The sequence below is a fragment of the Pongo abelii genome, chromosome 22, assembly GCF_028885655.2.
Source record: "Pongo abelii isolate AG06213 chromosome 22, NHGRI_mPonAbe1-v2.0_pri, whole genome shotgun sequence".
Taxonomy (NCBI): Eukaryota; Metazoa; Chordata; class Mammalia; order Primates; family Hominidae; genus Pongo; species Pongo abelii.
Genome location: NC_072007.2, coordinates 37059572 through 37131660, shown reverse-complemented (window position 1 = coordinate 37131660; position 72089 = coordinate 37059572). Strand labels below are relative to the sequence as shown.

The 72089-nt window shown below is 38.0% G+C and overlaps 1 protein-coding gene across 3 annotated transcripts; it reads left to right on the top strand.

Moving 5' to 3' along the window:
- The first annotated feature begins 13633 nt into the window (after positions 1–13633).
- Positions 13634–64593, top strand: ADAMTS5 (ADAM metallopeptidase with thrombospondin type 1 motif 5). Of its 3 annotated transcripts, none has more exons than XM_002830585.5 (9): positions 13634–14089; positions 14400–16243; positions 27314–27446; positions 38831–38998; positions 47712–47995; positions 49415–49598; positions 50307–50482; positions 52445–52620; positions 57908–64593. In XM_002830585.5, exons 2-9 carry the CDS (start codon positions 15140–15142, stop codon positions 58473–58475), a joined length of 2793 nt encoding a protein of 930 aa, XP_002830631.1. In that variant the 5' UTR covers positions 13634–14089; positions 14400–15139; the 3' UTR covers positions 58476–64593. The 3 variants fall into 3 exon arrangements, with proteins under 3 accessions (XP_002830631.1, XP_009232129.1, XP_063576937.1); XM_009233854.4 differs by having other exon boundaries at positions 13635–14089; positions 14450–16243; XM_063720867.1 differs by lacking the exon at positions 13634–14089 and having other exon boundaries at positions 14312–16243.
- The last annotated feature ends 7496 nt before the right edge of the window (positions 64594–72089 follow it).

The window sequence follows — 72089 nt, the reverse complement described above, 5'->3', positions numbered from 1 at the left end:
CCTCATTTATTTTGCTCTTCAAATTGTTCCATCTTTGGCCATTAGAAGCTTTTTCAGGATAGCGTCTATATTAAAGCTCATAATTTCTCCCATCTTATTATCGTGAACAAAATAAGAAAAAGCACACAAGCTGGGCTGTTTTACCTCTAGGTCAAAATTCAATATATTTATCAACATATTTTATCAATTTTGCATTCATCATCTTCCCTCTGTGCCGACCTTCCTTCTTGCTAAATTTGATTTTTTAACAATTCCTTTATAAAGGCCTATTAATTGATGGTAAAATTTCTTAGTTCTGAAAAATGTTTAAAGAATATTTTGTCTTCATTTTTGAAAAATACTATAGCTGGGTATAAAAATTTAAGTTTAAATTTTCAGTCCTTTAAAGACATGAATATACTGTCTTCTGTTTTCTACTTTTGCTGACAAAAAAATTTGCCTAAAATGTATTAATCTGGATTTCTCTTCAATCTAGAAGCCATTAAGATAAATGAATTATCCCTCTTGTTAGTAAAATTAAACACAATGAGTCTAAATTAAAATTATTTTTATTCATTTTTCATTCAGAGTAAAGTTTTGATCTAACGAATTCTGGAAAATTATCAAATATTTTCTATTCATATGTGCTTTTCTATCATTCCTTTCATTCCCTTATTCTATTGTTACCCTCCTTATTAACCTATACACCTTTTACCTGGCCTTTTGCGTCTCTATTATGAAGAACTTTAGATGAAGGTACCTTCCTCCAAATCGCTAATTCCCTTCAACTGTATGCACCATTTATGGAATCCATTAAAATAGTTTTATATTTTTTAAATATATACTTTTTACTTTCAAGATTTTGAGTTTATTACTTCCTCTTTTTTTTTTTTTTTTTTTTTTTTTTGAGACGGAGTCTGGCTCTGTCACCCAGGCTGGAGTGCAGTGGCGCTATCTCAGCTCACTGCAAGCTCTGCCTCCGGGGTTCACGCCATTCTCCTGCCTCAGCCTCCCGAATAGCTGGGACTACAGGTGCTCGCCACCACGCCTGGCTAATTTTTTTTTTATTTTTAGTAGAGACAGGGTTTCACAGTGTTAGCCAGGATGGTCTCGATCTCCTGACCTCGTGATCCGCCTGCCTCAGACTCCCAACGTGCTGGGTTTACAGGCGTGAGCCACCGCGCCTGGCCCTCTTACTTTTTATTTTACCTTAATTTTACCTAATATTCTATTCTTTTTAATCAAACTTATTTCTTCATTTATCTCTTCAAACATCCTCAGAAACTTTACTTAAAATTTTTGTCAACCTCCACTGAAGTTATATTTATATTTTGAATTTTGATTTTGTTGGCTGTAATTTTAGCTTTTGATTTCTGTGTAATATCATTTGTGCACTTAGATGGGAATTTTTTTTTAATTTTCCTCTGTACTTACCCATCTCTGTTTAGCAGTCACTAGCTCTAACAGCCTAATACTTCATGATTTCAGTGCTCCTGCCAGAGGAGACACTAGTGATATCACAGATGTATTCACTAGTCCACCAGGTTTCTTGGTTCAGTTTATGGTTTCTGAGCTTGGTTCTGTTACTGACCCGGACCGTAGCTTGCTACAGAACATTGTTGCAGGTAACAGTTAGTTGCCATTTTCCTAAGTCTGCTACTATAATCTAGGGATCAGTAGTAAGATTTAAGTTTGAGCTTTAAGTAATGAGACAGACTTTGGGTCTCCATTTATTGTGATATAGTTGGGTTTTTTTTATTTTTTATTCTTTTTTTTTTTTTTTTGCCTCTATTAGCACACAGGGGCCAAACACTTAGATGCCATTGCCTGCTTATCACAGAGTCCAGAAAGCCTCTTACCTCATAACTTTGAGTTTCTGTTTCTGATCTGAAGAGATAGGCTTTAGAGAATGCGTTTTTCTATTTTTCTCTTTTCATATTTTATGTTACCCATATTCACTGCATGTTTGAGTAGAGGGATGTAAACATGCATAAATATAAATTTAAAATGTAAGTTTATATATTTTTAATTGTAACTTAGATGTAAAAGTATAAACTTTATATGCTTTGTGGATCCTAGCTGTTAATATCTAATCTTGTAAAAATATTTACAGTCTATTTTTTTTCAAAGTAAAAGAATAATTGGTCTGGGTACCATGGCTCGCACCTATAATCCCAGCACTTTGGGAGTCCAAGGCAGGAAGATCACTTGAGCCTAGGAGTTCCAAACCAGCCTGGGGCAACATAATGAGACCCCATCTCTACAACAAAATAAAATAAAAAAAAATAGGCAGATGTGGTGGCATGTGCTTGTAGTCACAGCTATTCTGGAGGCTAAGGTGGGAGGATCGCTTGAGCCCAGGAGGTCAAAGCTGCAGTGAGCTGTAATTGCACCACTACACTCCAGCCTGAGTAACAGAGTGAGACCTTGTCTCAGAAAAAAAGAAAAAGAATAATTGAACCAATATTAAGTTCTAGCCTATTTTTCTACATCCAATAGCAGCAGCAACATATAATGGGTACATACACTGACTGGGCTAAGCATTGCGCAGAAGACATTTGCTAGGTTTAGAGATATGTGGGAAGAGTAAATTATCACAGTCTTCTCCCTTTCTGAACCAACTTAGAAACAGGATACAGATCAAAATATAATTGGTAAAGCTTAATTGAAGGATGGCTTTAACTTGATTCTCTATCCTTCTGACTTCCTTCGTTAGCCTTGGGACCTGCTATGGGAAGAGTACGACATTTAGCAGGTTTGCTACATGAAACTTTAAGCACAGAGGATCCATCCCACCCTCCATCCACCTCGACACACAAAAAGCCCACATATGCCCAGTGATTTCTGCCAAATTAATTACATTCAACTGGGAAATGTAGGCCAACATTTGTCTACCTTTTCATTCCACCAATCATTTCACCAAAGTGGAAAAAGTTGATCCACTTTTTCCCTGGGGAGAAGTCAGTAAGCAATGAAAACAAAGTAACAGCATCCTTCTATTTACTAATTATACAATAATTATCTGGAAGTTGTGTGAAACTGCATATCCAGTAGGTCTGGGGTCTAGCCTGAGATTTTGCATTTCTAACCAGCTCTAAGTCATGCAGATGCTGGTTTTGACTGGCGAGTTTCTAGAGCAAGATTTGTGAAGCTTTTTCAGGAGAGCCCCAAGATTTAAAAAAAAAAAAAAAAGTTCTTATAATAATACAAAGATATCACAGTGGAGTTTCCTAGAGAGTACATGTGATGTTAAAATGATTAAATACAGGAGAAGATATTAGAATCCAGCTATCTTCTTTAAAGAAACTTGTCAATTTATAAAACAACACCATTTGTTTCACTAATTTTTTTTGTTTTGGAGAATATGATTACTTATCATAAAAATGTTACCTACGTTAGCATATAATAGTTATGGTATTGTTATTAACAAATATTTATTTTTTTAGTTGTAATTTCTATTGTGGTAAATATTAGTAGATATAACCTACATAAACAAAAGTTTTGGGGGTCCTTGAGAATTTTTAAAGGGATAAAACAGCCCCAAAATATTGGAGATTCACTGCTTTCTAGAGTATGGAAGCTTGTTTCTCCTTGGTCAATAGACATATAAAGAAAGAGAAAGTATGCTCTCCTACTCTTACAGATATGTCAAAAAAAATATTGAGAACCCACATGTTTTAAAATACCACCTTAGCTCTATGTACTTGTGGACATTTTTGAAGGAAAAAAAATTTTGGCTGTGTCTTATGCTCTTTTTAATGGAATGTCAATAAACATTCAGCGAGTTCCTATTCAAGTTCCTTAATATTGGGAAATGGCAGAACAGGAAAACAAGTGAGTCTTAATCCCAAAATATGCTGCATTGCCACAAAAGTAGATGAGTCAATTTATCCTTGGCTTCCTTAAATCATCGTGTTTTCTTACCCATCTCATGGATGAATATTTGGGAAAGTATTTTCTTCTAACATAGGCCAGTATTTTCTTTATTAAACATATTATTTCTCTTCTAAGAGTTTCTTCCCGTCAAGAGAACATGTGGGGCAGTAAGTCAAACAATGCATTTGTTGACCTCACATGTGGCAAAAACTATAAAATGTTTCTGGAAGTTTAAAAGCAACATTTACTACAGGTGTGCCTAGTTTAGCTGCCTACAACTTGCCTTCACCATCTGTAGCTTTGTTGAAATGTTTGCACTCTTGACTCCCTTTCTTCAACCTCATTTTAATGGAAACTAACAGATGTGTCTTTTTGTGTGTAATAACACATTTGGCCATTTTACAACTTCTCCCAAGCATTTATTGATGAGTGAATTCTGCAATGGATGAACTGCCTGGAGGGGCTATCTCATCTACCACCTTTTCTTCTACCTGAGGGCAGCATAATTGAGATTACTCCCTTGGTAGATTTGAGCCATTACTGAATTCCCTTTTTAAATCTATCTGTTCTACTTTCTGTCTTAAAACACAACTGTCTTGCACTTATTTATGTTCTCATCACTTCCACCACCAACAATAATAGCTAACCTTTTTAGGAGGAGCATCTCTCTAAAAGAAACAGAGTTGTGGCTTCAGCTTTTGCTTTAATCTCTTTACTTTAGCTGCTTGCTATGTAACAATGAGTATTCAAACCAAGACAAACAAACCAACAAAACCCAGAACAAGAAATGCCTTGCAACTGCATAGGCTGATCACATTTCAAATTATGAATTGCTATGTACTATCCATCTAAGTTCTTCAGGAAACCTCTCAGAGATTGAAAATGTGAATACCATATACACTAATCCTAAGGGTCAAATATTACATTATGTGATGGGAAAGATGAGAGTCATTGATTCTTCCCTCAAGTTAAAAGCAACCAATACCATTTGTAACTACCTGTCTTAGTCCGTTCTCACACTGCTATAAAGATATTACCTAAGACTGGGTATTTTGTGAAGGAAAGAGGTTTAATTGACTCACAGCTCCGCATGGCTGGGGAGGCCTCAGGAAATTTGCAATCACAAGTTTGCAATTACAAGAAGGTCAAGCTGAAGCAAGGCCCATCTTTCATGGCAGCAGGAGAGAGGAACAGCAAAGGAAGCCACACACTTTTAAACCATCAGATCTTCTGAGAACTCACTCACTATCAAGAGAACACCATGAAGGAAACTGCCCCATGATCCAATCACCTCCCACCAAGTCCCTCCCTCGACACATGGGGATTACAATTCGGATTACAATTCAAGATGAGATTTGGATGGGGACACAGCCAAACCATACAAATACCTGAGTTTTCTTCGAGGTATGGAGCTCTAGAACACAAAAGTTTCTATTAAATTGAGTTATAGATAGTCATGATTACTTTCTTAAGCTATAATTCTTTTTCTTTAACTTAAACCAATATTTTTAAAAAATTATATACATACATATATATATATATATATATATATATATATATATATATATATATAGTTTTCTCTCTCCTCACCTAAACTCTGTGGGACTATATGAGATTGATTTAATTGAAATCAATTAAGCCAACGTTTGTCAAAAAACTGTAAAGTCCGATGTTGTGCTAGGCATCGGTGGCATGTGTAGATGGAGCCCTCATGCTCTGTGTGATGGCAGCCTGGCATGTGACAGGAGCAACAGAAAAATAAGCACACAAATGGCTTTAACACTATCAGGGACTATAAACACAAAAGGACACGAATGGAAAGGATGCACTGTTTTTAAGAATTCTTCTGTATATGTAGTCCACGTAGAAGTTGTGCATCTTTATACACCTTTTTGGATTTTCTACTTATTTGCATCAGACTTTTCTCCAGCCTTAGTAACTGAAATGTCTTAAACTTCTTTATTCCTCGCAGCCTTAGTGATTCTCTTCCAAAAGATTCTATCAGAACAAAGTCAGAGGTAATCTCTGTGGCAAAATTTAAGTGAAAATGAAAGAGTTAAAACAAAACCCTTAACTGCTGTAGTGGGTAATTTAAAATAACAATAATACATTTATTATTTATTTGCCATGTACTAGGTATTTCACACATATTCAAATTCTTAACCTTGCTAACCTTCATAAAAACCCACTGAGGCATGTGTTATAATTGTCACTCTTTTGCAGATGAGGAAAAATTACACAAAGTATCTAAATAACTTCCCCAGGATCCCAGATAGTGCCTCGGCTAGGACATAAACTCAGGCCTTTTGGCTGCTTGTTTTGGCAGGGTGTGCTCAACCATACAGAAAGTTAGCACATAGTGAATGTTCTCCTTCCATGCCTTGTCGTTTGGTAGAAGAATTTTGTTATGATGTTCAGCTAGGCAGTTAGCTCTAACTGTTTAAGAGCCACGATGATTAGTATTTGTCTATAATGCAAGGTCACGCAGTGAGATGAGGAAGGCTAGCCAAACATTTCTTCAGAATAAACACTGGAGGAAGGTTAATGTCCTTACATTCCAGGATATTACAGATAATTACGGTATTTAGTAAGACTAAGCAAGCTTAGAATAATAGAATTACAATGGAAGTCTTGGTTTTGATTAATTATGAATGTAAACATTTTATATTTAGTATACTCACCCAGATAAAAGGCACTGACAATTTTTACATAGACCAGCAGGTAAGTGACATTCATAGGTAAGTGACAGAAGAGAAAAACAGGAACTACAATAATAGAATAAATGTTGCACACTTATTAGTTACCTGAGACTACAATTTTTAGGAATAATATAAGAGATAAGCTTGTTAGTTAACATCACACAAATAACTACACACAGTTTTAACTCAATGTCTTAATATTAAATATTCATTCTTATGCTCTTTGATAACAAAAATATTTAGATTATCTAATATATGCAAAGGACTGAGCTAGGGGCTAGACATAACATGGCCAGGACAAAGTAGTATGTTAACCAGGTTATTTCTGCTTTAGGTGACAGAATCCCTGATTACACTTACTTAAACAAAAGTAAGAATTTTATTAACATTATTGGAATCGAGGATTCTGATGATTTATCTTCCCTTTTTCTCTCCTCTCTTTTTTATTTTCTCCTGCCTTCTCCCTTTCTCATCTCTGTTCAACTTCATTCTTAGACTTTTCCCATTTGGTGGGATCTCTGAGATAAAATGGCAATCAACAGAGACTGGCTAGATGTTTCCCCCTCTTTCTTCTTCTTGGCTCACTACTGGTTTGTAGTTTTCAGCTTCCCACTACCATCTTTACATCTGGGTGGGGCCATAGGGCTATTGCTGCCATATGGACTATATTTCTGCCAATGGACCAGAAGTATGCTACTTCTAGGAAGAGGCAAGCAAGGGACAGTGTGCCTTCTCTACTATCTCCCTCTCTCTCTCTTTCTTCTCTTTCTGCATAGCCTTGGAGGCAGTTGAGGGGAAGGACTACAGGATGGAGCAAGCTAGAGCTCCTACTGCATGGATCACTACTGTGCTGGCCATCAACCCACAGGGGACAGTGACAGGAGCAAAGAATACACTTTATGTGAAACCACTGAGAATTTAAAGGTATTTGTTACAGTAGTTCAACTTTCCTTCTTAATACATGATCCTTAGATTGTCTGATCCCAGAGAAAAAGTGCTTTCAGCTAATGGTTTGAGCAAATGTCCAGTGGGCAGAGTTCTTCCCAGAACCATCAGCTCTGGCCAGATGTACGCGGCACTCTGACTTGTCAGGCTTGGTATCCAGTATCCAGATCTGAAGAAAAGCAGTCAGCTTTATTCAAACATGTGGATTGACTTTCCTTGGAAAGGTGTGTTTTTATTACCAGAGACAAGGATGGTAAAGAAGAGCAACAGGAAAATATCAGTAACCACCCACATACATAATTTTTAAAATACTTAACATATGTGTTTTGCATATTTTACATGTGTCCATGTATGCCTCCAATTTGCTAGTTACCGAACTAGAAACTGGAGATACCATGGTGAGGAAGACAAGCATGGTCCCTGGTTTCATAGAACATACATTCTATGGCGAAGGCAGAAAGAAAAAGAGGAAGAAAAGAAAAGAATGTGGAAAGAAGAAAGAGACGTTAGCCAAAAATAATTCTGAGACATTATTATCCTTAGCATGCAAAAAGTTTACTTATGTAGGAGGGACCCAACCATTAGACTCCTGCCAACAATCAAAAGCAAAAATGAAATTTATATTAGAAAAGAGGGGAAAAAAATCTCATAATCTCAAGACATTGTTTTGTATTTTTTGGAAGGTAAACTGGTTGGCTGGAAGCTAGCAGAGACTCTAATCAGGTTACTTTGCTCTTTAATGCTGCTCTGAAAACCAGCAATTTGTTAAAGTTATTTATGGATTCTCTGGAACTTCTCTGGAATTTAGCTATACAACATATGTAAGAGGCTTTCTGTGTGTCATACTGGCCAGTTTCCCTATGTTAATACCTCTACCTTTCTTAGATTCAATCTGCACCATTTTCCTCATTTGAATTTTCTAAAAGAAAGGAAGACACCTACTAAGCTAACAGATGAATGAAATAATTGCCTATTTGATTAAGGCTTATCAGAAATAAGTGTGAGTTTGAGGTGCAAAAAAACAAGCTAGAGATTATATAGTTAATTATAAATATAAATTTAGTAATTTATAGCCAGCTATCGATAATGAACTCTGTAATATCAAAAATCAGAATAACTTTCTCAGTTGCAATTCAAAAGTCACCTGAAACATTTGGAACCAAAATGACATGGGCCATGGAGGGTCTGATAAACTTTCTGGGCAGATCTGGTGGGGATTTATCTGAGAAGATGATTTTGAACAAGGGCTTGAGTCTCACAAATGAGGGCACCACAACTGAATCCTTTCCTCTTCACCCCCATTCTGAAAAGATTCTGATGCTCTGCCTCCTTGAAGGATGGGGGAGTCTTGTTTTATCACTAACATAAACTGGAAAGGGTATAGATGGATTGGAAGAGGGTCCTGAAATGAGAAAAAGGGAGGAGCAAAAGTGGTAGTCTGGCTCTTGGAAACAACCACACTAGAAGCTATGGGCAAGAGTTAGTTCCCTGAATTGTAAACCAGTCAAAGCCCACTTCCTCTTTTCCTGCTGCCTCAAGCTCACATGCTCATATTTTCAAAGGTCAGAGGTGGCAATCTTTTTGGGACCCTGGGGCGTAGTGGTGAAGGAGAAGTTTCCAACAGGTCCAGGTTGGGCCAGCTGGAAGGAGAAAATGGGGAGAGTTGATGGCGAGTTCCTGGAAGAGGGTTCCTTCCTGGGACTTAGAATCAAATCTTCATTCAGCCAGTAAGTGACAGTGCACTGTCACTTCCTGTTTCCAACTTGATTTAAAAGAGTAAAAAGCAGAGATGTAGGAAGAGCAACACCTCCTAAGTCAAATAAAGTTAGAAAAAACTGTAATCTATTTACACTTGAACCCAGGTCTAGGAGTGTAACACAGATAACTGCTCTTCCACTTGTTAGTCCCTGACTAGGAAAGGTGTGTATGAGAGGGGTATGTAATAGTGTATGGAGAGTCTGAAAAAAGACACTGTATATTTTCTTCCACTGACCACATAAGCAACTTGCAATGACCCCAGCATCGTGGGTAGGAGATAATTACATTGATCAAGAAGCTACAGTTCCCATTTCCCTACTTGCCGGGGGTGAGACTGTAACCAACTGATATTTATCAGCTTTGTGTGAACTTACTTCCAGTTCTTACCTTATTTACCAAAAGAATGTATTTAACGTGGAGAGACCAAATAGTTTTGAGGAAGACTATAATATTCTAGAGCTTGAGAAAGGTGATGTTAAGATACAACCTTAACTGTAAAAATATATATATATAATTATAGAACCGAGAAACAACTCCTACTACAATTACAGCTACTACTCATTAAGTAATTTGAAAACTTTGCTTGAAATTTGCCATTATGAAGGAAAGGAAAGAAAACCTCAAATGTTTCAAATTACTTTCTGCTGGAAATTCCTGATTTTCCATGTGTTTCTAGTAAGGTTTGATTTTTGATGATTTTTGGAAAATAAAGAAAAAATAGAACTCAAGTAACTCATAAAAGCAAGTAATATGTGCATAATTGTGTGAGAAAAGCTAAAACAACATTTCACAGCTGGTCAGCATAAAAAACGACTTGTCGGTTTTACTTTACAGATAACACCTGTATGTCTTAAATAATACATATGTACATTATTCATTTGAAGACTTCTATATAGTATAAAATTACTGTGTATAAAAAATGAAAATCTGGCTTTTCTAGAAATATATTTTCTATAATATTAAGTAAAACAGATTCTAAAGCATATGTTATCCATCACAATAGATAGATTGTTTTGTAATATGTCCTAATCAGATAGCAGAGAAGATGCTTTCGAGTTTTATCAGGCATTCAGTAAGGTTTCCTGAGGGGGGAAATAAAAGAATCTCTACAATACAGGTCTCTAGAAAGTTTTCTTCATGAAGGCAGAGGATGGTTGCTTTAATCCCCTCTTCTATTATCTGAGCTCTAATTAGGATTTCTATCAAGCCATCAGTGCAGCCTAGATGGAAACATGAGTTCAAGTGAGTATGTGTGTGGCACATGCATGCTGACATGTATTGTGTGTACTAATGCATATGAGATTGGGTACGCATGCATTAGTGCATCAGGGTCCATGTTCTGCCATTGTAAATATCAGAGGGGATGGACAGGGGGAAAAAGAGCTGGGGAAGGAGGGAAGAAGGACTATTTAAGTGTAGTTTCACCCTCTAAAAATGAAGAGTTCGTATCAAAGCTAGAATCACTCCCACAGTGTAATCTTTGGTTTTGAAGCAAAGCCCTCTAAAAATGAGAATTTGCAAAGCGAGTGTCACAAAAGGAAAAAGCTCACCCAGTGTCTTTAAGGCATTCGTTAATGGTCCCATGCAGTAGTGGAGCTTAGTAGTGGAGATCTTACCCACAGAATCCACACACCCTGCTACCACCAAGGGTGCCGATACTAAAAGGGTTTCCAATTCAGCAGGCCTAGGGTAGGGATCTTGATGTGGGAAAGAAAAACGCAGAGTTGAAAGACTGTAATTCTTCTACATGGGAGGTAGGGAGCAGGTGTTTGGCTGGAAGGGAATATTTTCCTGTCAGATATTTCCTCACTCTTACCATTAAAATCATAGTTTGGGGTGTGGGATAGGAAATGACACTTTAGCAAATGGAAATTTGAGAAAATACTACTTAAAAGAGTATACAAATTATGGAGTGGAGCTATATTGGAAATACAGGGCTCAGAGCACCTGCAGGAGTAATTCTCTTGCTTTCTCCCCCTCTATATTTGTATTTTCCAGTTTGTATTCTGTGCATCTACTATACAAATGGCTCCAAATCTAAACTGTCAGTTTCCTCCAAATATTACTCATGACTTGTTCATCTTCTCATGCCTCCAGAGAGCCTCATAAAGCACTTTGCAGTAGGACCTTGATAGATATTTGTTAAACTGGATACATTGTAAGAAGTGTTGTAGAATGAGCCCAAATTAGGAGCTGGGAGATTTAGGTTTCAGGACATTCGGCCACTAGTGGACTTTTTTATCCACAGGCAAGCCATTTTGGCCTCTAGGTCTCAGCTTTTCACTGTTAGATGGAGAAAGTTGCCCTACCTGATCTCCAAGATAAATTATAACATTCTGGAGTAATAAGTCCTTCTTCCTTTTGGGAAATGTAAAATCATCTATCAATGGTATTTGTGATCATATACTCTATAAATTCAGTGGAAATTTCTCATTAAATGTGCACAAATAAAACTGTTACTTTGAATAAGTAGCAGTTATTCTGCTTAAACATGATTGCTAATACATTTTTTCTTTCTACTATAAAAATAAAAAGTTCAGCTACTTTTATCCAGTGCAAATTACTTCCTTAGAGTGACAGATAGTAATTTTTTCCACAACATAGCAGCTCATCCTAATCCACTAGTGTAATGTTTTAAAAATACTACCAAATGAAGTTTCTAAAGTGTCCAAGTTACTTTCTAAAAAAAAAAAAAATATCCAAGTAGAAATTTTCTGAGATGTAAGAGTTTATTCATTGTATTCATAAGATTTAGTATTTATTTCCTTGTGAATATATAGCTCTAGTAAATATTCTGTGCTTGATATTCATGTTTGGAACTTTATCTGTGTCTATCCTGTTCTCCCCATGTATTTTTAAATATTTGAATAAACTAAGTACAAATATCACTATATAATTAAACTTAAAGGCATAATATTCAGATTCAGGATTCAGCGCAGGGTTTGGGAAAGAGGAGAAAAGCTTCATTGAGAAGAAAATTCAAGCTGTCACTGTATCTCATGCCTGCAATCACAGGTAATCAGGAGGCTGAGGTGGGAGAATCCCTGGGGGTTATGAGTTCAAGACCATCAAAGAAAAGAGAATCTGTTGGAATTTCCTGAAATCCTAAATAACAAATCTATCTGTGAACGAAAATAATTGTAATTAACAAATTTTAACCACTGTCACCTAAAATGCCTATTAAAATGATTCTTTGACATGAACAATGACAAAATTGTTAAATGTATTGAATCAAGGTTGTATTAGAAATGGTGTTTAGTGCCAAATATTGGACTCTTTTTCACTGTAACTGGTTAAAAAGATAAAGTTTGCTATTTGTAGGTGCAAAGCAAGGACCACAAGGCTCAAAGGCCTTGGTGGGGTAGAGAAAATGGCTGGAACCTCCTATTCTGACCCATCCAGCTGTTAGCATTGGCCTGGGGCCACTGGCCACTGAGAGGCTGAGGCATTGTGGAATTATAAAGCAATGGCTTTCAGCAATAGTAACTTCCTCCCTGGTCCTGATGTATTTCAGAATCCATCAGGGGCTGTTGGGTGTCCCTAAGGCCCCAGTGATTTCTTAATTTATAAGTTAAAACAAGATGTTACATCGGCCCCTCACAAGACTCCAGAGGGTGTTCCAGGCGCACAGCAATGGGTATTGTTGCCGGGCAATTCTGAAATTCCTTCCAGAGGATTACTGCCACTCTAAGAACTTCCATCAAGCCCTGGACCCTCATGGTTCCCTCCCAGAGAAAGTGATCAGCTTGGGGCCCCATTAAGGCACCCGCCCTGCTATCCCCAGCATAGCCAAAATTAAACGTAGAAAAAGATGGAAATGTACAAATTACACCACATTCATTTTTCACTGGTGCATTAGTTAATTAGCCTGAAGAATAATTTGGGGATGGAGGGAGCTCTTACTCCTACAGTAGAAGGTAGACCTTCTAACCATAAGTCGTCGGGTTTTCCTTCTCCCTTCTTAGAATGATAATTAGAGGAAACAAAGAGGTCAGAGGAAACAAAGAGGTCAGAGGAAACGAGTAGCAGTGATAATGTCACCCGCGTACTAATAAGCACCAATCTTCCTTCCGCCAAAAGTATTCTTTTTCTTCTGAAAGGAATTTCTGAGAATGAAGGTAGGTCAAGGCCTATGGCGATAAGTGGTTGCTTTAGAAGAGACAATAACAGATATAGGAATTTATTATTAAATTATCATTTAAGCAAAAAATAAAAGTGTGAGCGCAAAATTTTAAAATCTTTCGGGGAAAAAAAAATGAGCGGAATTCCCTTTAAGAGTTAACTCTTTCCCGCCCTGCCTTTTTAGAGCAAAGGAAGTTCCAGTGGGCTGGGATTAAGGGACAGATTGTGGACCCTGACGAAAGACGTGCTGGAGAAAGCCGGGAGCCCGCGGTTCGCACACAAAGCTGCGGAGTTCTCAAGCAGCGGGCGTTCTCGCCCCGGGGTACCGCAGCGCGCCAGGAAGCGCCCTGGGCTCTCTGGCTGCCCAGCCGCTCTGCTGGTGGCCGGGAGAAGTTAGTCACCCGGAGCCCGAATACGGCGAGCGTCAAAGCATGAAGACGCTGGACAATGGGGAGGGAGGAAACCGGGTGCCGGGCGGAGGGGAGGAAGCGAAGGGAACGCGGTGGTTAGGGGACGCACGGGAAGCTGAAAAGCTCTGGCTGGTGGATGGAGTTGCACGGTCTGCGAGGCCAGAGCGCACGGGTGTGCAAAGGGGAAAAACTTGCGGCAGGAACTTCCCACCGAGGGCGAGAAAAGCAGGCAAGAAGGAGGCAGGGAGAGACTTGAAACGTCTCAATAACTTTAACCAAAACACCCGTTCAGGAGATGAGGTAAGCCAAGGTTAGCCAACCTCAATTGGTTGTGAAATATCAGACAGACCCGGAGCCGCTGTGGCTTTAAAAGTGGCCAAGGAAATCTGTTTTTCTTGCCCCATTACTTTTTTTTTTCCCCCTCGTCCCTCCTTCCACCTCGCCGGGTCCCAGTCCCTTCCTCCTACTTCGTCTCCCTTTCCTCGATCACCCTCCTCTTTTGCCCTCCCCCATCTGATTAGGCGCAGACTGGGAAGGGTGGGAGTGGTGGGGGAAGCTCTCCCTTTAAGAGGCAGCGTGCAGTGACGAATTGTTGAAATTGCCATTGCAGGATGGCATGCCGCTATAAATTCATTGTTCCACCTCCTCGCATCTTCACAGCGCTCGCGCTGCTCTCGGCGCTCGCAGCGGCCGACTGGGGATGACGGCGGGCAGGAGGACACCGCAGCCGAAGGGACACAGACACGCCGCTTCACCAGCTCGCCTCAGGCTGCCCCCTGCATTTTTGTTTTAATTTTTATGGCTTTTTCCCCTCTCTTTCTTCCCTTCCTCCTGGTCCCAGCAGAGCCAAGGAAACCCACAAAATAAGAAAGGAAGTGGGCCCCGGAGCTTGGAACCTCCGCAGCGGCTTGTCCAGCGCAGCGCGGGGGCGGAAGGCTGCGCGCACCAGTTGCCAGCCGGGTGCGCGGTACCTTTCCTTACTTTTCTTCAAACAGAGATCGTGCCTGCATTTGGTGGTTTTTTGGTTTTTGTTTTTTTCCTTTTCCCGTATTTGCTGAATCTCCACTATCCGACTTTTTAAAAAAAATCTTTTCTTTCCCCCCCCGCCCCCCACCTCTTTCTGGAGCACGAATCCAAACATTTTCCCAAGCAACAAAGAAAAGTTCGCACGCTGGCACCGCGGCCCGGACAGGCTGGCGCTGCTGCCGGGGCCCCCCTCCCTCCGACACTTGACTCAATCCTGCAAGCAAGTGTGTGTGTGTCCCCATCGCCCGCCCCGTTAACTTCATAGCAAATAACAAATACCCATAAAGTCCCAGTCGCGCAGCCCCTCCCCGCGGGCAGCGCACTATGCTGCTCGGGTGGGCGTCCCTGCTGCTGTGCGCGTTCCGCCTGCCCCTGGCCGCGGTCGGCCCCGCCGCGGCACCTGCCCAGGATAAAGCCGGGCAGCCTCCGACTGCTGCAGCAGCCGCCCAGCCCCGCCGGCGGCAGGGGGAGGAGGTGCAGGAGCGAGCCGAGCCTCCCGGCCACCCGCACCCCCTGGCGCAGCGGCGCAGGAGCAAGGGGCTCGTGCAGAACATCGACCAACTCTACTCCGGCGGCGGCAAGGTGGGCTACCTCGTCTACGCGGGCGGCCGGAGGTTCCTCTTGGACCTGGAGCGAGATGGTTCGGTGGGCATTGCTGGCTTCGTGCCCGCAGGAGGCGGGACGAGTGCGCCCTGGCGCCACCGGAGCCACTGCTTCTATCGGGGCACGGTGGACGGTAGTCCTCGCTCTCTGGCTGTCTTTGACCTCTGTGGGGGTCTCGACGGCTTCTTCGCGGTCAAGCACGCGCGCTACACCCTAAAGCCGCTGCTGCGCGGACCCTGGGCGGAGGAGGAAACGGGGCGCGTGTACGGGGATGGGTCCACACGGATCCTGCACGTCTACACCCGCGAGGGCTTCAGCTTCGAGGCCCTGCCGCCGCGCGCCAGCTGCGAAACCCCCGCGTCCACACCGGAGCCCCACGAGCATCCTCCGGCGCACAGCAACCCGAGCGGACGCGCAGCACTGGCCTCGCAGCTCTTGGACCAGTCCGCTCTCTCGCCCGCTGGGGGCTCAGGACCGCAGACGTGGTGGCGGCGGCGGCGCCGCTCCATCTCCCGGGCCCGCCAGGTGGAGCTGCTTCTGGTGGCTGACGCGTCCATGGCGCGGTTGTATGGCCGGGGCCTGCAGCATTACCTGCTGACCCTGGCCTCCATCGCCAATAGGCTGTACAGCCATGCTAGCATCGAGAACCACATCCGCCTGGCCGTGGTGAAGGTGGTGGTGCTAGGCGACAAGGACAAGAGCCTGGAGGTGAGCAAGAATGCTGCCACCACACTCAAGAACTTTTGCAAGTGGCAGCACCAACACAACCAGCTGGGAGATGACCATGAGGAGCACTACGACGCAGCTATCCTGTTTACTCGGGAGGTAGGTCCACCCGGGATGCGGGGGTCCCAGCGCTGGGATCAGGAGGTAGGTGGAAGGGAATCTTGCTGGTGGCTTTGCTTCTCCCTCAAACCTCCTGCAGCTGTGGATGTGTTTAACTGCTTCTTGCAGGAAATCCAACCAGCCTTCAACTCTGCTCCTGTATTCACGTTAGCCCCGCAGAAATTTTTCCTTAAATGCCAAGACTTGCTTAGGTAATGATGAAGACTCAGAATAGAAGAATAGAAGAATGCATGTCATCTAGTCTAAGGTGTTGTGGCATAGGAACTTAAACATAAGAAGGCACTAGGATGCTTGGGGAAATGATACAGTTAAATGGGGAAAAGAAAGGAAAACAAAGTTGCCTTTGGGATCATGGGTCTTCTTCTTTCCAGTGAAAATAAAATACAACCTTGTCCAACCTAATGGAAAGGGCTGCATGGTTCATTCACGGTAGTCACTGTTATCCGATGACCTTCTTTTGTAAGTGTCCACACCTTTTTACTAGAACCCCTTCTGTTACACAGAGGATGAGAAAACTTTCTCAAGGACTCTTTTTCCAGGTTGGATTCCTAATGGAGTTCTTACATGTCCACCTTGGAATCTCAGTTCCTGGGAAGGAAGGAATGTGGGCGGGCCAGCAGGGTATAGAGACCCAATCAGATGAGAGGACAAACTTGTGAGGTTCCTTAACAACTCCTTTGCTTAGTCGACCAGTGCGTCGCAAGCAATGCCCAGGCCAACTCCGCCGCCTAGGGAGGGTCACATCCCGCTTCCGTGTTTGGGTTTTGGATGAATATGTTTCCGAAGCCCCAGTGCAGAAGATCTGGGCGAAGAGTCAAGACAGAAGGAAGAAATGTTTTCCCAGCATTTCCCCCTTTTAAGAAAGATGGTTATGGGGAAGGAAAGAAATGGATCTTTAAGGCTCAGAGGCTCTGGGAGGAACGCAGTATCTATTTACACAGTATTTGACCACCACGTTAGTGTGACATTTACACAAAAAGTCTGGGTTGGTTTGCGGCCTGGCTTGAGCATAGTTCTAAGCCTCAGTTGTCACAACTCGACTCGGATTGGCAGTTTTAAGTTGTGTCTCTTAAATGCCTGGTAAGAATTGACTTCTAAAGCTCATTCTTTAAGTATTTGAGACCCATCCAGAATAGATTAAGGATTACAAACTTTGAAGTATTATGTAAAATCATGGTATGAAATGAAGCAAACAGAACAAGGATAGGAAACTAAATGATGGATTGCAGGAGACTGTAGAATCACACAGCTTCGCTACCTAATTCTTCTATTTTTACTAAGGCACCCCTGGTATGAAGGAAAAATGTTGATAAATTTGGAGTAGAGAAACACTTGGGGTTCATAGGGTGGACATTAATGTAAACCACATGTAAACAAAGATGCTGGAGGGCGGCAGTTTAGGGAGAGCCAGGCAGCGAGCAGTGCTGTGCACAATGGAAAACATTTTTTTCCTCATTAAGTGATTTTCTGGAAGCCATCCTTTAATTCCTCTGCACAACATTAGTCTTTGAAGTGGTAGAACATTCATTTGTAGCCTTCTCTGCAAAATGAAGTTCTGTAAAACTACCCATTTCTTGTTAGGTTTCCAAGCTCCTTTTTTTTTTTTTTTTTTTTTTTTTTTTGGTAAGCAACTTTCCGTGTCTGGGGTTCCTTGCTCTGCTACATCACAAGAGGATGCCAAGAAGGAGGGAGGCTTTGGAGAGTTTATGGAAGGAGGTTCTCTAAAGGAAGAGGAAGAAATACTTTTGTAAGCATACTGCGCCAAGGAGCAGGTCATTTTAGTAGTTCTCTTTCATTTTTAAACACAAATCCACATTTCATAATTTTAAAATAAATAAAAATTAATAGAAGGTCTGTTACTTCCTACCTCCTGCCCCATAACATTCCTAATTGTTTCCCAGAAAACAGGAAACTACTCAGTGATTCTCGATGATTTGTCGATTACTTTTTCTGAATTTGTTTTTTGTTTGGATAGTTAACTGTCCCTATTTTTCCAAAGTCTGAAACTTAACAGCATATTTTAAATAGATAAAAAGCAAGGGACAAATAAATTAATGGTCCATCTTAATTTTTGTCAGTATTATAAGGACATGCATTTTTCAAACTAGTCTACACATGGAAAATATTTCACATGGGCCCTCTCTGGTCTCCTTGCCAAGCAGAAGCATACTTTTAGGAAAGCAAATTTCATTTGTGGTTGACCCTGTAGTATACACATCTAACTTCACAAGAAGCAAATATTTGAAATGCATGTGTATTTTCAATAGATGCGCCCAATTTAAAAGAGTGTTACTAATTAGGGCGTTGAAAAAAATATTTCAAGGCATTTATGCAGCATTCATTTGAGAGTATTTCACAATGCAAAGTTAATCTCTGCCTAATACTTCAGAGCATGAAAAAAAAGAAGGCCAGAGGAGAGATGATCTGAGGTCATCCATCTCATGAAAATCAGATTATCTTAAGGCCCGAAGAAAAACTTTCAGAGCTATTTCCTTTTCAATGGGAAATACCCAGAGTTGGCACCAAGATTCTACTTTTACAACTCTGTTTTGAATGTAAGAAGTGCGTTGCTTAGCAGCCAGACGCCAAGCCATGAAATCCATGTTTTGATGGGCTCTGAGTCCTGTTCAAATTTAAGTCCAGATGTCTTCTCTTAAATTGCTTGTTTTTTAGGCGTGAAGCGAATGTATGAGGATATGTTTTCTACCTCTGTTTACTAGCTGAGGCCACCTTGAAAGTTACATCTGGAAGTCAGCAGAATAGAGCTAGTAACTCATTTATCAAACGAACACACTTCACTGTCAGGACTGTACCCAGCACTCCAGTACTATTCTAATTACAGAGAGTTAGCACCAGTCAATTTCCTGGCATAGAAGCTGTTTTCATTCTGAAATGGCACTAATGCTGGAATTCACACCACTTCTGCCATCAAGCAGTAGAAATCCAATCTCCCCAGGATTTAACTTTGCTTTCCAGAATCCTTTCCTTGTTCTGGACGTCCTCTTTTATTTCAAGATAATTTCTTCAAAGACAAACTCTTACAGTCATTTTTTTTAAACCATTTGCTCTTTAGAAACAAAAGCCTACCTGCTTGATAACAAAATAGGAAATTGTTTAACATCCCTCCATCCCTTCATGAAAGCAGCAAAAACCTTACTCTTTCATAGATTGAAACATTGAATTAAAATCGAACCAAATAAGAGATTGCACAATATAAAAAGCTAATTCCCTTTCACTAACTATCAATATGCCAGTTGATAGATCACTGTCTCAGCTAAAATTCTCTACATTCTGCCTTACATTGCTGGGGCTGGGTCTCCCCACACGGCATTTCTTCTTTACCACGTGGCTCCTGGTTTGGTTCTGACAACAGGGGGCAGTAGAGGAAGACCAGAAGTTTGGAAGAGGGCGAGGGATGTGCTTTTTCTTATTGGCTTGCTGCCTGGACTAATTCAGTCACAAATTTGAGTTGAAATCTCATTTAAAGTCAAAAGTGAACCCTTGTCAAGGAATCAGAGCCTATAGGTCAATCCTAATCAATAAAAGGATAAATAACTCAGAAATGGGGAAACTGGTAGCAGACTAAGCAGCTCTAATTAACATTTTTACAATAAACTGTGAGGGATATTATGAAAAATCTAAAATCTGTGCAGTATCTGCCTACATGCACCTCCTATGTGTGAGACTCATGTAGGCAGTTTAAGGTAGCGAGATAGAAATACCTGCTCCCTGCCCATTAGGCGTATCCCCAGCAGAGTGGAAACAGATACATGTGGAAATCGCACTAATGTTAGGAAAACTCTGATAAATCCCATACTGAGATATAAACAAAGTCTGTGAAAGGAAAAGGAAGGTAGCAGTTAATTCTGCCTGTGGACCTTTCTATAGGTCTCATTGCAAATATAGAATTGAATTGGTCCTCAAAGGATGGATAGATTGGATTTAGATTCAGCCAGCTGTTATTGAGCATTTCTTATGTACTATCCATGGCCACAAACTATTTTACAAGTAATCATTTCAACAATCTGTAACCATTGTATAATTATCTTGACAGAATTCATGCGAAGAGAAACAAAGATAAACTTCTTAGAGTAACAGCTAACAAATGGCAGACAGAGAAGACAGTCCTGTCTAGTGCTCTCTAAACTAAAAGCATTATCACTAATTTATTCAAACCTTTAATATGCTCCTCATAGGCAGAGAGGGATTCAGAGATTTAAAAAGTAGCCCCTTTCTTAAGAATCTGTTCCTGGAAACAGATAGGGAAATGGTCATTGCTGCACAGCATGATGACTCTTACAGTAGATGTATTTGTAAGGTATTATGGAAGTGCATTAGAAGATTGCTCACTCCATCTGAGTTCAATTTTGAAGAAAGAGTGGGAGTTAGCCAGATACATAAGGAGGAGATAAGCATTGCAGACATCAACAAACCATCATGTTCAATGGGAAATGGTAATAGATTAGTTTGGAGAAGATAATAACAACCCAACTATGGAAAAACAAAACTATACACTATGTCTACTAGTCTCCTCAGGCCACCGTAACAGACTATTGTACAATGGGTGGCTTTAACCACCGAAGTATGTCTTCTCACAGTTCTGGAGGCCGGAAAGTCCAAGACCAAAGCTCCAGCCAGTTTGATTTCTAGTGAGGGCTCTCTTCCTGCCCTGTAAATGGCCACCTTCTCACTGTGTACTCACAAAGCCTTTCCACTGCCTGCAAGTAGAAACAGAGTGAACACTCTTGGGTATCACTTCTTCTAAGGACACTAACCCTATCTGATTAGAGTGCTGTCCTCATGTGCTATGAGGAGCATATTAAAGGTTTGAATAAATTAGTGATAATGCTTTTAGTTTAGAGAGCACTAGACAGGACTGTCTTCTCTGTCTGCCTCATTTAACCTCATTTACCTCCTTATAGGCCCTATCTCCAAATAGATGAGTTTGGAGAGGACACAATTCAGTCTACTCCACCATGCTGACAAGTTTTAATTGTAAATTAAGTGCAATGGCAATCATTGAAAAGAACATTAGTAGGAAGACAGCAGTGATCAGAGGTGTGTTCTGAAATGAACCTTCTGGTCTAAGTAGTGGACTGAATCCTGGGTGAGCAGGCTGTGTCAGAAATCTTCAAGAGGAGGCTCAAGGTGGTCTAAACTAAAGCAGTGGCATTAGGAATTGAGAGGCATAGATTGGATCAAGAAATGTTAGGAAGAGGTGGATGTGAGTAAAAATTCTTTGTAGCAGAAGGAATGTCTTGGGCTGAGCTTCAGAGGCCAAAATGTTCATGAGATATGTACAAAATAGTGGACAGAATGGAGCAGGAAGGTACAGTGGAGGCAGACAGAAAGACTGAGGCTGTATTGTGCCAGGTTTTGAATGCCAGGCTAAGGCTGATGTGAAGGACTGGAAGAATCTAATAAGATCTGTGCTCTAAGAAGGTGACTGACTGGAGCATATAGATAGGGAAGTTACAGGAGGAAAAGGGACCAGTTAGAAGTCTCAGGTTATAATTCAGGCAGGAAGTAATAATGGAAAAAAATGAGAAATAGAGGACAACTACAGTGACTTACAGTGGCTAATTAGATGTGACGGGTGAGAGAAGGAGGCGAGTTAATGATGTCACCAGGTTTCTTATCCAGTGCTTCCATTTTCTTGTTTTCTGGAATATCTTTCACAGTGTATTTTATATATTTAGTATACCTCTAAATTATCTAATTTTTCCAACACAGCATAGAGATAAAACCAGGATATTCTTTATTTGCTGCAAGAAAGAAATTTCCTTAACCAAGTGTAGATTATGAATACAAAAGATAAGATTAATGTCAAGAATAACGTATGTGATGACTTAACAAAACCATGGTGAAGTAAGTTCAGGATTCTGAGTGTTTAGATATAGGTTTGAATTTCAGCTTCAGTACAGACAAGCTTGGATTTGGAGCATTTAATGCCCTTGAGCTTTAATTTCTTTATAAATTGGAATGCTTTTAGTTAATATCAGGACATGTGTAGCTGGAACAAACCCTAGAGATGACCTGGACCAAACCCCTGATGTTAATGATGAAGGAACTCTGTCTCAAAGCATGTAAATGATTTACACGGTGCTTCTTACTAACAGCATTGAATTAAAAAGCAATCTACCTTCCATTCACTCTCTAACCAGCTTCCATTTCTGTTTACCAAAATGACTCCATCAAGCATCTACTCCCCCGCTCCCTGTCTCCAACTTGCTCCATCTCTTCTTCCCCTTCTTACCTCACATTTGTCAAAGAATGCTTCCTGACTTGGAACTCCGAGCCCAGACTCTCTTTCCAGCTTCCCTGCTAGCCCTCTGCTCAACAGATCCTGTGTTCCAGCCAAAACAAACTTCTTGTCATTCCCAAAAGACTCTGCCTTTTCCCATTCCATTATGTTTCCACTAGTCTTTCCTTGCCAGAGTATCCTTCCTCCCAGGCTATCAGACCCACTCAGTTCCGTGGAGACACCTTTATTGATTCCCTCAAGGAGAATTCATCAATGCCTCTTCTGTTCTCCCTCAACAATCTGTTCATAATGGAAGTCACAGTTTGCTTTGTTCTTGACATATCTGTTTTGCTCCTTAGAGCCTGATGTTCCTTAAAGCTCAGGATCAGATCTTATTTCATCTATTTACCACAGTGTCAGCACTTCCACAGTGTCTGGCAGATTGTAGGCACACAATAATTGTTTTAGGAATAAACACGTCTGGATCTCTGGGCCCCTAACCCATCTGGGCTCTGTGTGTTTGGTATCCCTTAGGTGTATCAAGAGACAAGGATAGAGATTGTATAAAACGGGTCATCGTAATGGTTGGCCTAACAGTTCCAATTAATGTAGTCTCTGCTGAAGTCTAAAATTAAAACCCCTATTATTGGGGATTGCTGGATAGGTAGCCAGAAAGGCAAAGGACTCCTCAAAAATCAGATCCACAGAACAAATATGCATGCGTTTGTGTGTGTGTGTGTATGTGTGGGTGGGTGTGTGCACGTGGGTGTGTGTAGGTAATACTTATGACTAAAACATGTACCACACCAGATTAATTCTTCTATCACTAATCTCTCTTCAATTAGAATTGTGTGGACAGATGGGTAGATATCTGAAACCCAGTTAAACTCTCTTTCATGCTCTTCCCTTGAGCTCCATGCTTGCCCTTACCAAGGGGTAAGATCTATAGAAACAGAAGTTGCTATTATTTAACTCCTATATAAGGTGTTCTTCCTTAATTTCAGCTGCTGTTGCTGCAGCTGTGATGGTATCTACCTGTATCAGCATTTGTGTTGCCTCTGGCTCCCTCCCTCAGCGTATTTGCACTGCATGTGAAAACAATCTCTCAGTCAAGACAAGAAATCCTATGATTCCTGTGATTTGTCCACCTTAGGACATTTGTGTCTGACTGGTTCATTTTTACCACCCAGTAATGCCCACTGGGATTTTCAAAGTTCACACTATCTTCTGAGCATGCTTCTCAAGGCAGCATCCTTTACTGGCTCCCTGTCCCCCATCCCATCCCCAAGAAGTGCCCAGTAGATCTTGGGTATTATTATAGCTTCAAAATTCTGTGATAAATCACAAGCTTGGCCATATTTATAGTCTCCTCAAAGGTCATACCTGGTGAATGGTCACAGTGTCAATGACCTTCCTATCAAATCTCTGCTGGGGGTGCAGACCACCGTGAATACACTTCTGAGTTAGATACAATGTCTCAGTCTTGTATACTGGCCAACACCATACCACAAAACCACTAGATAAATCTCTGCAACCTTTGCAACCTTCATATTTTACTAAATCTTCCATTGCATTACTCTCCACACAGTAGTGGTAAGATATTGATCCTGCATAAAACAAGCCTTATTTGATATGACAAAGATACCACTTACCTTCAGATCTACACTGAACAAGCAGATAAGCTTTTGTCAGAACTTTTAATTCGTTTACCTCTTACATGGTATTGTATGTGATTCACATCTCTCCAGTATCTCCTGCTTCCAGGTCTAGATTATATCTATTTGTAGACACACACACATATATGTGTATCACATATATGTGTGTGTATACATACACATATATAATAGCAAATGTGTATATATGTATACACGTATACACATATACTATTGCCCCAATAATATCTTTACTCCTGCTCAGAATTTAAGAATTTAAGAAAGTATTCTATAAACTTCAAATAAGGTTTACACCTATAAATGTTATTAGAAATCATCAACAGAAAGTAGACATGAATGTGAGATGCTGTATTCTTAACAATTTGACGCACATTAGTTTTAATTCATTGAAACGAACATTGTTCACAAAGAAATTCAGATGTTCATTATAAGCCTTAAGGCTGAAACTGTAACTGTTTGCCAAGATTTGAAATTGTGTGAGTGAAATGGAAAGGTTGCCAGTTTACATAATTATAGCTACAGAAATATATAGTGTGGCTGAGTAGTCAATGAGTTTAATCAGTGTGGTTAAAGAAATAACAAGTGCTTCTGTTCATAATTTTGTCACATTTCCGTGGCAAAAGGCCAAATGCATTTAATCCAATTCAAGGATGACAAGGAGGGTTGATGGCCTCTAATGAGCAACTGATTAGCAGTAAACAGAGAGATATTAAGAACCTAGTTTAATCTCTATCGAGAACAGGAGGGTCATTTCCCTTTGCCGTGGCTCTTCCTCTTAGCTTGTTTATAGAGTAAGAAGGGAAAATGTAATTCTTGGATTTTATTATTTAAAGATAAATACCCCAAATTGCGATATAAACATAAATCTTGTTTTAAAAAAACGTGTGCAGGTATAACCTAGAGTGTCTAGCAGCTCCCTTAAGGCATGACCTAGGTTTTTGGTCCTAGAGATAGTGAAATGATTGTGGGGGAGGGGCTTAAAAATGTATTGTGCTATATTATTATCTCAAAGACTGATTATTATGCAAAAGTGTGTTCCAATTTCAATTTGAAAAACTACTAATTTGTACTCAACAGCTGTAATTTGGCATCCCATGGGATGACATGTGAGGATACACAGGAAACTTTGGAAGGCTGTTGGTTTTGTGACATGATTAACCAAGGCTACTTGGCTGAGATTTCCAGTGTCTAAAGCTACAGTAACGTGGTGGCCACACTGTGACTTTTCTCAGCTGGGAACTCATAATAAACAGAACACAATAAGGACCTGAGAATGTAGTAAGAGAAGAGAATACAGCTGAGTTTTTAAATACTCTTCACCTTGGTAGGATTTTTATGCAGCAAAATAGCAAAGGGTTAGAAGAGTATGTTGCCAACAATGATAGACTGGATTAAGAAAATGTGGCACATATACACCATGGAATACTATGCAGCCATAAAAAATGATGAGTTCACGTCCTTTGTAGGGACATGGATGAAATTGGAAATCATCATTCTCAGTAAACTATCGCAAGAACAAAAAACCAAACACCGCATATTCTCACTCATAGGTGGGAATTGAACAATGAGAACACATGGACACAGGAAGGGGAACATCACACTCTGGGGACTGTTGTGGGGTGGGGGGAGGGGGGAGGGATAGCATTGGGAGATATACCTAATGCTAGATGACGAGTTGGTGGGTGCAGCGCACCAGTATGGCACATGTATACATATGTAACTTACCTGCACATTGCGCACATGTACCATAAAACCTAAAGTATAATAATAATAATAATAATAATAATAAAAGAAAAAAAAAAAAAAAAAAAAAAAAAAGAAGAGTATGTTGCCACTGAGTACGTAGCATTGGTTATGTAGTCACACTGCCTTGTACTGGTTGTCTGGAGCCTGCCGAGGTCCTGCTGGCATACAGCATATTAAAGATGTGGGAGCACTATAATGTATCTGACTGTAGGTCACAATTCAACTCAATGAAACAAATGTTTGCTGAGTTCCTACTATATAAGCTGGAGAATATGGAAGTTGGGCATACAAACATGATTGCTGTATAATAGAAACATTTATTATTTTAACTAATAAACAGTTGTCTTTACAATAATTAATATATTTTTAAAACTTTTCCTTTTGGAGTTACTAACTTATGGCTTACTAGAAACACGATCTTGCTCTTTGGGAATGTAAATGAACACATTGTTAGTAAATTTTCATGGAAAATTGTGGTCAGGCACAAGAAATGCTAATGTCCATTAATACTCAAATAGCATTTAAAGGGAAAGTTTATCATTATGAATCTGTCATGTCAAAAAGTTGTGGCTTATATTTTCTCTTTATGTTTCATATCTTAAGAGGCTTGTTGATGTCTCTTTCATCTAAATTGATCATTTTTCACCATTATTGGGGTGGAATCATGTTCCTATTTGAGAATCTCTTAAAAGATTATATGACATCTATGAAAAGCTATGACTTTTTACCAGAAAAATGCATATATTCATGTATACACAATTAATATATGACATATATTTTCTGCAGATTGGTCAGGTTGAGAAATGCTACATTAAATGTTATAAGTAAGAATGTACAGATTTCAGAAGACACAACCTATGAAATTACAGCTCATTTGGGGAGTAAAAGATGACCTTTCCTCAAATTATGAATTAAAATTTAGTTTTCTATCCAAATTTCTAATAAATTTATAGTCTGCTGCAGACGTCTGGCTGCAGTTTGCCCCTGTAATAGAAAACAAATTATAAGGCCAGATTTTGATAAATTTAGCATGAATTTCTATCAGAATTTTAGGACTTTCCTAAGCATGACCACATGGGAAAGTGATCGGAGATGTATAGGCATTACGGCTTTGTTAAAGCTGCGGGTGCTATTGTAATAGACAAGTTACAATCCTAAGACATCTTTTTAAATGTAATTGAGTTCCATTATCCTTCTGTATTTCTGGGTCCCAGAGCAGTTTAGAAGAGTCTCTGCCTTGAGTTTCCCTTTGGAACGTTTCCAGAGAGGAACAGGTGATACCATAAACATATCGCCGTTGCCATTTGGGGTAAGCAAGTGGCTATATGGGGCGGCTCCTTCTGGATGTAAATTGATTTTAATGATTTCTTTCTTTCTCCCGGGCAGGATTTATGTGGGCATCATTCATGTGACACCCTGGGAATGGCAGACGTTGGGACCATATGTTCTCCAGAGCGCAGCTGTGCTGTGATTGAAGACGATGGCCTCCACGCAGCTTTCACTGTTGCTCACGAAATCGGTATGCAGTGCCTTTTCTTTTCCCTCACCAAATCAAACACTCGTAACAGCTGCAACAGGAACCAAAATACTTCGCAATTAATTCCAGATTTCTCCTGGTTCAGATGTACCACTGGGGATTAAATTTGTTTATATTTGCACTTTTAAGGTTAACTAATATGAGCGACAGAGAAGGCAAAGTCAGCAACACGGTGGATGTTTTCTTCTGACAGTGTCATTTAAAAGTTCAAGAGAAATTTGCTACTGCTACTGCCTTCTTACTATCTTTTTAAGCATCCCTAAATGACCCCTGGATGAAAGTTGTCACAGGCAACTTCGGTAAGCAGAGATATCCTTCTTAGAAGTTACTGGAGACAGTATTGGCTCATCCAGGGCTAATCAGTTTGCACAGAAATTTAACATGTTTTATTTCATTGTCAGTGATAATTGTAGGCTCCTGTCAAAGGTCATCAATGGCTTATGGTAAATATTTCTGTCTGGTTCTTAATAACAAGGAAAGGAAGCCAAGCCTGACACTCAACAGGGTTTGCTTTAAAATGTCACTTATCTAATTTGTTTGTTATAAGAAACACATCTAAATCCGACGTCTATAAATACAGGACTGAGTTGATTACTTATAAATACTTCCAAAATAAAGAATGTGTGCTTCCTAATTATTGACCTAGGTTACTAGGTGTATGAAAAATTGGCTTAGTACATTTAGGACTAGATGTTGGAATTAGACACAATTTTTTGCGTCTAATTTTTTTCTGTCTAATTCCAACATCTAGTCCTAAATGAGCTCAATTTTTGCTAAATTACTTTCTACCTATGTCACACTGGTCTAATTATTTAAACTCTCTGAGCTCCAGTTTTCATATCTGAAACATAGTGATAATAGTGCCTATTTCAGGGAGTTGTTTTGGGGAACAAATTGGGTAGAGTTTAGATAGTAGATGTTATTTATATCCACATGTACTTATGTTTTTCTTTTTAGCTAAATAGTTCATTTGCTTTTGAAATGTATGTATCAACTCAGCATCACCTTTTTGGGAGCAAAGCATGGTTTGATAATTATTGTACCTTTTGCCATCTATAGCAAAAAAGATTTTGATTTAAACAGATTTTGATTTTGAAGGTTAAAATTATAACTTTTAAATGGGAATTAAAACTACCTTTTTACATTCCTAATAGGCAGAGAATATTTTCACAAAGCATCCATTTCTAACTGCTATGTTTTCTTTGGGGAGTTAAATAAGTTCTAATCCAAGGTACAGTGTAATTACATAATTCACAATATTGCCCCAGTAAAACAGAATTCAGTAGTTAAATGTCAATTCTTAAGTATGGCATTAATGTTCCTGACACGTTTCTTACCTCCTAAGCAGAAAAACACAAATATAAAACCTAAACGTAAATAATTATCCAGTAGCATCACTGAGAATAATTCAGTGTTTTATTGATTAGGTGTCTTTGGCTTCAGTAGTCAAAGATCTGAGTGGAGTTCCAGCTCTGTCTCTGGGTTCTCTGTTTTATCTCAGACAAGTGATTTAGATACTTTGAGTCTCCATTTCTTCCCTATAAAGTAGGCTAATGAGGAGGCATGGCTGTCTTCTCAGCTGCACTAGAAGAACTGGTCAGCCTGAAAGCGTCTTTATAACACATGCCATTTAGGCTCCAGGGTAGGGATTATGTCTCTCATTTATGCCTATTAATCCTTACTGATAAAAACACAGCCTAATACAGAACCTTAATCAATATTTATTACATATCTATGTATGTGCTTGACTGCGTAAGCGGGAGAAAGAAACATGAGACTTGCTCAAGGCAACATTCTGATCTGCAGCGGAAACTAAAAGGAATTAGTCCAAATACTCAGGAGGATGTAATTAAATAGAGGAGACTTTTAAACTACACTAGTAATTAATCACCATCATTCAGAGTGAGAGGAGTCCCATAAGAAAGGTTCTAAGTCCCTGGAAAGGCAGAAGCTGATTCGTCACAGGTCAAGTGGAGAAATTATGGGGAATAAGCAGCAGAGCTGAATGTTGGCATCATCCATCCACAGGATTATGGGCTCCAAATCCTGATCTTCAAAAGGAAGGATTCCACATTCCTTAAAGGAAGGGCAGTTTCTTTCCTTTCTAGTGATTGGTTTTCACACATTGACTGCATCTGGGAGATTTCCCTGTATGTGGCAATAAATGCAGCTTCTTCAGGGCTACTTTGACCTCAAGTTAACTAGGGTGGAATGAAGAGCCCTGCGGGGTCACCTTTCCCAGCTCTCCTGAATTCCTAAGGCAATCTTGGGTTACAGGGCTGATGCAGCAGTCTGAGAGGCAGGAAGCCAGATGCTGATAAGCACAAATATTATATTAAAATTAAATATATACGTGTGTGTACACACACAGTAAGAACTTTTCTCAATAGTACAAGAATATTAGACATAGTTATACAAGGAAACAATGTAGGAGAAAGATGGGCTTCTGTATGAAAACTCAAACCCAAATCTTTGATGTATGATTGTGCCCTTCCATGCACTTAAAATTTTGGTTGGATTATCTTTGTTTATTTCTTTAGAAGTCCCTGTAATTCATTGTCCAATCAGACACTCTCTATTTAACTTCCCTTTTGTATTACATATGAACTAATCTATTTAGTTCATATGTAATATGAATTAAACTATTTAAGGTCTGGAAGTGGGGGAATATGGATTCAATTCTGCTTTCATAAAAGAATCTGGCTCTCATTCAGTTTATTTTCTAATCTCTTTATTATTCTTTAATTTCACTTTTTGCCTAAATATTATGAACATGTGTTATAAAAAATAAGCCTTCAACGTTTAGGAAAGATAGCCTGACAAAAGATTTCCTGATCATCTGTGTGTTATTACAGAGTCTTGCCCCTCCAGCCAGTGTGATCTTGGATAATGCAGCTTGCTGGTTTGTTTCCCATGGTGTGTTTTTTGGATTGCTGTGTGAAGCTCTCAGTCTGAGCTAACCATGCTCTCGATTCTAATTCTCCTCAATTCCTGCAATCTTCTCTCTTCCTAATTTTTTTTTTTTTTTTTTTTTTTTTTTTTTTTTTGAGATGGAGGGTCACTCTTGTTGCCCAGGCAGGAGTGCAATGGCGCAGGCTCAGCTCACTGCAACCTCTGCCTCCCAGGTTCAAGAGATTCTCCTGCCTCAGCCCCCCAAGCAGCTGGGATTACAGGCACCCACAACCACACCCGGCTAATTTTTGTATTTTTAGTAGAGATGGGGTTTCACCATCCCCCTTCCTTTTTACTAGACATTTGTGACTTTCTAGATTTGGAAGTAGTGTATATGGTCAAAGTATGGCAATGAAAATGACGTTTTGAATGCTCAGTTTTCCAGTGTTTTAAATTTACTCTAGCCTCATTCCAAAATGTGTAATTTCCTTTATGCAAACAGTGTGAATGTGTTACTGTGCTCAAAACACAAGCTAGGAGAAGATTCCAAGGCTGTTCCCATAATTTTTCTACTTTATTTCTTCTATAAGCAGTAAAAGGATATATTTGAGCAAGAATAACACTTCCATTAACCTACTTAAGGTTCTCGTGGAAATGCACAACTGTTTCCTCTTTCTCTTCACAATGGTTTAAAATAGAAAGTCATATCTATTTTGTGCATGAATAAACTGAATCAAAATTTTCTTTTTAGTTCATGAACAGCCTGGGAAACATAGGGAGACCCTGTCTCTACAAAAAATTAAAAAAAAAAATAGCTGGGCATGGTGGTGCATGCCTGTAGTCCCAGCTACTCAGAAGGCTGAGGTGGGAGGATTGCTTGAGCCCAGGAGATAGAGGATAAAATGAGCTATGATTACACTACTGCACTCCAGCCTGGGTGACAGAGTGAGCCCCCCACCTAAAAAAAACTCTTGCCTTGATAATTAACTCATAAGGTAAATAGAGGCAGAGCTGAAGTCTCTATCTGACACCATTTCTATCCATGGCATTAGATTACTTGAAGTCAAAATGACACAGATTAAAAACGAACAATTACGAAAACTTACTCTATTCATATACCATTTGATAACTAGAACACTTCTTTTTTTCTGCTAATTCTTTCAAAACAGCTGCTAGATTTTGAAGGTAACTAATCAACTGATGCCAATACAGACTTCTGGAAGATGGATATTGATTGACATTGACTCTGGATAGGCAGTCATAAAGTGCTTTCCTTCTTGTGTTATATGCAAGTAAATGTTGGCTAAATTGTTAAGGCATTTCAGAAAGTCACTTCAAAGTATCAAAAACACAGTCCCCATCCATGTTCCTTGAGTGGAGGCAGGAATGTGTTTATAGCCACTTTATAATCCAAATGTGAATTGCAGAAAGTTTTCAAGTTAGTGTAAGTTTACATTTTGAGTTTATATTTTAACTTGTCAAACTTTTATTATTGACTTGTAATAATAAAGATTTCACCTGCTACACACATGGTTCTTAAAAACAGTAATTTTATTGATGTTGGGCCAGCTTCTAATACACTAGGAGGAACAATCTGATTTTATTTAGACAAATGAAATCCATAATTTGCAAACATACCAAAGCTTTGCTTTATAGTAGTTAATTATAAAATGCACTAAGTGAATCTCTCCACTGTGAAAGCCTCCACTATGCTTCCTAAGCTAAACTCAGGCAACTTAAAAAGTCAAGACCAAATACTCAGCTGAGACTTAGGAAGTGGTTGAGACACAACAGCAAAGCCGCCTGTGTTTTGGTGTGGTTAAAAGGTGTTCCCTGGTTGTGCTGATCTGTGTGTGACTCTGCTTCTGTAGATGATTAGATTAAACACGGCCATATTTTGAAAAGCTGCAGAGGTTCTTGAAACGTCACAGACCAAATCCAAATACACAGAATCAGATGTCCAGGCTTGTTGTAAGATGTAAGGTTAGAAGGAAACTAGCATTAAACTTGATATTTGCCCGCAAACCCATTGCTTTAATCAACAAGCAGTTTGGAGGAAAGCCACACTATGTCTTTCTTGGCCTCCAAATAAAATGCGGGAGTAAGTTTTTGCTATATGTTGAGGAATATTGAGAGATTTTGTGTCTATTGTCAGTTTTTTAAAAACTTAATCCCAATTCATGTTTCTCTAGGGAGAAACCTATAGATTATCTGCCACACGTGTGGAAACCAGCAAACTGAAGGTGGCATAAAAAGTAACTCTATCACACACTTGCTGAGTGATGTTTTTTTCTTTTATGTTTAGGAAATTTCCTTTTCCCTCCCACATAAGAAGTGTCTAGTAATATTAAAGCTTGTTGGCTGGTGTGGTGGCTCATGCTTGTAATCCCAACAGTTTGAGACAAGCCCTGGCATCATAGTGAGACCCTGTCTCTACAAAAAGTAAAAAAATAACAATAATAATAATAAATAATAAATAAATAAATTAGCCAAGGGTGGTGAAATGCACCTGTAGTCCCAGCTAGTCAGAAGGTATGAGGATCATTTGAACCCAGGAGATGGAGGCTGCAGTGGGCTTTGATAGCATGACTGCACACCAGCCTGGGTGATACCGCAAGACTCTCTCTCTCTCTCCATATACATATATATATACACATATCTCTATATATACACATATATGTGTATATATATCTCTATATATACACATATATATATCTATATATACATATATGTGTATATATATCTATATATATACATATATATGTGTATATATATCTATATATACATATATATGTGTATATATATATCTATATATATCAGTTATATATATATATCTATATATATCAGTTATATATATATATCACTGATTACTAGACTACTCATAAGTAAAAGTATATAACAATCCCAGAATATCAATGAGGACAATAAAGTTAGCTAACAATCACTGGTCCTTTGATATATGTCAAGCACATATTCTAATCACTTTGCATGTTTTATATCATTTAATTCTTACAAAATGCCATGAGGTAAGTACCATTAGTGGGTCACCCAAGACAGAGAATGAAGCTAACACACAGGGTACTTTCTAAACCCGTCTAAAGTCAACAACTAATATACTGCTAAAGTGAGATTCAAACCCAATCCATCTGGCTCCAGAGCTCAACATGTTTATACGCTTCTAGAATGTTTTTTTTTTAAGACAGTTTTTACTTTAAAGGCTATAATTCTGAAATGGATTCAAAAGGATATTGACACAGCTAGTTATAAGGTGAAAAAGTTAGAGTTTCTTCCTTCCAAATTACATAATTGATACCACATTTACCATTCATGTTTAATGTTTTGAAATGGGAGTTTTAAGAGTTTTATCACATCTATGTAAAGATTCATGTTTGAATAAGCATGCATGATCCAATGACTGGAGCTCATGGTTCCCTTCTTCAAGGATTCTAGATTCTGATTCTATGTGAGCAGTTGACTCACTTTTCAACCCCTGGCAAGACCTTGCACCTCCATAATCCCAGCTGGAAAATTAGGTAAAATAAAAACATGACCTCATTAAGAAACAGATGCTTCATCTGAGCAGTGCTTTCCCAAGTAAACACATTACAGAGCTTCTTGTGACATTTTTTTAGGATGTGGTACTGTGTCCCCTTGACCATTGGTCAGTTTGGGATCAGGAGACAAGAGCTTGAAATTCTGTTTAATTTGCAGACCAAAGTTTAGAAAAACAACCAATTTCCTTCCTGAGGTTAATGTTATAAGTCAGCCCTGGTTGTACAGTAATGCCTGGGTTGAATAAGAAGCTGAACCAACAGTTTCCTTTAAAGTGGTGTGTCTTCATCTGGCTACACATTATCACAGATTTTCTAACACCAGATTCTCTTGTGAATTTAATGAAGCAAGGTGTTCTTAAAATCTGTATTGGGAATATCAAAGATAACATTTATTTTATAAAATGTCACCCCTTTGCCAATTCAAAAAGGGGATTTTCGTACCAGAAAAGTTACCAGGTGATGATTTGTTTGCTATTTCTGAGCTAACAATGTAACTCAAACTCTCAGCCGTATAGACTTTACTCTGACATAATTTATCATTACATTTATTTTCTTAGATTAATTCAAATAAACTCCTTTCTGATATTACTTGCTGACAGACACTCAGCATGACTGTTGTATTTAAGACATGATTTAACATCAATTAAGAATAGGTCAACATCATCTAACACAATTTATGCCTTAGCTTTTACTAATTATTTCAAACAGTGAAATACAGTTCTGGCCGGGCGTGGTGGCTCACACCTGTAATCCCAGCACTTTGGGAGGCCAAGACAGGTGGATCAACTGAGGTCAGGAGTTCGAGACCAGCCTGGCCAACATGGTGAAACCCTGTCTCTACTGAAAATACAAAAAATTAGCCAGGATGGTGGTGTGCGCCTGTAATGCCAGTTACTCAGAAGGCTGAGGCAGGAGAATCGCTTGAACCAGGGAGGTGGAGATTGCAGTGAGCTGAGATCTTGCCATTGCACTCCAGCCTGGACAAGAGAGAAACTCCATCTCAAAAAAAAAAAAAAAAAAAAAGAAAGAAAGAAAGAAAAAAAGAAAATAAATATAGTTCTGAGGTATGCACCGCTTGGAAAATACTCGTGGATTAGACAGTTGCATTATTCTCTGAATTTCACTCTGGCTTCTATCTCCCTTCCCGAGTTAAAACCTTATTTAGCATATAAATACAGAGGCCATTAACAAGTGCATCTATTACACAAGTGTGTTTGGTCCTTAATTGCCTCAGAGTTTTAGGTGAAAAGCTTCCAATTACATCATCAAGAATTAAAGATAGCTGAGAAAGATAGTATTGTAAACAAAATTGCTCAAGCAAACTGCTTTTCGATCTTTTGCATGTCTGCTGATTATAAATGGTCCTAAACACAAATACTAATTCTTCCCTAAAGCAAGACTTCACTACCTCTGCTTTAAATCCTGACAGCAGATAGTTACCTTGAAACCCACCTCTGCCTTTTCTCTCACTAGGAGTTTCGCGTCCTATTTTAGTGAGGGAGCTTTCTCAAATCTTTGTCAAAATGCCTTTCAGTCCTCCCCACCCTTGTCTTGCAACACTCTGACTCTCCAAAAAGAACTCTTTCTCTTTTCGAAGGGTAAGGATTGCCATTCTATGTGGATTTCTCGATTCCATCCCCCTGCCTCCTCTAAAACCTCACCCTCAACTAACTCTGTTGCTCTGTATTGCTCTAAAAACTCATCATGTAATACAATTTGATGTAAACAACAAATTACTTTTGGCATTGTACACATTTTCTCCATACGCTTTTATATTCTTCATGTGCTGTTTTACTCTCTGAGACAGGGATATCTAATCCTATCTGCTGCTAATGCTCCTGGGGTCTGCTTGTCCAAGAAATGCTTAATCTCCAAACCACACCATTCATTTTAAACATCTCTGTGAATGATTTATGAACAAACTCTCCCTGAAAAGGCAGATGTCTTCAAAGCTATTAGCTTTTCCAATTCCCCTTCACAATCCCTACTTGAAATACACAGTTGTCAGCTGTGACATTGTATTTTAAATTCCCCAGATTCTGGATTTTCTCTGGTAGTTAGTTTTTAGTATCATAGCGTGCTGTCTTTACTGTGAGGACTCCTTTAAAATTGCTTATACTTTTGTGTACTTTTGCTATTTCAAGGCTGATTTCAACCAACAGTAAATGTCTTAGCATAATTGACTGGTGGCTCGAATTAGAAAATACCATTCCTTTTGCTGTTTGCAGCCTTTAGAATGTGTGTCACGTCTTTCCTGAAGAGCATCCAAACATCCCTCACATTGATCTTCCCTTTCATATCCTGTCCAGCTCCTGAAGGGAAGTCACGTGGTTCTCTTGCCATGCCCTGGTTCCAGCTACTCTGGAACTGGCTGCCTGTTACTTTGGGTGCTTAAGTGTTCTTCACATTGCCCAGGACTCTCACTGCCCTTCAGAGAGCATGCCTCTCCCAGACAGCTGACAGGCTTTCTTCATGAAGGACAGAATGTTCATTCGCCCTCAAAAGAGTCGATCTCTTTCAGTTGACTCTAAGCAGTCTGTTTCTGCCTGACTTTTGGAGATCTTACAAAAGTCACATTCCCTTGCTGAGGTGAAGTGACGATTTGTTCATGCTTGAATGGCAGTCTTTCGCAGTGCAATTTCTTCTATGCATCTTCAGTGGCAATTAAGTTTCAGTGGAAAATGAGTAAATTTGGGAAGCATAGAAGTCACAATATTATATTAACTAACATTCCAAAAGATTCATAAATGATGCCAAAATATTTCAAAATTAAATTGACTTGCTTACATAATTGAAATCTTTAAAATTACATGCTTCACCTCTCTGTTTGAAAGAAAGAATGAAGGTACTTTCTCAGGTCCCTCAAAGTGAATTTCGTGTCTGCCATGTGTCCTATATTTTAAATCAGAATTCTAAAATCTACCCTCCAAATGAAGTGAAAATCTCTTGATACAATAATAAAAAGGCATATGGAAAGTGCTATGTATTTATATAGATTTGGAGGAAAAGGCCATTACTTCATTAAATAAATATAAATATCCTATGAAGTAGAATGTATACGTCACGTTTTTTAAGTAAAAACCTGGATTCAAATAAATATTATGTTGCAGAGGTCACTTGGGGACACTTTTCTTCTATGCCAGAGGAAAAAACTCAAGAGTGAAATTTCCACCATATCCCTCAGTGTTAACTGATAAATCCTCTATCTTGGAAAATTTCAGGAATTGTAGAGTGCATTATCAACAAGTATTTCATGTACTAAGTAACTTTAAGTCGTTTCTAATAGTACATGAATGAAAGATTCTGTTATTTTCTTTTTTTCTGTGAGCTGTGAGTTTCTTGAAAAACTCAACAAACCACTCAAAAATTAGATGAGCCCCTGCTAATTTCCTTTGCAAGTTATTTGGGACATACTTTATATATAGACTATAATGCACTCATGCTACTGACCAAACAAAATGTTAAGTGGTGGTGGGAGAACTTCCCAGAGAAAACTTGTAAGCCTAGTAAATGCTGTCGAAGTAAATATCTGAATAAATAACATAAAAATGTGGAGACTTGGAAGGTCACCGAGCCCTAGCCACTTATTTTTCAGCCATAACAGCAGTCAGCTGCTCAGTGGACAATTTTGTTATGAGGTGTTGGTGATTTAACAAGTTGGCCCAAAGTAGTCGGAATATAAAGTGAAAGATTTCATCTCTGTTGGGTTTTATTGGTGCACACTGGACTCTTTTGCTAGAATGGCCAAAGTTTTCTGCGTTTGGCATTCAAGATCCCAAGGAGAATGTAGTCATCAGTTTGCTACAGTGTTTCCTCAATTTGTTTTAGTGGTTTGTGTATGATTCTAGAAAGCTTTGTTAAAAACACTACTAGGATGATTTGCTGTCCACTTTTTAGAGTTTGTAATTGCTCAAACTACTGTCCTAGATGTTTTAAATAGCATTGTAAATTTGTTGTGGAATATCATTTTATCCTTAGACTGCATGAAAATTGATCTTATGTAATAAAAAGCAATTTACTTGGATTATAAGAATGCAATTATGGGCTCTGTGAAATAATATCTAGCTTGACTGGAACTGCAGAGAACATTTTTGGTTGAGAGGCTTAAGCACAAATATCACCTGGCTGAGTGGTTTTGAACACTCACAACAATCACTTGGGAAACCAAGCTGTCCTTTCTTCAAGCTCTCAAACTTCATGTTATTGGTATTTTGACATTTTAAAATGTAAATGGGTATGTTTTCAAAGTGAGCTATATGTTTGTGACAATAGTAAACATTCATAACTCACTAAATCACCAAAAGAAATGAACGGATGAAGCAAGCCTCGTTTTGCATGAAACCGGAAAGTTCCTCGTTTCACTTCTCTTTCGTCTCCCCTAGTCCTCCCTTTTATTAGCCACCTATTTACTTGACTAAGAAAATAAGTCATTGACATTCAAAAACCATCTATTAAGTGTTTGCAACTTGCACAGCACTAAGTTCAGTACAGAGGTTTCAACAGTATATGGGAGCAAATGCACTTTGATCTCATGGGGCTTGATCAGAGAAGGCAGAAAATTAGACAATCAAAATGATATGTGGTGAGGGCTATGACATAATCCCACAATTGTCTCGCAAACTCTAGATTCTAAATAAGGCTTTGTTTCCACATGTCATTAAGCATATGTGATCCAGATGAATTATGGGAACATCTACTCTTTAGTTTTTCAGTTTCCATCGAAATGTTCACCAAAAGCAACTGCTACACTAACTCCATGCAACTTTTATTTCCCTGGAGGTCCAGTCTCTGGGTGAGAAAGCAGTTAAAGTGAACTCATCTACAATTAGGGGAAAAAAATCAAGCCCTAGCATAACTGTCATGGAAAAATAGAAATACACAATCACGAATTATTTGTACTTCCTCTGTTGTCTCCCTTAGGACATTTACTTGGCCTCTCCCATGACGATTCCAAATTCTGTGAAGAGACCTTTGGTTCCACAGAAGATAAGCGCTTAATGTCTTCCATCCTCACCAGCATTGATGCGTCTAAGCCCTGGTCCAAATGCACTTCAGCCACCATCACGGAATTCCTGGATGACGGCCATGGTATGTATCATTTAGGAGAACACAGGCTGAGGAACAAAATTTGGGATTCTTAGAAGTTTGACTTCATTATATCCTCATGATATTCATCTTGCCCTCTAAGACAATAGTTGTGTGGACAGTGTCAGAAGAAAGACCAAGGAAATTGATCATATGTGGGTATGTACTGCCAACGTCCTTGGTGGCATTTTAGCTATGGTATTTTGGCTTTTGAATTGAAAAAGTTCAAAGGAGAAGCAGTGTGGAAGACCACACAGAATGCCTAGCTAGTGCTCTGAAAGTCTGGCTTTTATTCCTTCTTTTACCACTAGCTTCCTGTGAGAACTTTGGCAGACATCTTGGTTTCCCTGCTATTAATATGACTCTCAGAATTATTTGTTACATGCCTATTATAGGGGTGCAGTTAAGGTGTAGGTGACAATTCTACCGGATTCTCTTTATGGCAACATAAGCCCAGAAGAGGAAGCTTTCTAGATTTGCACTGACTAGAAGAATTTGGTTTTATCCTGATTGCAGATTCTCCTGAAAGTAGAGTAAAAACTGCATAACAGAAATAGAAAAGCAATCTGAATGATGGGAAAACACTTTAAGAACTTCAAAAGAAAATCTTTGGCTTTATCCTTTAAATATAGTTCAAGAGCACAACATACTTTACTAAATTCTGTAAGACTAGGATTAGTGCTGTAAATTATATTAAAATACCAAGGAAGTTACAATTTTTAGAAATAATAAATTCTGACCCCTAAGTAATCTTTGAAACAAGCTGTTGCAAATTTCCTAGCATTCTTCAGTACTTTAAAGTAATAAAAACACAGGAGGATAGATGCATTAGCACTGTAAAGAATCATCAGACATTATGTAGCTGAAATTTCCTATCTTACAGAAATGGACATATCCCCATTTATTTTATGTACTCTCAAAATTTGTGTTTCTAAAACTAGTAGTTAAATTGAATGTGACAGAAATTATTGATCATAATAATTTTCTATAAAATTATCTCATGATATACGGTTCAAAGTTGAATAATCAATGAAAACTGTCTTTTTCCCAGTTCCACAAAGTTTATGACTTAATGTCCCATAATTTTTTAGTATGTTGACTGTTTTGAACTGTGGCTACATAATACCAGAACAATGGACAAATTCAAATTATTTCAGACATAAAGAAATTCAGCTGCACAGGTCTCTGACACCATGGAGTCAAAATATGTTCATTAACTCATTCTTGCTCCATTCGTGGTGAACAGGTAAGGCTTTAGCTGCCTGTTACTATATATTTGTACTTCTCATTTTGAAAAGCAATCTGGGTCCAGCTTGGTTTAAAATATATCTCAATACAAAAAAAAGTTCCTTTTTAGTTGAAAAAATATCTCAATAATTTAAAGACTTGGAAACAACAATAAGAATTAATGTATGAAGCTTTTTCTTTAGACCAATAATACTATGGTAATTCTATGTTTAGCTCAGTTTACATTGTGGATTAAATGCAGATAAAGTCCTAAAATGAATGTTACCTTACTATCATCCTATCTACATTGATCAGGTCAGTATCTCATAAAGTCCTTCTTGGGTGGAATCTTAAGTCTCCACGCATAATATTGCTTTTCTGTTTTACTTCTTTTCAGGTTTTCTGAAAATAAAATAACATTAATATTTTATTTCAAAATCACACGTTACACATTCCAAGAAGTTGAGCTAAACCTTGAATCACTAAATGAATGGATTTAGTTGCTAAGGCAGCAAATACTTATGGCTAAAATGAGACCAAATTTTTTTCCCTGTGCAAGTATTAGGTCAGCTAATTACAATGCTGTGGAGAATTTTGTTCCTAATTTTGAAATGATTCATTTATTTCACGTTTATGGAATTTGTGATCTTAATTTCTATGCAGTAAATATGCTTTCAGCATTGTCTTCATTTTTAACATTAATTCTATATTTAAAGGAGTCCATGCTCTGATTTTTTAAAGATTTTATAACAAATTTACATATTTTTATATCTCTGTTTCTGTTCCAAAGGGCTCATGATAGAGAACAACTAAGAACATAATTTTAATAGAAATAGATCTTATTCATTTGCACTAATAAAAAAGTATCTAAATTTCTCATATATATATTAAATAAATTCAATTACCAAAATTCCTTGAACAGAAAATGCTTATAGTTTACTTATTTATTTTTTTTCATCCAATCTAGACTTTCTCACTTTTGAATATGTTGGTTTAGTTAGGTAGCCTTTTGTTTCAATAAAATAATCCTATTTTATCAGTAGCTTATAACATGAATAAAGTGATTTCAGAATAACAAAAACCAAAGAAAAGCAGTGTGGCACAATGACAAAGCTCAGTTATGTCTTACTTTGTTTCAAAAGAGCATACTCAGATTCCGAATTGAAACAGTGGTACTCCCTGTAGTGCTATTAAAGATGAATTGAAATAACTTAATAACTTTGAAATTGTAACCAAAAAGCTGACTTAAGTCAATGTAAGTGAAAGTGTGGCCATAGAAACTACTAAACCCACTTTAGAGATGATTGAGGTGCTAACATTTCAACTACAGAGCATGGGAGGGAACTAAGAAGATAGTCACAGCCCAAGATGATAGAAAAACAAACAGATGCATCTTTGTTAGAAGACTAAACGATGTCACAAAACTATATTATAAAACCTTTTAACTTTACTCATAGAAAGCTACACAGGCTTCCACTCAGAGCCCATTTATTCGTATTTTACAGTTCTACCATTTTTCTGTTCTAATTTTCTAGGCCACTCAGTTTTTTAAGCAATAAAATAGTCATGATGGATGAGGGTGGGGAGACTTTAGACAGGTAATCTGAGAGCAAGAAATGATACTATTTAACAATAAGAGAAAAGCTGTAAATAGCAGCCCAAAAACATGAAAGGCACAGTGGTCTGGCACCATTTTCTAAAGGTCAAAAACCTTATCTCACCAACACGGTCCCTCAAGTTAGTGCTATATTTCAGCATGATACAATAACTGACACACAGAAAAAAATGATTTTCAGTTATCTAGGAAAGTTAAACTGTGACCACTATAAAGGCAGAAAAGCAATTGCTATTTTTAAGCAGGTAATCTCACAACACATATACAATTTTTCAATGGTACCTAAAGGATACATTATAAATGGGAATTCCATTTATGTCTAATATCTTACCCCACCCCCTCTGACCTTCAGCAATACTGGAGAAATGAGGTCAGAGAGTAAAGTTAAATTCAAAGCATTTGATTTATTTTTAAAATTATTAGCCATAAGTAGCTGGACATTTGTAGCACTCGTCCACTGCCAAATGTAAATTCATTACTACTGAGTGTTTCCTGATTTAGTTCCAACAAGAAATATGCAGCAATTAGGTTATGGTTGAAAAACCAGTGTGCTCACTCTAAAGTCACTGTGTCTGCAGATTTGTGATTCAGAAAAGGAGAAGCCATGTCTCATGGGACCCCCCCTACGCCCAACCTTGGCCAAGATACTTGTAGACATTCTGCAGTGTTTATACAAGCTAGCTCTAGGCAAGCTGGCTAGGAGTATGATCCTCAAAAATAAAGGTAAGCACTGGCAAAGAAATTGTGCAGTGAAAGCAGGTTATTGAATTTCCTTTCTCAAATGCTTACTAACCTTGAGTCCAGAAAAGACAGCTGTGTCTGCTGTATCCCTGAGGCCACGGTGCCAGATGATGAGAAAGGCCACGACTTATGTAGCTACAGCTCAAGAATACTCACAACACAGGTTGCTAAGGAAAATCTATAGATGGTTTTGAAAATTCGTCATGTAGTGTAAAGAGCTAAGTTTACAGCCACTTACTGAACACAGAACTCTGCACATAAAATGATATTGGAAAACCAGTTCTCTGAATCTTTAGTTAAGTATAGACTGTAAACCTAGCCAGGAGAGCTTAACATCAGTTTTTAAGGTGGCGTTAATAAAATTCAAAGCCAACACTATGGTTGTATCTTGATTTTCAAACTAAATATGCTCTTTAATAGAGTGTGCAAATAAGACATATAATTTAAGGCCACGGTGACTTATATTTTTAAAAACATTCCTTTATCGTCTATCACAGGGAGTCTTTAATTTAATTTCCTTGCCATTACATCTGCTAAACAGTATACCTAATGCATCTAACAGCTTCACACCCAGACTCCTTGAATTGCTTTTTGACAACAATTGTCTGGTTTTTTGAAGTGCTCTTGTTCATTCTTATATCACTGGGCCCAAAATGAGTGATCAAAGAGCAGGCAAATGCACCCATTTTTCTTTTAACATTAGACATTCAAGTAAAGACCTAAAAGCTGAGGGGCAAGGGCAGTGAGATGAAGAGCGGAAGCAAAGGGAGATTGTAAGCAGTGGTGTTAGGCTTCTTTGGATGAGTTTCATTAGGAACATTAATTGATTTCTCCTACATCATGAATATTTGGGTCATACTTAATTTCGTACCTGCATATTGAAAAGGAAGAAAGATGGAAATAATTTTAGTGCTAGAAATAGGGAAGAAAAAATTGAAAACAATAAAGAACAACAACTTTGAGACCGGGCATGGTGGCTCACGCCCTGTAATCCCAGCATTTTGGGAGGCCAAGGTGGGCGGATCACCTGAGGTCAGGAGTTTGAAACCAGCCTGGCCAACACGGCGAAACACCGTCTCTACTAAAAATACAAAAATCAGCTGGGCATGTTGGCACATGCCTGTAATCCCAGCTACTCAGGAGGCTGAGGCAGGAAAATCACTTGAATCTGGGAGATGGAGGTTGCAGTGAGCCGAGATTGCACCACTGCACTCCAGCCTGGACAACAGAGCTAGACTCCAACTAAAAACAAAACAAAACAAAGAAAACAACTTTGATAACTTTGGTTAATCATTAATATGAGAGACAAATAGTACTATAAGTCAGACATATAAAACTAGAGATTTTTCTGTTCCATTTCCTGGAGGCATGGCATTCCTTCCAACACCTTTAGTGGAATTCTGCCAACACATTTTCTTACTGGTTCGCCTCAAATCACAACACTTTACTTTTTATTTTTTTGCCTTATTTTAAGGATTTAGTTTAACATGAATGGTAAAAATATGTATGCAATATGCACACATTCCTATTGACTTTCTTTCTTTTCTTTTTTTTTTTTTTTTTTTTTTTTTTGAGGCGGAGTTTCGCTCTTTGTTGCTCAGGCTGGAGTGCAATGGTGCGATCTTGGCTCACTGCAACCTCCGCCTCCCGGGTTCAAGCGTTTCTCCTGCCTCAGCCTCCCTCCCAAGTAGCTGGGACTACAGGCGCCCGCCACCACGCCCAGCTAATTTTTGTATTTTTAGTACAGACAGGGTTTCACCATGTTGGCCAGGCTGATCGCGAACTCTTGACCTCAGGTGATCCACCCGCCTCAGCCTCCCAAAGTGCTGGGATTACAGGCATGAGCCACTGCGCCCAGCCTGACTTTATTTTATTGTCTATCCATTTATATATATACAATGTTAAAACAAAAGGAAGAAGGAAGGAAAGGGGAAAGGGAGGAAAAGAGGGAAGAAGAAACTTGTCAATTTGTAGAACAGACCAAACACAAAATGTTCCCAGCAAGGTCCAGATCAAATTTCAGACTACGATGAATTAGAAAATATGTGAAGTAGGTGTGAAGAAGTGGTTGAGAATAAAATTAAAACAGATTAAGAAAAAAATCAGCAGTAGGTTGGATGCCTCTAGAGGTCACTAGAAATGATACTGAAAGGTTGATCAGTTTCCCCTTTTACTCCTTCCCCAAACTGTATACATTTCTTAAACATATAAAATGTATATCCAATCTGTTATTACTTAGATTTTAAACATTTTATGCTGTGAGATTCAGACTTAGGCTCTGTATTGATTTTTGTTATTGTTTCTTGGCACCATTCTGCCATTTGGTAGAGATGCTTATACCTATTTTGTTGCAAAAGGACATAATTCAATGTAAAAATGAAATTATATATACTTTGGCATAAACAGAAATTGATGCAGCTACAAATCCTAGTACTGAGAACATTGGCATAACACATTAATTGCAATTCTGAAATAAATTATTTTAAGCAAGAAAAGATCATCTCCACATGTATGACCTCTAAGGGAAAATTATAGAGCTGATATATCTTATTTTTAATAGAAAGCGAATGTGTTATTTATTTTTAAAACTTACAGTTCTAAGTTAAGCTTTTTAAAGAGATGCCACATCTTGAAATCTCCTTGTTGGAAGCCGATTTCAAATTGTTTGCATTACACGTTTCTTTTTCACTTGTCATCTACTAGTGAGGTAGAACAGGTGTCAGTGACTCTGTATGCATAGTCAGGTGGTGAGTTATTTTGACTCCAGAAAAATGAGGTAGATCCATGCCATGTGCATGCACACATGGTAAAGACTTCCTAGCTAATATTTAGTTACCCAGTCTTGTGGTCTGTGCTTTTTAGTAAAATTTTTTAAAAAAACTTTCTTAAAACAGCACTTTCGAAGAATTGGAAAACATTATTGCAGACTCAGAGATTTGTTGACAGTCTTCTAACATCAGCAATCTGCCAAGCATCCCCTAGTTTATACAGTACTTCTTTTTTGATTCTGCAATGAAGATAATGTTTTTCGTGGAGTTCTGAAGCCCTAATCGCACTCTGTCTTATAAACAAAGCTTAGTGAGCTTTTACTATCATTCTTTCCTATCGACTTGATTTTCATGTTTTTCTTTTAACTTGGTGTTTTTCTCCCAAAGTTCTCTTTGGCTGGATTCTTATTTTTAATGCTTTTTCTGGCTTGCCTTAAGAAGCTTTACATTTTCAAACGTTCCGGCTCAGAAGTTAAACAGGAACTTTGCTCTTTATTCATTTTCATATAATGCCCCCAACACAGATTGACAAATTCTAAGGTATTCACTTTGAAGAAATTTGAATGTAGTCCTTAAAAATTTGTAGTATACTTAAAATATGCTGAATATTCTATTTCTCAGTGGCACATAAGGATTTGAATATGACTTTTTTGTTGAATAAAAAGAATAACTGTAATACATCTAAAAGGCTGTTAAATATGCTGGGATAGAACTACCATTGCTTTGTATTTTTCTGGTCACCCTTAATATCTTTGTTAGCTAATTTCACATTTACAGTATCACAGTGAGAAAAGAAGCATTATGCAGATCTTGAAAATAAATTAGGGAGAGGTTAGCTAACTTAGCCAGGAGCACTCAACCATTTAGTATTTCACCAGAGTAAGACTTCAGACTGGGTGTTTCTTCCATTAAGCTCAATATCCACCACTTAAAGGATCCTTACACATGGCTGCCCTTTAGCAATACAATCAGGCAGCTACTCACATGCTAACAGAAGCCATATGGCGTCAGAAGAGAAAGGCAGGCTCTGAGCGTGAAACCATAACAGCTGTGTGACCCTGGGTAACTGGTCTGCCTCCTATGGGCCTCAGTTTCCTTATCTGTAGGATAAATAAAAAATGCACTAGAATCTGCCTGATGGGGTTGTGGTGAGGATTAAATGAGCTCATATATGTAAAGAACGGAGAATAGTGTGTGTAACAAATATTTGTTATTTTATTGCTATTATAATAATTGTGTAAATCCTAAAATCAAGTAAACAAAAAAATACAGAAACAGATGGGCAATATGCATGCACATGTGGGTGACAAAAGAAAATTAATGATGTTAACTCACTGGACAGGGAATCTTAGGGAAGCTTTTGCGGGGAGGGGAAGGAGAGGACGAGGAAGCAAATTTAAGGTTTTGGATTCTCATCGTCCATGTTCCAGCTTCTGTGGATTCCCCATCTCACCCCTCTGCCTGTACACCCTCATATATGATGCAATGAGATGCCTACCTTGTTTCGGCAGATAGATCCAAATACTCAACAAACACCGATTCCATTAAATAGACATAAAGCAAAGAGTATAAAGACTAACTTAATCCTAAATTATCAAAGACCATTTTTTCTTTTTTCACTGCTCCTTTGTTCTGTGAATCTTGAAAACTTTTTATTAAAAATTTTATCAGTCTGAGAGAAATACTTTATCTCCTTGACTTTATTGGAAGGCCTTCAAAGGTAGATCTGGGTCATTTTTCTGTATTTCAGATACCTAATATGTTTTCTAGAACACTGCAGGTGCTGAGCAAATACTTGTCGAGTGACTGTAAGAATGAATGAGGAGCCAGCTTGGCTATTATTTATGGAATTAGTGGAAAGGAGACATGTGATAGGCACATGGGGAAGGGGTGAGTTAGAAATGGGTAATGGGTTATACAGATAGAGTGCCAAGGACAAACTCTGTTTCTCAAAATGGTAGAGTAAATGCTTCATTATCGTTATTATTATTATTATTATTATTATTAAAATTCACCATCTGATTTTCTCTAGGTCCACCCCAATTTTGTTTAGTGCCTTAGCACAAGGGCTATTTTCACAACTAATCATTACAAAATAATTTTATTCCATCACACCCCTGCCAACCTCATCTCTATTGTTACAGACACTCCGGAGCGTATCACCCCCGAGAACCCTGGAGGGTATCGTGCGTCCAAGGGGGCGCCCAGCCTTGTCCCCACAGAGCCCCTCTCCAGAGCATTACACTGCAGATTCATGGGTGCCTCGTGCTCCAACACCAGCCGGGGCATTTCATTTTTAGATCCATGATTTTAGCGGTTTGAAACCTACACACAGAGCCGTGGTCAATCTCAGTTATTCTTGTAGGTAACTGTTTGCTGGACCTACCACGAAAGCAGATCCTGGGCCCCGAAGAACTCCCAGGACAGACCTACGATGCCACCCAGCAGTGCAACCTGACATTTGGGCCCGAGTACTCCGTGTGTCCCGGCATGGATGTCTGCGCTCGCCTGTGGTGTGCCGTGGTACGCCAGGGCCAGATGGTCTGTCTGACCAAGAAGCTGCCTGCCGTGGAAGGGACGCCTTGTGGAAAGGGGAGAATCTGCCTGCAGGGCAAATGTGTGGACAAAACCAAGAAAAAATATTATTCAGTAAGTGATTTTCTCATCAGTCAATGCCTGGAGGCCCAAGAAGTGAAGTGCATTCTTGTGATGGATATGGGCACTGTCCTCAGAAGGCTTTATTTTCTAATTTAAAAACTTTTCATTTTGAGGTTTATTTACAGCTTCTTCTTTTACCCACAGTAGCCATTCTCAGTGATCCAAGATTTACTGGGGAAAATGCAGATACTAGGAATTTATTTGCAGTTTACATCTTTTAACAAATACTTAAATTAGACAGAATCTGTAACTCAGATTCTGTCTAATTGAGACCCCAGGTAGGACCCTATTAATTGCTTTTGGGAAGTTTACTTTCAAGCTTCTCTTGCTAAAGTTATCAGAATATAAGTATTTAAATTCAGTAAGGAGGTAATAGCAGAGCTGATACATGTGGTCCTTGCGCATATTTGGTGAGCTCCAAATGGTCACTTTTTTCCCCTTGACAATAAGTTAATCTAAATTTAGGAGCTAAAGTAACTTATGACTGCTCCGGGGAAACACGTCTGCCACTATATACACAGCCCAGCTTCAGGTCAGCTATTAATTTCAAGGCCTGAGTAAAATATGTACTCACTCTCAAACTACAAGATTTGCAAAGTCCCTAGAAGAGAATTACCATGTGCCCATTGCCTGTATCTTTCTAGGGTATCACCCAACCATTCATCATCAGATAACCTGACACAGTCAGCCAGAGGCAATTCACAGATTCCCTCAGCAAAGCAGCTGATCATATTCTTCCTTTCAGAATCTCTAAGCTCCCTCCCGGAATGTTTCCAGAGAAATAGACTTAAGTTGCCATAAAAGGGCTCTTCCTTCCCTAAGGGGTATGTCTGCATGTATGGCATGAGTGCATTTCAGTATCTGTCACATCTAATTAGGAATTAAGCCAAGTTGGGTCTGGTACATTTATGAATGTCATGGAGTCGGTCACAGACAGGATGTGGGATGTCAACAAAGGGACTGCAGAGTTTTACTGCTAAAGAGATGCAAACACAATTAAATAATGCCCAGTGCCATGCAGATCCTTCAGCATTATACGTTCAAATAAAGATCCAAGATCAGAGTGGACAAAAAGTTACCATGGTTCAGTGATATTAACAGAGATGGACCATATTAGAAGACATAATTTACAATGGTCCGTAGAAACCAGGAGGTAATAATCTTTGTGATGTGCTCAGTACTTAGGATGATGCTTTCAGATCTTCTAGTGCTGGAGTTGGGAGGGTGGAAAAGATGAATTGCTTAGCCCTGGAAATGTGTTGCATTTCCAAAGTATGATCATGTTAAATTCAGTGAAAATATAACTGTATCTGTGACAAAGTTTCTACTTTGTCATTAAATGCAAGTGATTTCCAAATGGACACTTTCAATGTTTTTCTCTCATCGGAGTTAAAATATATTCTATTTCAGACGTCAAGCCATGGCAACTGGGGATCTTGGGGATCCTGGGGCCAGTGTTCTCGCTCATGTGGAGGAGGAGTGCAGTTTGCCTATCGTCACTGTAATAACCCTGCTCCCAGAAACAACGGACGCTACTGCACAGGGAAGAGGGCCATCTACCGCTCCTGCAGTCTCATGCCCTGCTCACCCAATGGTACGCTGCTCCCAAGTGTCAGCAACCATCATATGCTACATGTCATTTGTATTCTAGCAATAATGAATAAGGGAAGCTGGGGAAATAAGATTAATCTTATACTGCACAGTTCCACCAATATGCAGATCAATAACAAACACATATGTGTTTTTTTTTTTTTTTGAGGCGGAGTCTCACACTGTTGTCCAGGCTGGAGTGCAATGGCATGATCTTGGCTCACTGCAACCTCCACCTCCTGGGTTCACGTGATTCTCCTGCCTCAGCCTCCTGAGTAGCTGGGATTACAGGTGCACACCACCACACTTGGCTACTTTTTTTTTTTTTTTTTTTTGTATTTTTAGTAGAGACGGGGTTTCACCATGTTGGCCAGACTGGTCTTGAACTCCTGAGCTCGTGATCTGCCCACCTCAGGCTCCTAAAGTGCTGGGATTACAGGCATGAGCCACCACGCCCAGCCACATATGTGATTTTTAAGTTATTATTATAAGCAATATTCAGAGAATTGGAATAAATAATCACCATTTTGAACTCTATGTATAGATAAAATCCATCAGCACTGGTGAGTAAAGAGACTGTGCAAAAACAACAACAACAACAACAACAAAACAACCTTTGCATCTTCCCCTTAAAATTAACTATTTACACCCACAAGAATATATCTAAGTTTCCGAACTGATAAGGTAATACTGTAACATGTTTGTTTTCTAGGTAAATCATTTCGTCATGAACAGTGTGAGGCCAAAAATGGCTATCAGTCTGATGCAAAAGGAGTCAAAACTTTTGTGGAATGGGTTCCCAAATATGCAGGTGTCCTGCCAGCGGATGTGTGCAAGCTGACCTGCAGAGCCAAGGGCACTGGCTACTATGTGGTATTTTCTCCAAAGGTAACTACACACCAACTGTTCAGAAGCAGTAGGCATACTGGTGGAAATTATTTGGTAGAATGAAGCCTGTGGACACCAGATGTAAACAGTTATTAGTTTGGGGTCAGTTAGATTTTGGAAGGTTTTTATTTTCATCTCTATAACTTCTATATTTTCAAACTTTACACAATGAATAAAAATTATTTTATAAACAGAACAAGTAAATGTTTTAAAAGCTATATTTAAAAGGTGTAACTCACTGTAAAAGGTGTAACTCACTGTCAAGGAAGGCAAAGTGTGACCTTAACTTTAAAGTAACCATGAAAACAACTAGTATTTCCTAAGCACCATTGTAAAGGAGACTGTAAAGCAAGAAAACTTTTTCTATTTTTCTATTTTACTTAAGAATTCCTTTGATGAGCCATGGAGATGGGTTTCAAGATCATATACCTCTGACTCAGGCTTTTGAATAAGTCAAGAACCCTTAATATGAATCAATGTCCCTCTAGTTATATATGTTATAATATTTGTGTATGTGTATAATATTTGTGTATGGAACATGCCTTATTTTTCACAAGTGAGCATTTTCTAAATCTATAGCAGAGTTTTATTCTAATGGTCAGTGTTATACAGCAATTTACAAATTTGTAAACAGTTGCTACATTTAAAATCACCTATGGCTGGGCGCAGTGACTCACACCTATAATCCCAGCACTTTGGGAAGCTGAGATGGCAGATCACAAGGTCAGGAGATCGAGACCATCCTGACCAACATGGTGAAACCCTGTCTCTACTAAAAATACAAAAATTAGCTGGGTGTGGTGGCGCACGCCTGTAATCCCAGCTACTTGGGAGGCTGAGGCAGGAGAATCACTTGAATCCAGGAGGCAGAAATTGCAGTGAGCCGAGATCGTGCCACTGCACTCCAGCCTAGTGACAGAGTGAGACTCTGTCTCAAAAAAAAAATTACCTCTGAAACTTGGCCTTCAGATATTTATAACATGTTATTGAAAAACAAGTTAATGTCCAATTTATGTAATTTTTTAAAGATCACGTTTTTGTTAGAAAATAATGCATTTTCCCTTAAAAATATTACACAGAAGTAAAAACATAAAAATCACCTGAAAATACCACCATCTGCAGAGCCATTAACCTGATGAAGTATATTCTACTTCAATTCACACACACACACATTCACAACATATTCATACACATGCATAAAAAGTTTTCTATATACATAAATATAAAACTTACAGGCTTATTTATATATATGAATGTATATATATTATATATACTCACATGCACAAGCCACAATCTATATACACACTGTTTTATAACTAGCTTTTAAACTATACACTAATCCGTTTATTCGAAATATATTCAGTCTCTTCCAGTAAGTCCGTTCATCTAACTTCCCCAGACTCCTTTTTCCGTACTAATTTGGTTGTGTCTCTTTCAGTGTCTGACAGTTCAACACACAATAGGGAATGCTGTCCAACCATGACACAGTTTTGAATATCAAGCTTAGATTTTCAAATTTGTCATTATAATAACAACTATGCAACAAAGAAGGATCTTTGCATTCTCAGGCCTGCTCATATTCAGTTCTGCACACAAATGATAGTCCAAAACACTAAGTGAAAAGATTACTTCTATTGTAAAAAGCCAAGGTTGTACCGTGAGAATGTATTATGCATACAAAAACGAAGATGAGTACCTTGTGTCTCTTAACACATTCAGAGGTAAGCTTAAGAGAGAAAATGTGTAACCTAGGCATATCCAAAATCTGCTTTCCGGCAATATGCCAAGGATTTTTCAGTTAGATACTTCTGGAAACTATGTTTTTTGGCTTTTTTTTTTTTTTCAATGGACTGTCTATACCAATCAAACTCAAAAAATCACAAATGAGAACTTACTAGTTGACCAAAGGAGCAAATACTGATGCACACATTTCCCACTGCTAATGCATTTGCCATGATTCAGGTGACCGATGGCACTGAATGTAGGCCGTACAGTAATTCTGTCTGTGTCCGGGGGAAGTGTGTGAGAACTGGCTGTGACGGCATCATCGGCTCAAAGCTGCAGTATGACAAGTGCGGAGTATGTGGAGGAGACAACTCCAGCTGTACAAAGATTGTTGGAACCTTTAATAAGAAAAGGTAATATGATAGAACCTTTGTCTTTATATGAATTGAACAAAGCTTTAGACTCTTGCAAAATTGATAAAGGGGGATTCGTATTACATCATAAGCTATCTGTACGAGGAGGTCTAACGTGGCTCTAGAAACACATTTTAAATATGAGAAGGAAGAGACAGGAGATGAATAAAACTCTGATTGCTCAGGGAAAACTCATGGCGCCTCTGGAAGCAGATAAACTGCAGTAGCCATGGAAATCAATAGCTTGTAGAGTCAGAAAACTGAAAAGAAAAAGTGGGGGACATTCCACTTTAGTGATATCTTGCAGATCTATTGTTATTCCTAAAACATAATTTAGGGAAGGTTGGTTGGTTTCGATCTTAACTATATTTTTAAAAACAAATTCTCCTTACACTGTGTTTTCCTTAAGAAAATATTTCTCCTTGCAAAATGTAAGTTCATTGCAGTGGTGTGGGCAACAATCCTAGTGAAGTATCTCTACTCTCTAAAGAAATATATACAGCAGTGTCTGTCTCCTGCTTCCTCTTGTGGTCCTAGATTTTTGCTTTAAATATTCAAGTTTATAAAGTACCAATTTCTGGCATAAAATATGCTATCAAGTAGCATGACTGAGTTGACTAGAGTCTGGTAAAATACAGGCTTGCCTTTCTTCCCAAACCACTCTTAGGCTGAGTGTTATTAGTCAAATATGTATTTGTATTCTTGATGTACGTGCTATGTTGTCTGTAACTTGAGAGTAATATGCAAACCAAATTAACGATAGGATTTATTAAAATAATTAAACATGTTAATGTAAAAAACTATAAATTTTCTCTGATGTGATTTGAAAATATATGGCTGAAAAATTTATTCTGAGTTAAAATATGCATGACTAATTCTATTTGCTAATGAAATAATTATTCACCTAATTGTGTTAGACTATCTATATGTCAAAAACCCTGCATGCCCAATTACATCCTGCATTTTTATATGTTTCAAAGATGTAAAACACCCTGGAGATGATCAGTCCAACCTTCTGTTTTAAAAATGAGTTGGACTCTGAAAATATAGGAGTTAGCCAATTCTCCATGGCTGATGAATGCCAGAGAAGAGCAGACACCATAACTGAAATCTTAGAATACACAGATCACTTTGAAAAAAAAAAGAAGAAAGAGAAAGAAAGAAAGAGAGAGAGAAAGAAAGAAAGAAAGAAAGAAAGAAAGAAAGAAAGAAAGAAAGAAAGAAAGAAAGAAAGAGAAAGAAAGAAAGAAAAAGAAGGAAAGAGAAACAAGGAAAGAGAAACAAAGAGGAAGGAAGGAAGAAAGGAAAGAAGGGAGAGAGGGAATTCAGGAATCAAATTAGAAACAAAATTACTTTTAAAAGGTAATACCTTATACACTTTATGGTACATATTCTCTTCTATATAAAGTTATAAACCACTTTTAAAATTGCTAAATTTAGCATTTTAAGTATTTTTATGTTGACAACTAATGTCTGCACATTTTTTCACATGAAAAAGAAGAAATTCATTATAGCAACAAGTGGTATGCAATGTAACCACCTGAAAATTGGTTTGACCAAGATTCTACTATGGTACAAATGACATGTTTGAGTAGTTCAAATTAATTACCTAGGGAGGCCATAGTAATTTATATGATTTATGAAAAAGAACATTGATCTCATACTGGAATATTTGTAATCAAGCTTTGGCTCAATGATTCCTTAGACATGTGATCTTTGAATTGTCACCTAATTTCTTTACCATGAGATTTCTCAAAAGTAAAGTGGAAATACTAGTAATTATTATCATATGGTTAATAAAACTGTTGTGAAGGTGAAATGAGGTAATACATATTAAAATTTTTCATCACGTTTAAGCCCATTCACAATATGTCCCTAATCTTAACTCGCTCCTCCCTCAGTTTTCCTCATCTTAGTAAATGGCATCTCAGTCTTTCTACTATTGAGGCCAAAACTTTGGAGTCACGGTTCACGTCTCATTTTCTCTCACACCCCACATCCATCCATCAGCAGATCCTGTCGGTTCTATTTCCACCACATCTTCAGAATCCCCTCACCACCGTGCCCACTCCCACCGCAATCCAAGTGTTCATCAGGTCTTGCCTGGACTAACACTGCAGTCTCCTCACTGACCTCTGGATCCTTTGCTCCTCAATCTCATCTTACCAAGCAAGGGAAGCCATGGCTATTACCTAAATCAGATCATTGCATTCCTTTGATCAATAGCCTCCAGTGGCTTCCATCTTACTTAGAGTCAATACCCAAGACTGTTTTGTAATCTCTAAGGTGCTAAAAGATCTGGCCCCTTCCCTCCTCTATGTCTTTTCTACACTGTCCCTTTCTCGTCCTCTGCTCTGACCAGAATGCACTTTCTGGCACTTCAAAAACATGACACCAGGTATGAGAATGCTTTTTCCTCTGCCTGGAACACTTTCTGCTATTAATGAGCAGTACACCTTCCAGAATCTCTTTAGGTCTCTGTCAAATGTCCCCTCCCCAGCTGGTGGCTACCATAAATGAACAAGAGGACTTCTCCTCCATTCCCACCACTATTGTGCAACTTCTTATCTTACTCTGTTTCTTCACAGCTCTTATCAATTGATATCACAACATATTTTGTTTGCTGGGAGCGGAATAAAACATCCCTTCCCTGACAGTATGTTGGAATATAAATGAATATATTTCTTCACGACAGACATTGCCCTTGGCACTGTGCAGATAGCCCTAAACAAAACAAGACTCCTTTGCCCTGCCAGCCATACTTTGTAAGAGTTATATGAAAATTGCATTCACTTATAGTAGTCAGGAAAGCTGGTTAGTGTCTGGAGTTTAAATGATACCAAGCAGGATGTAAAGGAAAGGAATCAGGAATATCAAGAGAATCATCTTTTACTAAGGCACTAAAAAATCAGGGCACTAGTACTCAGGTTTACCAGTGCTTGTGAAACTCAGTTTGAAGACCTGCAGCAATACTGACCATCATACTAATTCTCATCAAGATGACATAAGCTCTAAGGAACAAGGGCAAACACCCAAAAAAGCTTCCCTTACCCTTTATTCTTTATTTTACTTACTCCTTACTGGGCATCATTTAAACTCTGGACATAACCAGAATTTAATTTCATTTAACTGCTATAACATATGGCTGGCAGGGGTCAGGATTTTATGCCTGGGGACATAGTGAAAAAGAGCACTAATTGGAAGTCAAGACCCTGGCCTTTTTTTTTTTTTTAAGACAGAGTCTCACTCTGTTGCCCAGGCTGGAATGGCACCATCTTGGCTCACTGCAACCTCTGCCTCTCAGGTTCAAGCGATTCTCCTGCCTCAGCCTCCAGAATAGCTGGGATGAGAGGCATGGGCCACCATGCCGAGCTACTTTTTGTATTTTTAATAGAGACGGAGTTTCACCATGTTTGCCAGGCTGGTCAGGAACTCCTGTCCTCAGGTGATCCCCCTGCCTCAGCCTCCCAAAGTGCTGGGATTACAGGCATGAGCCACGGCATCCAGCCAAGCCTGGCTTTTAAGCCTAACACTGCCACTAATCAGCTCTAAAGTGAACTTGTTCAAATACTGTCATATATCCCCATTTCATACTCCTTTTGTGTAAGATGATATATTTATCTCCAACTACCTTTTGTTTAGACAGGATCTCATTCTGTTACTCAGGCTGGAGTGCAGTGGTGCAATCATAGCTCACTGCAGCCTCAAAGACCTGGGCTAAAGTGATCTTCCCACTTCAGCCTTGCCAGTAGCTAGGACCATAGGCATGCACCACCATCCCTGGCTAACTTTTTTACTTTTTGTAGAGACAAGGTCTCCCCTGTATTTCCCAGGCTGCTCTTAAACTCCTGGCCTCAAGGAATTCTCCAACATCCCTTTTGACTTTCTTTGAAGCCACTATAGTTTCATGGATTATTTATTAATATTAGGTACTACAAAACACATCTGTAACGAAATCTGATCTGTAATGTACTACAAAAATAAGAATAATGAATCGAGTTAGACAGAATAAGGAATGCCCTGAGCATTGCATCATCTCTCTTCAATACTGTAGGAAGCTTTACCACCTGTGTAGCTGTCACTGTAGAACAGATTGCCCTGCAGACAGGGGGCTTCCTTGGCGATAAGCTTCCTTTCCAATTCAGAGGAAACTCTGGAGTAAGGGAAACACACTTGGATTTTTAGCATATGAATGAGAACTGGAAATGAGACAGGTCAGCTCCACATGTCAGTCAAACTGCTCAAGCCAATAGTATTCCTGTTTAAATAACTAGGAAAGTGAAGGGACCCTATTATGAAATTACTTAAAAAGGCAAAAATGTGGACAAAAGTTGACTCCTCATTTCACCCTTGGTGCTTAATTAGCATCTCCATCCTAGCATTCCTCACAGGTTTATGGGTATTAAAGATATTTATGTCTTTCCCCATTTTTTGTCCAGCTGATGGCTCTTTGAAGACTTATATGTCACTCACCATAAAGCCTTTCTCAATCTATCGTATCTTATGGGCACTAAGAATTCAGAAAAATTCTCTAAGTCATTTTTAAAAACTCCCCTTTTGTGATGGTGTTAGTAATATCATTACCCAATTTCAGAATTGCATGCTTCATTTAGTGGCCTGTCCCACGAAATCCAGAATTCTAGTAGAAAGGAATGCAGAGACTCTACTCACCTCTAGTCCAAAAACTAATTAATTCTGTGTTCCCAAGTTAGTGTGCACGTTGGAACAATGTGAGAAGTTTCAAAAGTGCTCTTGACTGTGCCCGACCCTGGAAGATGGGGATTTAATTGGTCTGAGGTGTGGGTAGGCTCTGAAAGATTTAAAAGATCCCCACGTGATTCTAATGTGGAAGCAATCTGAGAAATATTAAAGAATTATGTGAGATTAAGTGAAGGCATATTTTTGTCAGTTTGTGTTTAAATATATCCCATTTTGTACCAGAAAGAATGTAAAGTAGATTTGTAAAGATGATAGGATCTGATAAGGATGAAAATGGTTGTATAAATCTTGAAAGTTAGCATAAATGTTTTAAATGAAGGCAGGTTGCTAGCATCATCCTAATTTTGAACACCTCAATTAAAGTATATACAATACTGTAGTATAATTGCAATTTTCTCATAAAAAATAATTTTTAAACCCAATTTTAAACTAATCCATTAAAACTGTGTGTTAAGAGAAGGCTTTTTAGAGAACTTCTGTTTGTTTATTTATTTGTTAAGTATTTACTTATTTTTTCTCCTTTTTTTAACCACTTCCCCCAACTTCTTGTGAACATTCCTACTTCCAGTAAGGGTTACACTGACGTGGTGAGGATTCCTGAAGGGTCAACCCACATAAAAGTTCGACAGTTCAAAGCCAAAGACCAGACTAGATTCACTGCCTATTTAGCCCTGAAAAAGAAAAACGGTGAGTACCTTATCAATGGAAAGTACATGATCTCCACTTCAGAGACTATCATTGACATCAATGGAACAGTCATGAACTATAGCGGCTGGAGCCACAGGGATGACTTCCTGCATGGCATGGGCTACTCTGCCACGAAGGAAATTCTAATAGTGCAGATTCTTGCAACAGACCCCACTAAACCATTAGATGTCCGTTATAGCTTTTTTGTTCCCAAGAAGTCCACTCCAAAAGTAAACTCTGTCACTAGTCATGGCAGCAATAAAGTGGGATCACACACTTCGCAGCCGCAGTGGGTCACGGGCCCATGGCTCGCCTGCTCTAGGACCTGTGACACAGGTTGGCACACCAGGACGGTGCAGTGCCAGGATGGAAACCGGAAGTTAGCGAAAGGATGTCCTCTCTCCCAAAGGCCTTCTGCGTTTAAGCAATGCTTGTTGAAGAAATGTTAGCCTGTGGTTATGATCTTATGCACAAAGATAACTGGAGGATTCAGCACCAATGCAGTCGTGGTGAACAGGAGGTCTACCTAACGCACAGAAAGTCATGCTTCAGTGACGTTGTCAACAGGAGTCCAATTATGGGCAGAATCTGCTCTCTGTGACCAAAAGAGGATGTGCACTGCTTCACGTGACAGTGGTGACCTTGCAATATAGAAAAACTTGGGAGTTACTGAACATCCCCTGGGCTTACAAGAGACACTGATGAATGTAAAAGCAGGGGACATTTGAAGATGGCAGAACTGTCTCCCCCTTGTCACCTACCTCTTATAGAATGTCTTAATGGCATCATAATCATTTCCACCCATAATACACAGTAGCTTCTTTTTACTGTTTGTAAATACATTCTCCCTTGGTATATCACTTTATATCCCCTGGTTCTATTAAAATATCCATATATATTTCTATAAAAAAAAGTGTTTGACCAAAGTAGGTCTGCAGCTATTTCAACTTCCTTCCGTTTCCAGAAAGAGCTGTGGATATTTTACTGGAAATTAAGAACTTGCTGCTGTTTTAACAAGATTTAGTATATTTTCTGACTACAGGAGATAAAATTTCAGTCAAAAAACCATTTTGACAGCAAGTATCTGCTGAGAAATTTTGGAAAGTAAATAGATCTCAGTGTATCTAGTCACTTAAATACATACACGGGTTCATTTACTTAAACCTTTGACTGCCTGTATTTTTTTCAGGTAGCTAGCCAAATTAATGCATAATTTCAGATGTAGAAGTAGGGTTTGCGTGTGTGTGTGTGACAGTACTCAAGAAACTAAAAACTAGTTTCCTTGTGTTGGAAATTTAAAAGGAAAAAAATCGTATTTCACTGTGTTTTCAATTTGTATTTTCACAACTACTTTCTCTCTCCAGAGCTTTCGTCTGATATCTCACAATGTATGATATACGTACAAAACACACAGCAAGTTTTCTATCATGTCCAACACATTCAACACTGGTATACCTCTTACCAGCAAGCCTTTAAAATGCATTCGTGTTCGCTTTTTTGTTTTGTTCAAGGGTTCAGTAAGACCTATAATGTTTTGTATTTCTTGACTTAGTTTATTAGAAACATTAAAGATCACTTGGTAGTTAGCCACATTGAGAAGTGGTTATCATTGTTAATGTGGTTAATGCCAAAAAGTGGTTAATATTAATAAGACTGTTTCCACACCATAGGCAATAATTTCTTAATTTAAAAAAAACTAAGTATATTCCTATTGTACTAAACATTTTTCCCAACTGGAAAGTACTTGGTTGTACCCGTAAGTGTTTGAGTGATGAAATGTGATGACTTTCAGAAAGCTGTTTTTGTTTCCATAGCCTGTTTAGGTAGGTTGTAAGTTTGAATAGTTAGACATGGAAATTATTTTATAAGCACACACCTAAAGATATCTTTTTAGATGATAAAATGTACACCCCCCCATCACCAACCTCACAGCTTAGAAAATCTAAGTTGCTTCATTTCATTGGGATTTCTTTTGTTGTGAAACACTGCAAAGCCAATTTTTCTTTATAAAAATTCATAGTAATCACGCCAAGTGTGCCTATTGTTAAAGATTTGCATGTGAAGATCTTAGGGAACCATTGTTTGAGTTCTACAAGCTCATGAGGGTTTATTTTTATTATAAGATATTTTTAATATAAAAGAATTATGTAACTGATCACCATATCACATCATTTCAGTGGGCCAGGAAAACAGATGTCTCGCTGTTTTCAGTATTTTCTTAAGAAATTGCTTTTAAAACAAATAATTGTTTTACCAAACCAATAATCATCCTTCGAATTTTCATAGACTGACTTTGCTTTCAATGTAGAAATTTTTTTTCTTAATAAATTATCAGTTTGAGAAATGAGGCCTGTACAAGGCTGATAACCTATATTTGATGGAGATCACCCAATGCCAAGGGCAGAAAGCAAACCTAGTCAAATAGGTGGGAAAGAAAATAATAATCCCAGTGCCATTTGTCTGTGCAAAGAGAATTAGGAGAGAGGTTAATGTTACTTTTTTCCATTTTGGAAATAATTTTAATCAAGTAACTCAAATGTGACAAAATTTATTTTTATTTTTTGTGGTTATATTCCCAACAACATTAAAAAATACTTGAGGCATAAATGTAGTTGTCTCCTACTCTGCTTCTCTTACTATACTCATACATTTTTAACATGGTTTATCAATGATTCATGTTTCTCTCAAATAGTGATCGTTTACACCTGTCATGGAAACAATCCTAGAGAGCTTAGAGCAAATAAACCACTATTCCATGCTTTTAAGTAGTTTTCTCCACCTTTTTCTTATGAGTCTCACTAGATTGACTGAGGAATGTATGTCTAAATTCCTGGAGAAGATGATATGGACTGGAAACTGAAATTCAGAGAAATGGAGTGTTCAATAGATACCAAGAATTATGAACAAAGGGAAAATTCTATACAACTCAATCTAAGTCAGTCCACTTTGACTTTGTACTGTCTTTCACCTTTCCATTGTTGCATCCTGAATTTTTTAAAATGTCTAGAATTCAGGATGCTAGGGGCTACTTCTTTAAAAAAGAAAAAAGAATTCATCTGAAAATGCTCAGGTTTGTAAGAATCTAATCTCACTTACATAACTAAGCACTCCATAATAAGTTTTATTAAGTACAAAGGGAGCCAGAAAAAAAATGACATTTATTTCTTCTAGATCAGAAAAATTTAAATTAAGCCCTGCCTTGCTATTTAGAAATATAAGGGCATTGTTATAATTTATTCAATGAATTTATCTTCCTTTGCCTTCCTGTGGAAACAGTTTTATCCCACTAAACTAGGAATTAAGGGATAAATCACAAACAAAAAAAAGTTGCAGCACTGAAAAAAAGTAATTTATTGTTTTTGCAACTGGTATGTGAATTTTTGTGATAAAATTATTTATTCTTATTTAACAAAAATATGTTCAAATTTTTCTATATTTAAAATGTTTTGCTGTTGTCCTACTTTTTAATTTATGCTTCATGTTTGTGTATAAAGTACACTTTTACACTTTGTGAGTTTACATAATATACAGCACTGGTTGCTTTTGTATTTTTTTACAGAAAGCTTTCTGTGTGAAGCAGGTGTATATGTATATATTCCTCATGTATTCTTATTCTGATACTATCATTTTTCTTTCCAAGGAAATTTTAATCTTTCATGACTAATAGTGTTCATTACTTGTACCTATGATAATAGGTCTTTTACATCACGTTAACACTAATTTTTCCAAGTCACAAATAAGAAAAACACTTATTCAATGAAACAAGGTGCAAGTTTTAAATTTGGGTACACAAATAGCCTAGAAGCTTCCTACAGATGCTAAGACACAGCCAATAATCAGATCCTTTCACTTCATCGAGAAACTTGGACAAGTCGATATGGATGTATTAGATGAAAGTTGTGTACACACAACTTCTGAGGGATACAAATGATAATAAAACCAAACGTTGTCTTTTTCTCCTTTAGAAACACCTCCTAAAATTAATATCATTTAGTCTCTAGTGTCTGTAGGATTCTACAGATGAGCACAAATAGATTGGGTTTGTATAACAAATGCTAATAGACATAACTGTTTCTACAAATATGGGGTGTCTATTAAGAGAATGTGATGTTTTCCTACTACTGTTGAATCCCCTGGGGTAATTATAGGACTTGAAATAGGCAGAGTCACCTCTGATGACATCAGCTTGCCTCTGTGATTTCACAGTCTGATCCTGGCAATAAGACAAAGCACCCTTGGACACACAGCCAATCTCTGGTTGTGATATTTCCCCATTGATTCCTTCCTTGTTAACAAGGTCATTGTAATGGTTCAGGTGAGGACAGCAGCCAGATTCAAAGTCCAGAACTTGTGCTGTTACTTAGAGTTCACACTGTAAAATAACATTGAATTTAATAATGACCAAATTTTTCTAGTAGTCTGTGGCAGAGTGTATAATCTCATTGGCGTGATTGGTGAATATTACTAATCTCTTTATAATGAAATGATGCTCTACAAATACCTTATATTTGCTAACATTTCAAAAATACTAAATAAATGAAATAGCCATGTGTACAGAAATGGTCATCTAAAGCTTTAATAGAACCAAATTCAAAACAATGTATCATTTAGACACACAGAAAAGGAACTTGTATCTTTTCCCTATTATTTTTCTCATTTGCCAACAATCTATAGTTTTAGATTATCAAACAGATAGATCAACATAACTGGCTAGTACATTGAAAAAAATCTTCCTAAGAATCCTTTGTTAGCATAATGTATAGAGATAGTTTCTCAAATTATATCATCATGATGCATATAAACTCTATAATGTATAATTGTGTTTCATTTATTTAATGTATGAGAACATACTGAAATACAAAACCATGCATTAGCCAAAAAAATGGAATACAGGTGGTGTTCAGATCAGCAAAACATTCAATCTGGTAAATGCCTGCCTGGGGCTATGATATCATTCTCAATGTAGGTTTTATGGGAAAACTTGTAATGTTAGATGATGTTGGTTTTGAAAAAAACAAAGACATTAACATACACATTAGTTATCCCAGTTCATTGCATTCTACTAATATAGTTGCACTTTAGCAATAATTTTGCTGTCTCTGGTCTTTATTTTGTGGCTTCAACTAACTGGACCATGTGGACTGTAAAGGTCAAATGGAAAAAAAGAGCAATGGCCCCTCATCCTATAAGGTACTGCTAAATCAGAGTGACCTAAAAGTCTAACACTGTGAGGAAAACTGTGATTTGTAGGAAAAAACAACAAAGAAACAAAAAACATGCTTTTTAATTTTTTTTCCACTTTCCTTTGGCACATCCAATGAACAAGTCTAATTTTTATTGAGGTGCTAACATCTTTTGTGACCAAATGTCAAATGTGGTATTTCTCAGTTATATTTTTCTACATGATTTTACAGTTTGCAGGAAAGACCTCTAAGCTTTGTGTCACGGTAGGGCACAACTTGATACTCAAAATTCGAAAAATAAGCACATCCAATGATTGTCTTGACCCACAGTGGTCAGTGACATAAACTGCATGTGCATCTGAGGACATTTAAGGGGTCATTAAAACTTGAGGAGCATCAGGCTGGAGTAGCAGACTTTTAGATGAGTCATATTTCAGCATTCACTAAGTCCTCAGCATTCTATTCAAACTGTTGTGTATATTTGGCCTGATTTTTTTTTCAACCTTTGCAATAGTTTATGTTATTAGTAAACACTTGGTGACTATATCTCAGCCTTTTCTTTAACAACTCACAATATATTAGAAACACGTCTACCTATACTGAGAGTATATTTACAATAGAAGACCACACTGTATGTGACTTTGTAAAGCTAGACTTTTGATTAAGAAATATATAATCTCTGGATGGTATTTTTGCATTATACACTCAGGCACAAGTAAACATTGATGGTTCATCTTGCTACAATTAGGAGTTGAAAAACACTACTTACGTATTTGTATGACCTATTAGTCAGAGGAAATCATACATATGCTTTGTAAATAGACTTTGCAGATAACTAAATAGACTGAAGAAATATGTTGCATTTGATAGAAGCAATCGCATAAATATTTGGTTTCTATATTAGAGTCTGTGAGTAAAGTCAAGTAATAAACCTAAGTAGGTATAACTGAGATTTTTAAACCTTGAAACTTGCTTTGATGGTAGAGAAAATCATTGAAGATTTACATACTGTATATAAGATGTAAAATGTAAGCTGCTTATTACCCTCAATTTTCCAGAAGCAATGGTATATAATGCAGTTGAAAAACCAAAAATCTTGGAAAACTAAGACGGGTCTTGTTTAAAATGTCTCTCAGCTTTGGCAACCTTCAAATCTTAATCAACTATTTAAAGCATTACTGTGTCTTGTAGCCTGCATTCCACAACAGCTCTGTTATTCAGGTAAAAGACTTGAACTGAGCCGTTTGGGACCTATACTGTAATATTTTCATTGAGGAACAATATCCTATTTTGTAAAGCATTTCCCTATGTGTGACTTTAAACTGTAAAATTAAACACTGCTTTTGTGGGTTCAGTGGGCATAATAAATATAAATTGTAAACTAGGTTAAAGTATGTACTGCATATAATATGTTTTAGAGTTGGAAAATATTGTTCATTTATTTTTAATTTTCTCATAACAGTGGTAGCACCAAGCTGGGTCTCAGGGAAGCCCTAGGCTCTTTATAATTTCTATCATTGCCAACCCTCTTTGGAATAGACAATTAACACCTTATCTTAAAGTTCTACGAAACTATTGCTTCAAATTTTTACCAGACTATCAACCCCTGAAGATTGCATACTATTAAAATTCTGGTGTTAAATTAGAAACAGCAAGCAACATACTCTACCGCTTCATTTTTATTTTTTATGTCTAAACTTAGTCCAGATACAAAGTTAAAGAGTTGAGATAATAATGCAAGCATAGAAATTAAAAAAAAACAACCTGAAATTGACTAGCAAAAGTCTATTTTATAACATTTATAATTTTAAGCTTCCTAGGACCATTAATTCTTTTTAAACCTGGAATCATTACTTTTTAGAGTACATTTCAAACGCTGAATTTCCCTCTCATATCAAACAGTATTGTAGAATGGTGGTACTTTAAATTTTCTCCTTAGGAGGATGTATGCTTTTAAAGAAATGATTTAAAACATCTATATTTTTTAAAAGATGGTATAATATATACATACACACTAGCTATCAAAATATAGCTAAGATTTGTTCAACATCTCATTGAGTTAGGCCCTGTGGTAATCACCCCACAAACTTTCTACCACAAATTTCTCTCCTTGCCCTTTGGCTCTTGTGATACTGGTATTAAGATTCCATGTTACACATAACAGTCACAATATAATAGCCATTAATTATTAGCTATTGGGTTGGTGCAAAAGTGAATCTGAGCGAGAGATTGCAGGGTGGTTGAAGGATTGACTGTGCGAGATTAGAGAAATGGAGGGAAGTGTTTACACCTAATGTGTAGGCTCCCTGAGTAAAAGCAAGAACATTCCTAAAATTCCAATGATAATGGTAAGGAAACTATGAAGAATTAGGCAAGCAGTAAGGATAGAGCCAGGAGCTGAAGGTAGCACGAAAGATTGTTGTTTAGGGAAAGAGGAGAGATAATTTGATTTAGAAAACTAAGAAATTGCTGGTAAGAGTTTTTCAAAAAAGAGTTTGGTATTTTACCATACAAACTCCTTCACAGCTGGAAATGAGTTGGGTCAGACAAGGTCAAAGGCATAAAAGTGGTAATGGGGATAGCTGTTGGATTAGGAGTAGAATGAACAAACGGGATGCTTAGAAATGGAACTCTAGATGTTTGTGAAGTCCAAATCATCTCTATTTCTCAGATTCTGTTGGGTCTTTTCTGATATATTATTGAGTGTTTTATCTGTTCAATTAAATTCATGTTTTCCCACAAAATAAATGATTATATGTCATTATGTAGATACAGGTGAGGGAGTATAGTAGAATAGCCCTGCTTTTTCTAGTTCCCTTCCATGTCTGTCACATAAGGAGACACGATGCCAGAATGATTAACCATCTGGGGCAGTACCTAGCCCAAGACCTCACTCCAACGTACATTCATAAGATTTTCTGTAATATAGATTTCTCCTTCTACTTCCAGCTACCTACAATGCTTTGTCTCCCTACTAAGCCTCCATTGGGATTTGCTTTGAATTGGAATTATGGACTTTTTATTGTTGTTATTTACTATAAGAAGCATCTAAATCTTGGAAAGCATGGAAAAATATTTCTTAATCACTTGTAAGACTGCTTCCAAAAATAGTGGCTAAGCCAGTTTTAGATTTTAAAAAGAGTATTTTATCCACAAAAATTTGAGAAGCATTAACCTCTTCATCTTCCAAATATGTCTGGTACCTACTAGACATTGTAAAGAGTCTACCTAGATTGTTTCTTTACTGTCAAGCTCCTTTACCATCCCTGTGTTCAAAGATGTTGCTTTGAACACTCAAAGGAAGTACCTGACTATGACCAGCTATAGGAGTGTCAGACAGAATATTAGTATATGAGAACAAGCAATAGATGTCTCTTTTTTTAAGATTATGTTAAGACCAGCCAGTTCATAGCTCCTACGCTGCTACCACTTGAGTAGAATCCTTTAATCTTTTCTATCTTGAACAACAGCAAATGCATCTTTATGGGACTTCTTGCTGCCTTCAGCAGCTAGACTAATAATGAAAAACCTTAAGTGAGATCATTTAAATCCTCTGCCAAATATTCTCCAACACCTTACTAACTCACTGAAAGCAGGAAACAATCTTCTTTCCACAGGCTTCAAGGTCCCACAGGATCTGATACCACTGACCTGTCTGATTTTCCCTCCTTTTCTCACCCCTTGGTTCACTCCCCAGCTACTTTGCCTCTCTGCTACTCTTTACAGCATCAAGTTTAAACCTTTTCCAGAATCTTTTGCCTAAAACACTCTTCTCCAGATATACACTGGCTTCCTGTCTTCCTTCAAGTCTCTACTTAAATGTTATCCCTCAGAGAGTCCATCCCTGACCACCCTAAATTAAATAGACACATTTCTCCTTCATTTTTGTTCATGTCACTTATAAGTTCCTGAAATTTCACCATATCCTCATTTGTATAAGTCTGTTATCCCTATCATGTAACCAGATGTACATTGAGAGCATACTCTTTATTTTGTATCATCGCTGTATTACCAGCTCCTAAGAAGGTACCTGGCATACATTAAGAGTTCAATAAGTACTTGTTGAATAAATGACTAAATCAATAAATTGATGGCAACCCAGTCAAATAATAATTATTAAAGGGTTCAGGAAATGGTTGATGATGTCTCTGCAAAATGGGCAAAATGTGGGTATATAAATATTTTTAACAAGTAATGCTGTTAAAAAAAAAAACATTTTAGAAAAAAATCAAGCCAAGTTTAGGCCCAAGAAGTAGAGGAGCCGTGGTAGATGGGTGGTAGCAAGAACCTGGCTACTTGATTCAAAGACAGATCTTCCGTTCCTGGTATGACACCAATGTGGAAGACAGAATTCTAAAGACGTGCCCCCATAGTTCCTGTCCCTTGGTCATTCAATCAAGCACAAATTGAGGTACTGCTGTGAAAATATTTGAAAATATTGTGAATATGGAATTAATGTTAATAACCAACAAACCTTAAAATAGGAAGATTAGTCTGGATTAATTTGAGAGCCCAGTTTAATCACATGAACTCTTAAAAGCAGAAGAGAAAGGCAGAAGGGGAAGTTAGAGGAATTCCAAGCATGAGAAGGAGTCTGTGCTCCACTGCTGGCTAGGAAGATGATGAAAGGGATCAACAGGCTAAAGGATTCAGGCAGTGTCTAGAAAGCTGAGAATGACACCTGGCCAATGGGACAGCCAGCAGGGAAATGAGAACCTCAGTTCTACAACTTCAAAACAAATGAATTCTAGCTAAAACATGAAGGAGTTTGTTGGAATCAGATTCATCCTTAGATCTTCTAGAAAGGAATGCAGCCCTGCTGATACCTTGGTTCCAGCCTTGTAAACCCAGAGCAGAGGCCCAGCTGAGCTCTGCTGAGCTTAGATATCTATGAACTGTGATATTATAAATAGGTTTGGTAAAGATGCTGAATGATTGGCATTTGTTATGGTATTAATAGAAAATGAATGTACACATGAGAAGGAATAATCTCAATCTAGAGTGGATTATTAGAAAGGCTATCATGTTAGGCCCATAAGCAGAATGAAAAAGATTACAATCCAGTTATTGGGGTTGATGCAGGATTTTTTTCTGCTCCTTAGCTCAGCTAGGTACGGGTTCTTGTCTCATGACCAGGAAGAATTAGGCACACAGACACCAGAGAGTGAGTGGAGTAGAATGTATTAAATGAAAGGAAAGCTCTCAGCAAAGAGAAAGCATGGGGGTGGTGCTTCCCCTACCTAAAAGCAGGAAAGTCCCCCAATATGGCTGAGCCTGGAGCTTTTATGGACTCAGAATGGAGAGTGCATGCTGATTGGTTTGCGAGTATGCAAAAAAGTTTGAAGCAAAAACACCACTCAAAGGTGGGCACGACAGTGTAGAAAAACAATTAGGAAAGGGTAGGTATATGTAAAATAGGCTAAGGGTGGTGATCAGTCAGAGGAAAGCATGCCAAGCAGGAAGACAAGTTCTTAATCCAGTGTGAAGATTTAAATTGTAGCTTGGCTTTCAGGCTTTAAACTGTCTTTGGATGGGACCTGCCCCATCAGCCTAGGCATTTGGTAGCCTCCTGTCACTATCAGGGTTACAGGACAAGGTGGAAACAAGAAAAACTCAAACTCAGAGTTAACAGATCAGGCACCAAATCTTGGAACAAGACCATCAGTTAATCTAATTTTGCTATCAAGTCACTTGAGCTGTTAACAAGGGCTGCATATATACACACTGACTCCAGGACAGGATTAGTTAAAAATGTGATGTAGAGTAGCAATCTGTAGTCACAGTGATAAAAACAAGCAAACACAAGGCAGAAAACAGGGGCAAGAAAAATGGAAATTGATGGATATGGAGATTTATTGCCTGGAAAAATGTTTTCCAAAATGCGGCTAAAAATTCTTTGTTGGCAATCAATACATGCGTAACGGTTTTAATCAAATGAGTCAAAAATTTGACAAACGTGTTTTGGTTATATATTGCTGTTAATACTTAATTTCCCAAAATGGAGTGGTTTAAAGCAACAGTTTATTGAATATTATAATTTTGTGAGTCAGGGCTCTCAGGTGGGTGATACTTCTGCTCTACACACCAACTGGACTTGACTGGAAGGTCCAAGACAGGTTTAATCACATGCCTCATGTCTTGGATGGGACAGCTAGATAATCAGTCTCAGCTGGGTTCCCCTCCCTCTCCAGGTATTCTCAAGGCCTTTCTGTGTGGCCTCTTCAACAGGGTATTCACTCTTCTTACAAAGTGGCTAAGGGTTCTAAGAATAGGTTTTTCCAGAAAACAAGTAGAATCTCTAAGATGTTTTATGCTCAAGCCTTGGAAGTGCTAGAGTATTCCTTTGTAACACAACTAATTAAAAATTTCACAACACGTGAATCAACAACACTCAAAGATACTTCCTTGATTCTTCTAGAAATGGAAAAATTATAAAATATGCCACTTTATACTTTGGTTACCAACCTTTTAAAGTAAATTTTTCATTGTTAACATGTCTTTCCTACACGCAAAAAAAATGAGGCTTTTATTTCAGAAACAACAATATTTAGAATTACAAAGGCATAATAGTTATCAGTGAGGAGGAGATTACTACCCTTTGTATCCATTCAAGTATAAAATACTACACTTGCTCTTAGCCAAAAGGCTGCGAAGCGATCAAGTATAAAATAAGCAAACTGCAGATGAGAAGTCACAGTCTTGTAATTAACTTAGTGCTCTGACTGGGGAAGCTTCCTTGTTGAGGGTGGGGAGGATGGATTGATTCTTTTGCTTGTTTGTTTGTTTGTCTCCCAATCTAAATGCTTTACCCTGAAAACAAAAATTCAACATTTCTGAAAGGTGTTGTTATTCTGTGAACCAGAGGTATTCAGACATAAGGTACACAGGAAGTAAGGGGACCATTCTGTGGATCAGGATGTAAGCAGGCCCCAAATATATTTTCCAGTTGGAAAGAAAGTTTTTATCTGTTCTACATGTAAAGTTGGACAAGACATCTTCATTTTACAAAATTGATTAAGCCAAATGTGTACAAGAGTATAATGAATTGTTCAGGCATCTGCTGGGTTATTTCGTGAGCAACTGAAACCCCTCTAATGAGGAAAATGAAGATGGGAAATGTGATATTTAGAAAATGTAGCTAGCCTTAGTTTGGATCTATTTAATGCAGCTACAATTAAGTTCCAGCTCCATTCAAGTGATACAGCTCACTCCTAAGTCCTGCATGTTCCTCTGCCATTGATCCTACGGGGCTGATCAGAGATTATGGATGAATTATATAAATCCATCAACACAGACTTTAAAAGGCACCTACTGCTAAAAATGGGTCAGGAAACTACAGAAAGGACAGATTGTATGTTGCACCCTCCTCATACTGAAAGAATGAAACTATTTTAATATTGATTGAGTGTTTCTGGAGCACATTATTGTTATTTTTCCAATCCATTAGAATCAGACTACTAAGCCATTTCCAAAATTTTTGCATTGACTGGTCCCCATTATGTGAGCTCAGTGACAGAATTAGACATAAAATGCAGAATTGTTGTTGTAGATTTTTTTTTGTTTTACTTTGGGGTCATAGGAGGAAACAGAAATCTCTCTAAAATAGGCCCCAGCTGGCTGTCACATTTTCATGAAAATAAATGTTCTCTCAAAGTCCTTTAACTTTGATCTTTCATTTATCCTTTTCCAAAATATCTATATTGTATAGGAACTTAACATCTGATGCAGGGGAACAAATGCTTCTTTAAGAAACTTATTAAAGCTGTAGTTTACTTAATAAATGAGCATGCACACAAAATATTATGTACAACTTTGAGAGAATTTATATACCTCCAGAAGCTAAATAAGAAAATACAGTATAACATAAACAAAAACAAATGTGCTGTAAATGGAAATTTTCTAAGAAGTAACTTCTCGCAAGTGAAAATTTTGCTCCTAAAATTAGAACATATTTAGTATTCATTAATGCTTTAAACAATTCTTGAGCACATATGTAATATGACCCAGAATAATACAGGGATGTGATCACAAATAAGACTCAGTTTCAATATTCAACAAGCAAAAGCCAAGGGGGTGCATATATAGGAAATCACATTGCAGTGGAATAGCTTCTATGATACCGGTAAATATAGTATCAATCATGTAATACAATACCCAGAGAAGCAACGAGCTCTTAAAGTGCATTGATACAGTTATAAATGGTGATGCTCTTCCTAGTCTGCATTGATAAGGTATGTTGCAGATTCTGACACTGCTAACTTCCATTCCACCTGCTTTTTTTGCTCCATACTAACATCTGCTCAGCTAGAGACTAGGTCTTTGAGCAGTTGAACAAATATCAACAATTAACCATCCCTGGAATTTTTGTTATGTAAGAACTTTTTTTGTTAAAGGATTAAATCACTGCAGGATATTCTGAATTTTGTAGACGAAAGCATTTCTAACTGATTCAGTTTCTCATGGGAATTAGGATTCTCAACGTTGGGAATCTTAATATAAACAGATTGAAGCTCTGTTTAGAGAAAGGTTAGAAAGATGGAGGATCCAAAACTATGTCCTATTTTGTATAACAAAATAAAGTTTGGAAAATGGACTTCAGAACAAAACAGCATGTGCTTTCAAATAGTTGGAAGGCTATCATGGAAAAGAAAAGTTATAATTATTTTGCATAAGCCGAAGGGTACAATGAAAACCAATGAGCTGGTCAAAGTAAGAACCAGTGTAGAAAAAAGTTTCTACCATTCTCACATTTCATTTTTTCTTCCAAACGCAGTTGCTTCAGAAGTGTCATAACTGTAGAGGTTTATTTTTACCACTCCCTTTCACCCATGAAAAGTTTTCCAAAAGGTCAATGTATGCTTTGTGTTTATACACATCACT

Bases quoted from the DNA above. Each gene is read 5' to 3' on its own strand.
- ADAMTS5 (XM_002830585.5), top strand. From the start codon at position 15,140: ATGCTGCTCGGGTGGGCGTCCCTGCTGCTGTGCGCGTTCCGCCTGCCC. The intron at 27,447-38,830 runs GTATGCAGTGCC...TGTCTCCCTTAG, and splicing joins CACTGTTGCTCACGAAATCG to GACATTTACTTGGCCTCTCC. The intron at 38,999-47,711 runs GTATGTATCATT...TTATTCTTGTAG, and splicing joins ATTCCTGGATGACGGCCATG to GTAACTGTTTGCTGGACCTA.